At 36.6% G+C, this 72,089-nt stretch overlaps 2 pseudogenes; both read right to left on the bottom strand.

Annotated features, from left to right (window-relative positions):
* Window positions 1-33,843: 33,843 nt before the first annotated feature.
* Window positions 33,844-35,076, bottom strand: LOC129502308 (acylpyruvase FAHD1, mitochondrial-like; annotated as a pseudogene).
* Window positions 35,077-62,872: 27,796 nt separating this feature from the next.
* LOC129502307 (ribose-phosphate pyrophosphokinase 2-like) lies at window positions 62,873-63,919 on the bottom strand (annotated as a pseudogene).
* Between the last annotated feature and the right edge of the window lie 8,170 nt (window positions 63,920-72,089).

The raw sequence follows: 72,089 nt of genomic DNA, 5'->3' as shown, positions 1-72,089 counted from the left end.
CATTTTCGCAATTAATCTGCCTGAGAGTCTCTCTGTGGTCTTCCATTGCCTTCTTAATTCCCTTTCACAGTCTTCTTTCTTTCACCTTATAACAAAATGACATACCTCTCACCCTTTAAAGTTGTATTGCAGTGAATTACAATTGTAGAAGCCTCTGGACACCATCTTTTAAAAAAATATTTTATCTATTTATTTACTTGAGAATGAGCGGGAGAGAGACTCCAAAGCAGACTCCATGCTGAGCACAGAGCCAGATGTGGGGCTCGATCCCATGACTGTGCGATCACTACCTGAGCTGAAACCAAGAGTTCAACACTCAACTGACTGAGCCACCCAGGTGCCTGCACCTGTGGATACCATTAATGGGATTATTTGACAATGTATCTCTCTTGAGGGAAAACAAAGCAAAGCAACAAAGAACAAAGCAAAAAGTTTCAATATGAATATTGGATACAGTGGTGGTAATTTACTTAATCTTGGATCCAAACCCAAGTCAAAGCTCCTTGCCTCTGCTGATCTCTTTGCCTGTCTGTCCACTTTAAAAAATAATTTAGAAGTGAGAATATTGTTATAGAAATGCACATTAATTATTTGAGTTTTTTAAAGAATTTATTTATTTATTCATGAGAGATACAGAGAGAGAGAGGCGCAGAGACACAGGCAGAGGGAGAAGCAGGCTCCATGCAGGGAGCCCGACATGGGACTTGATCCCGGGTCTCCAGGATCACACCCCAGGCTGCAGGCTAAACCGCTGTGCCACCAGGACTGCCCTTATTTGAGTTTTAAAAATTGTTAAATTTGGGGGATTTATTCGTTATGAAATCCAATTACTGTGCTGTTCTGAAATGCAAGGATACCACTAAGGACAAACAAATTGAAGAAGATAGTATTGTTTATACCTGAACTAAATAGCCACAAAGGATCACACCTTTATTTTTCATATCTATTTATTTATTTAAAAGATTTTATTTATTTATTTGACAGAAAGAGCACAAGCAGAGGGAGGAGGGAGAGGGAAAAGTAGGCTCCCCACTAGGCAGGGACAACCACCCCTCCCCCATGCTGGGCTCTATCCCAGGACTCTAGGATCACACTCTGAGCCGAAGGCAGTCATTCAACCCCTGAGCCACCCAGGCATCCCAAAGTTCCTTATTTTCTCTTCTGTTTATCAATTGTCATTTTTGTTCTCTGAATTCCCATATATTATACATCATCCAGTTTTTTTCTTAATCAAGAAATAGCTGTGTCTTTTTGATTGAGGTATTTAGTTCATCTACATTTAAAGTAATATTGAGGGATCCCTGGGTGGCTCAGTTGGTTAAGTGTCTGTTTTTAGCTCAGGTCATGATTCCAGGGTCCTGGGATCGAATTCCACATCAAGCTCTCCATTCAGACTCCAAGCAGACTCCCTGGAATCTGTATCCCTCCCACTGCTCATCCTCTCTTTCTCTTTCTCATGCTCTCTCGTTCTCAAATAAAGAAATAAAAAAAATCTTTTAAAGAAAGAAATGACTGGGAATTAAGATTTGTTAGAATTCTAGAGGAAAAAAGTCACTTTTTACACGAGAGTCCATGGTGGCTCTCCTTTGAATAAAATTTATGTTTAGCATATGGATTTTCTAGTGGTGTATTTTTTCACTTTATTGAAATGTACTTAATTTAAAATTCACCAATTTTAAATGTAAACTTTAATGATATTTAGTAAATTTATAGAGATTTCCCACAATATTCACAATCCAGGTTTACATCATTTCACTTACCTCAGAAAAGTCCTTGTGTTTCTTTGGAGGCAAGCTCCATTTTCATTGTCAACCCCAAGCAGTCACTGTTCTGCTTCCATTCTATCGATTTGTCTTTTCTGGGTATTTTATTTTATTTTATTTTATTTTATTTTATTTTATTTTATTTTATTTTATTTTATTTTAATTATTTTATTTTATGAGATTGAAAGAGAGAGCGCACACATGCACATGCACAAGCAGGAGAGAGGAGGAGCAGAGGGAGAGGGAGCGAGAGAATCTTAAGTAGGCTCCATGCCCAGTGTGGAATCTGTTGCAGGGCTCCATCTCTCCACCCTGAGATCATGACCTCAGCTGAAGTCAAGGCCAATGCTTAACTGACTGGGCCACACAGGTGCCCCCTTTCTGGGCATTTTACATAAATGGAACCACACAGTATCCTTTAGTCTTTTGTCTTTAGTCTTTCATTTAGCATACTACTTTTGAGGCTTATTTTTGTTATAGCATAATTTAATACTTTGTTCCATTTTATTTAGTCACCAGTAAATGGTCATTTAGACTGTTTCTAGTTTTTGGCTACTACAAGTAATGCTGCTGTGAACATTCACATACAAATCTTTGTTTGACTGACTGTATTTCCTCTTTCTTGAGTAATCTCCTAAAAGTAAAATTGCTGGATCGTATAATAAGTTTATATTTAAACTTTTAAAGAAATTGCCAAAATCTTCTCAAAGTGGCTGTACCATTTTATATTTCTACCAACAATAAATGAGTTTTCTGATATCTCTATATCCTTACCAATATTTGTTATTATAGCCTGTCTTTTTTATCATAGAAATTCTAGTGGGTGTGAAGTAGTATTTTGTTTTGCTTTTAATTTATACTTCCCTAATAACGAATAACATTGAGCATCTTTTCATCTGCCTATTTGTTATTCATATATCTTCTTTGATTTAGTGTTTGTTCAAATTCTTTGCCCATCAGAAAATTTTTTTTATCTTCTTACTTTGTATCTATCCTTTGTATGTTTTGGATATGTTCCTGTATCAGATATATGATTTGCAAATATCTCCGTCTGTGACTTGTCTTTTCATTGTTTTTTAAAATGGTGACTTTGAAGTGCAAAATTTTTAACTTGGATGTAGTCCAATTGTTATTTTTTTCCTCTTATGTAGATTGTGCTTTTGGAATTATGTCTAAGAACTTTTGCCTGAACCAAGATCACAAAGATATTCTCATATACTTTTTTTCTAGAAGTTTTATGGCTTTCACTCTAACATTTACGTCTGTATTCTATTTTAGAAATACCGTATGAGGTAAGAATCTAAATTCATCTTTTTGCATATGAATATTCAATTTTTCCAGCATCATTTCTTGAAAAGACTGTTGTTAACCCATGGAGTTGCCATGGAATCTTTGTAAAAAAATCAATTGACCATAAATGTAAGGTTTTTTTTTTTTTTTTTTTTTTCATAAATGTAAGGTTTATTCTGTATTTTAACTTCATCTCTTGTGGTCAGAGAAGATACTTTGTGTGATAACTATCTTTTAAAATCTTTTTTTAAAAAAGATTTTATCTATTTATTTAAGAGAGAGAGAGCCCGCAATGCGCATGAGTGGGAGAGGGGGAGGGCAAAGGGAGAGGGAGAAGCAGACTCCCCGCTGAACAGGAAGCTTGATGTGGGGCTCAATCCCAGGACCCTGAGATCATGATCTGAGCTGAAGGCAGACATGCAACCCACTAAGCCACTTAATTTATGACTCAACATATGTCCTATCCTAAAGAATGTGCCATGAGTACTTGAGAAGAATGTGTTTTCTGTTGTTGGGTAGACATGTTGCTCATGTCTCTCAGATCTGGTTGGTTTATTGTATTCTTCAAGTCCTCCATTCCTTACTTATCTTTTGTCTGATTGTTCTATCCATTATCAGGAGTGGGGTACCAAAGTCTCCGACTGTCATTGTAGAACTATTTCTTAATTTCTACCAATGCTTGATTCATATATTTTGATAGTCTGTTATTATATGTGTAAATGTTTATAATTGTTGTATCTTGCTGTATTGATTCTTTTATTAATATGTACTATGCTCCTTTGCTTTTTGTAAACTTTTTTTATTTAAAGTCAATTTTGTCTGATATTTATCTGCCATCACTGCTCTCTTTTGGTTACTATTTGCATGGAATGTCTTTTCCCATACAAGCAAGGGGAGTGGCAGGCAGAGGGAGAGGGAGAAGTAAGCCCCCCATGGAGTAGGAATCCGGTTGCAGGGCTTGATCCCAGGACTCTGGGATCATGACCTGAGCTGAATGCAGATGCCCAACCAACTGAGCCACCCAGGCACCCCTTCCATCCTTTTGATTTTAATCTGTTTTTACCTTTTTATCTAAATGAGTGTCTTTTGGGCAGCATGTAGTTGGATCCTGTGTTTTTAATCTCTTTTTCTGATTTCTTTCTTTTGACTGGAGAGTTTAATCCATTTATATTTATATTTATAAATATATAAATAATTTATATATATATAATTTATAAATATCCATTTATATTTAAAGTAGTTATTGAAAAGAGGGACCCACTTCTGTCATTTTCTTTTGGAAATTGTTTCAGCAGGAGGATGAGGGACTTGCAGTGGTAGATAGAGGGTGCAACAATGGCTGCCCAACTCTAGGTCTGCACTCTTATGATTAGAAGCAGCAACCAATAATCGAAGCACCAATTCCTGATATTTTCAGGACAAAATCCTTATTGCCCATCTCAGTTCTCTCAAGCAGCTTGCAAGCTGCTCCAAACTGCCAGGTGGCTGATGGGTGAAAGATGGATAGCTGCTATTGTGCTAAGAGCTGAAATTGACTGAAATTCACTATGATTTACCCTCCAAGCCTTGCCCTGGAAGTTAAAAGTCTTCAGTACTCTCCAGAGCTCCAAAATAGTTACATGAGACAGATTTTGCCTAGACTCTGCTGGTGTTGTGTAGGTGGCAAGAATAGATTCCTGGGGTTTCCTACTCTGTAATCTTCCCAGAATTCTAAGAAAGGCAGTTTTATGAAGATTGTTTTATGCAATCTTGTTTTTTAAAGATCGTTTGAGAGAAGAAATGAAGAAAGTGTATTTATACATTCTTTTAATTTCCACACATTTATCTTTCTGGGTACTCTTTGATTTTTGTATGGATTCAGGTTACTGAATAATATTATATTTCAGCTTGAAGGACTTTCTTATTTGTTATGTGTCAGGTCTGCTAGTAGCACACTGGCTTAATTTTTTTTTCCACTCTGGGAATGTCTTTATTTGATTAACTTTATTTTTGAAGGGTTTGTTTTTTCAGATATAGGTTCCATCTTTGTTAGTTTTTTTTTTCTTTCTTTCAGTACTTTAAATATAATATCCCACTGTCTTTTGGCTTTTTCTATTTCTTATTAGAAGTCAGCTGTAAATTTTGTTTTTTCCTTTGTATATGACTAGTTGAATTTTCCTTGCTGATTTCAAAACTTCCTTTTTGTCTTTTGGCATTCAACAGTTTGACTGTGATATGCCTAACTATGGATCACTTTGTATTTATTTTACTTGAGGTGCACTGAACTTTTATCTGTATACTAATATTTTTCATTAAAATCATGAATTTTTTGGCTATTATTTCTTCAAATATTTTTCTGACCCTTTCTCTCCTCTCCTTCCAGGATTCTAACCAGGCATATGTTTATATTCTTGATGATGTCCCACAGGTCTCTGAAGGTCTGTTCATTTTCTTTATCTTTTTTTACCCTCAGTTCTTTGGATTAAATCATTTGTATTAATCTATTTCCAAAGAAGATGTGGTTTATGTATACAATGGAATATTACTCAGCCATTAGAAACAACAAATACCCACCATTTGCTTCAACGTGGATGGAACTGGAGGGTATTATGCTGAGTGAAGTAAGTCAATCGGAGAAGGACAAACAGTGTATGTTCTCACTCATTTGGGGAATATGAATAATAGTGAAGGGGAATATAAGGGAAGGGAGAAGAAATGTGTGGGAGATATCAGAAAGGGACACAGAACATAAAGACTTCTAACTCTGGGAAATGAACTAGGGGTGGTGGAAGGGGAGGAGGGCGGGGGGTGGGGGTGAATGGGTGACGGGCACGGAGGGGGACACTTGACGGGATAAGCACTGGGTGTTATTCTGTATGTTGGTAAATTGAACACCAATAAAAATTAATTTATAAAAAAAAAAGTTTTCTAATTATTTTTGCTGTCACCTCAAATCTGCTGTTGAATCAGTTTAGTGAATTTCTCACATTAGCTAATATACTTTTCAACTCCACAATTTCTATGTGGTTTGTTTTTATAATTGCAGTTTTTAAGTTAAGACTGCTTTTTTTTTTTTTGGATAAAAAGAGAATGCATATTCCCATGCATGTGCAAGGGTGGGGAGGGACAGAAGGAGAGGGAGAGAGAGAATCTTAAGTAGGCTCCACGCTGGGCATGGAGCCCCACACAGGGCTTGATCTCATGACCCTGAGATCATGATCTGAGCTAAAATTAAGAGTCAGATGCTTAATCCACTGAGCCACCCAGGTGCTCTGAGACTGTATTTTGGATAGAGTCTATTTCATAATTATCATATTTTCCTATAGTAACATGTTTTTTTTTTTTGTTCTTTGAACATATTTATAATGGTTGATTTGAATTCTTTGTCTGTTAAGTTTAACATCTGGGTACCCTGAGAGATATTTTCTACTGATTGCTTCCCTCCTTCCCTTTATATGGGTCACTTTTTCCAATTTCTTTACATATCTTGATGTTTTGTTGTTATCGATATTTAAATGATTATTTTAGATAATATAGCATCTCTGAATTCTGATGTTTTCCCCTGTGGATTGTTGTTGTTGGTGGTAGTGGTGTGTGCGTGTGTATGTGTGTGTGTTTAGCAACTTATCTGAACTAAATATATGAAATCTGTTTTTTCTTCCTTTCTTTTTAGGATTTTATTTATTTATTTGAAAGAGAAAAAGTGTGAGTGAGAGCACAAGTTGTGATGGAGAAGATCAGAGGGAGAAGCAGACTCCCTGCTGAACAGGGAGCCTGACTTGGGGCCTGATCCCAGGACCCTGAGATCATGACTTGAGCCAAAGGCAACTGCTTAATTGACTGAACCACCCAGGTGCCCTGGCATCTGTTTTTTTCTACAGTATGCACAATTAAAAAAATTCTTGTCATGTTCTTTTTTTTTTTTCTTGTTCATATTCTTAATCCTGGCCTCCTCCCTAGTTGCCCTGTGACAACACAGCTTAGTGGTCAGCCAGTTATTGTTTAGAAATTGTTCTAAAACACCTTGACTCAGTAAGACCCCTACTTTTTTCACATTGATCTGTGTATTTGGAAACATAGAAGAATTCAGGCAGTTTACAAGTCTGTGTCAGCTTTTGCTTTCTTCCAGGTCCTCTCAGTTCTCTTGGGTGCATACACAAGACCTCATGTTCAGCCAGGAATGAGTGGAGAGTTTGGGCCCTTTCTGGTCTCACCTATAGGTGTGCAGCCTGTATAGGCTTCCAAATTTCCAGAGATTTGTGAGAATTTGTCAACCTCACCTGAATGAGACTGTGAGACTATGGTCGTCTCATTCCCCAATCTTCTTGTTACTATTATTATTATTATTATAATTATAATAAAAATAATTATTATTAATTGTTTTAGCTAGTTTGCCATTCCGTTGCCTGCTCTGACCAGGACTATAATCTCAGAACAGCCTTGTCACTATCCTTCCTGTTTGCTACAGAGATGGCTACTATTTTGGACAATTCCCACAGGCATGGAATTGCTCAGTGCTCTACTCCAAACCAAGTGAAGCCCCTCCAACAACAAAGCAGCTGTTTCTCGCAGCTTGCATGCCCTTGTATATCTACCATGACAACTAAGCTGGAGGACATTGAGGAAGAGAGCAGCCTAGACAAAAGTGACATAGACACCCACTGTTCTTTCTGGAGGTTTTTCTTGAATAAATGCATCTCAATGTGTTGAATGCCTTTGGCTAATTTCCAGAGTCTTAAAATAGTTGTTTTGTTTTGTTTTGGTTTGTTTGTTTTTATAATTTTCTTTAGTTGTATCACTGTTTTTGGGGGGAGAACATTTGCTTGTTCTGCCATTTTGGGAGTCGCTTGGTCTGAAATATTTATTGATGAGCATATTTGCTTTCTTGCTAGTTTTCAGTCATGTAGCAAATAGTTGAGATGCCTGGATAATAAGCAAGTGTATTTTACCTAAGACTCCATAAATATTATATCCTGGTTTTTAGAAATACATGTGTAAATGGAGCTATACGTGAATGGGGCTAATTTTCTTCATGTTTTGGAATGAATGTTTTCTATTTATATTTGAATGCTTCACCTGTCTCAACTCTAATCTGCAGGATGATGGAACAGAATATAAAATTGAAAGCTTTTGAAATTATCTAGAATGGATATTTATGATTTTTTTTACTCTTTCTTGATGACATTTTAGTTGTAGGAAGTGAAGGGGAGTCAGCCATTAAGAGTAGACCATGTACAACTTATTTGAAACCAACTCTTTGAAGTATCCCCAGAGCTGACCTGACAAGCTTATGCAAATCAGAATCACAGCAATCATTTAGCAAGAAAAATCCAACACTTTGCATTTAACCATGATGGCATTGCCCCTAAACTGTATGTTTAAGGAGGTATACAGATACTTATGTATATTCTTTTTTTTTAAGTTTTATTTAGTTATTCATGAGAGACACAAAGAGAGGCAGAGACATAGTAAGAGGGAGAAGCCGGTTCCCTGTGGGGAGACTGATGTGGGACTTGATTCCAGGACCCCAGGATCATGACCTGAGCCAAAGGCAGATGCTCAACCAAAGAGCCACCCAGGTGCCCCCTACTTATGGATATTCTGAAAAGAAATCATGATTTTTACTTTTAGAAGTTTTTTTTTTTTAAGACTTTGTTTACTCGAGAGAGAGATAGAGAGAAGAGGAAGAGGGAGAAGCAGACCCCTGCTAAGCGGGGCACCAGACCCCAGGATCATGACCTGAGCGGAAAGCAAGATGTTTAACAAACAGAGCCACCCAGGTGCCCCGTTTTTAGAAGTTTATTATCAAAATTATCTTTTAATCTGTGGGGAATTTGGGGAAGAAACATATCAGTTTAAGAAAAAATGTCCAAACACAGCCCCTCTATTTAGGTAAAATGGAATTAAACTAAAACAATGGAATTTAAAATGTAAATGTCTTCAAAGCAGTTGTAGTTATAATTGTTTCCACTAAGGTGTGCTAGATCTCCAAATATTATTCATGCTCTCCTGTTAGCAAATGCACTGCACTGAATTCAACAGTGTTCACTGCCTTTCTCAGGGCTGCCAAGCCCTCTGCCACACAGGAGGTTTTTGAGCTGAAACAACAATGTACTATGCACAAATTCAACTAAAACACAAAGAGAGCAAGAGACCATTTTTAAATTTTAAATGAGAAGGACAAATAGTTGCATTTTGAATTGGTGATTTTTATAAACAGTCTTGGATATTGGCTTTGATTTTGTAGAATAATTTGATTTGTCTGAGAAATTCAAGAATGTTAACCTGACAGGAGGGAGTTTTTCAGGCAATTTTTCTTCTAATAAAACTCTTTAATGTCCTATTATTATTTATAACTAGTGTTATAAATGTAAGTTATTTTTGCTTTAATACCATATCAATCCGACTCCCTCATTATTCATGAAAATTTAAATCCCTATTGGTTTCTGAGATCATCTAGTGAAATTTGAAAAAAAAAATAACACAAAAGAGCAGTTCTAAATAAGTATTTTAGGCAGGAAGTGGCACAGATTCGGAAGCACAGCAAAATCTTTTTTTGGGTAGATAGCAAAAATGATTCCTTTTATTTGTGGAACTGAACTTAATTTTTTTTCCAAGTCTTAAATCAGAAATTTAGCTATCTTGTTAAAAGCCTCTCATATAGGTGTTAATTTAATGGTAGACTCTGTAGTTTGGTGAGGAGAATATGCCAATTTTTCCTATAAACCAATTATGGGCTCTACATAGAAGGTTCTACGTATACACCTTAATCTGGAAGGACTTTTATGTATGCAAAGAACTCTTTTTGGTCATATAATTCAGTTCACAGTATGCTTTGGAGCTGTTTTCATTATCTTACAGTGGTTTCAGTTAAAAAGGCAATTTGTACTTTCTCATCTCCAAATCACTGTTATTGTTAGCTTCAGCAGCTTATCTACTTCTATCATTTAGTTTCATAATTTAGGTTAGATTGACTGATCATTGTGATGAAGGATCATTTTAATAATAATTTTAGAATGTAACCTTAAAGAAAATTTCACGTACTATAGCAATTAATCTTAAGTTGTTGGCAAGGTTCATTTGTATAGGCAAAAAGTACTTTATATTCAGTTAATCGGCTGGGAATCAGTTGATAACTGACTGCTCTGTTATAGGTAGTTTTTATGGACTGAACTGAAAGCTTTGCACCAAAATGATATTTCTTTATAGATAAAAGCTACGGTTAAAGCTCCATAGTTTATGTCATTATAAAATATTGCCTTCTATACACAGACCTAATTTTGTAGTATTTAAAAAATCTTTTTGGAAAAAAAGTCTTTTTGACTATGGTAGGTCTCCTTTTGTTTTGATGAATTTTCAAAATAATGGCAGAATGCATAATCAAGTAAGTAAATTTTTATGGATATAGAGGAGTTTCTAAAAAATTTCATTTGATTATTGGGGAACATGACATGTTTTGTCATTCTTCTGCTTTCTCATCTGGTTATTAAGTTAATGAGTTGGGCTCATGTAAAATGACATCTGTACTTAAGCTGAGATACATTGTTTAAATAATTAATAGAATAATCAGGAAACAATTCAGCTCTATAAAGTTTTTACAATGTTAACTCAGAAATCCCTTTCATTTGTGAGATCTTTTGTGTTGATTTATTGAAATAATTGTCTCCATCATAATTATTAACTGCTAAATCATGGTGATTAATTACTATTTCCTAAAACTTTAAGTAAAGGAATAAGATTTATTGAGCCATTTTGAATACATGTAGAGGTAGAGAGGAGTAGTATGTTTCCCAACATAGAAGCTTAGGGAAATTATTCTTCTATGTAACAAATATAAAACAAATAGAACTCTTTATGCCTGAGTTTAACTTCAAGTTGTTTAAAAATACTTTCTAAAAACAAAGAGGAATGAACTTTGAATACCACAGAGCCAAAAGCTAATGAGAGAAAATTAAGATCATGCAGAAAGGTATCCGAATACACTAATTACTTGTTAAAATGATACAAAGGGCAAAATGAAAATCTTCAGCATGTAGAATAGCAGCAACTGCTTTTGAATGGAAAGCGCTGTGCAGCCTGAGGGTGGATTGGCTCAAAATTTAGGAAGGCATGTCAGTGGTGCTTGACTTGTTAAGATGCAGCATTTCATCTGGTTTAATTTAGATTTAGGGCATTAATACGTGTGTTTTCTGGGAAGTGAGGCCCATTTGGAATTTAATTAGAGGTGCAGAAACTCTGCCAGGAATATTTAGACCAATTAATGCCCTACATTTAATATAAAAAAATTAAATTACCATATTTCTATTTGACAAGAAATGAGCCTAGAATGTCCCCTCAGCATGCTTTCCGAGAAATAAACACGACTGATGTGGAATCTATACATAATGCTTTTTGGGAAACATGTGCGTGTATTAGAGTCAATATAGTATATACATACATACATACACATCTATATTTTTGCTTGAATGAATGAGATAAGGGTGCAAAACACATGTAAATTAGAAAACATTAGCCATCTGCATTTGAGGAGGAATCTGGCTTGGTTCAATGTCAAGGTCATACTGAGAGACCAGCACATAAAGCCACTTCATTCAGGCTTTGCTGCAACATTATTGAAATGAACAACTTCAAACAAGTTTTGGAGCAGGAATGGAAAAGTTGGGTAAAATGGAATCAATTGAGCTGATGGAGGGTAGAGGCTGAGTAGAGGTTCAAGGTCTGTATGGCAGGGGTCTTGGAAGCCTAATACCGGGAAGACTCTGAGGAGGATAGAGGTAAAGAACAGATCGATCTTCCTTCACAATTTTAGGAGTCATTCTCAATTAATTTTTCTTTAAGTAGGAGATGAACAATATTACATATATGGAAGCTTAAGTATGGAAAATGGAGAGCGGAAACAAGGACACTTTCACACAGTATGTGGGCTTGTGGGCTTGGGTGATGGTGGGGACCAATCCTGGAAGACACAAGTAATGCTGGTATTGCACACGTAGCTTTATTCCCTAGAGAGCAAGGCAGCTTATAAAAATTCAGGACCAGAGAAAATATCAATTGTAATACAAGATCAAGAATGGGAAATACATAGACCTAGGATCTGCAAAAGTTAATAAAGGTGGTCTGTAAATTTCGCCCTATATATCTTGGTATTTGAAGCAAATAATTTTCATTATCCATGGAGAAACTCTACCAGTTTCTCAGGAGAAGCAAATAGTTTTCTTATTGTGTTCTAAGACACAATCCTTCTTTTAAAATGCAAACACCCAAGGAGAGTATATGCTATATAAAATCACTAATGCCTGAAAATTACAAATAATTTTCTCATGTGCTGTAGTGGGAAGATGGGCTTTGGCAAGGGTGATTCATGGAATCAGTAAAGAATGACTTATAATTTAGATTTCCCCTCCACAGACCTACTTATTCCAATTCTTTGAATTCAAGTTTACCTACATTGGAAAAGAAAAGGAACATATGATTACCTATATAGAAAATTATTTAATGAAGCTACTAAATGATAGGTAGATTACAATTTTAGGTATTAGGCATACTGCAATATCTTTATGGTTGCTGGCTAAACCCATAGGATTCATGTTGTCAAAAAACCCTCACTTTTTTAACGAGCAAGTATTGTGGATAATTTTTGAGAACATACTTTATAACTAGATCATGATTCCTATTAGCTGATTCAGGGAAACCATTTTCTAAGAGAAGTATCCACAAAGCAGTTTCCAATCTGTCCTTAGGCTGACTCAGGGTGAGGGGGTAATTGGCGTTTATCTGAGGTATGTGCTGTACTACACCTGCAGTGAATAATCTTTAGTTTTGGTAATGAGTGCTCAGTATTTGACATTGACAGGTCACATCACTTTTTTTTTTTTTTTACCTTCTTTCCTCATGTTTATTGTCTCATATTCTTGAAAATGTGTCTTGTCCACTTTATTAACATTTTAATCATTAGGAGCAGAGAAAAGCATTGTATCTTCATATGTGTTGATTTTCTCTCAGTTTTTAATAATTAATGTGCAAATAAAGAAAGAATAAATTGCATTTGAAAAGCCAGATAAACACAACTCAATTGCAAATTAAAGAGTGAATCTGAGAGATAGTGAGGTCTGAAAACACTGAAACCGTGAGTCAAAATACAATCCATATTCATTTTTAGCTGTAAATATTGCTTTTGTAATTAATTTTTAACATTGGGATCATGTGATATAAGTAAAAGAAGGGAAATGATAGCTTTAATTGGCTATGCATTTTGTATACTTCTTTTTCCTCTTTCCTGAGGTGTGTCTGGAATGGTTGAATGTATGGCTTTTACTGTGCTCTCAAAGAACAACATTGCTAGTTCCTCACTAAGATGCCCCAGTATTTCAAAAGTACATGAAGCATATCAGTGTGTTTCTTCCATCTGATTTTTGGTAGGAGGCCATTTAATGTCTCTGAGAAGCCTTGAAATGCTCATCAGTTTATCTCTATTTTATGCCTAGCTCAAAAATCCTTTGTTGTGACCATCTTCCAGTTAAAGAAGAGAAGATAGGGTTTCTAATTTTCTTCGGTCAATGGAGAACTATCTGACAGGTGACAAATCTTCTCTTTCACTATTGAACACAATATTTTACTTTCCTGTATTTTCTGTCCTCACAGTCTGGAGCATGGGATGTTTTATCTAAGACACAACAGTAAGAAGGAGCTTCTAATAGTCTACTGAACAGGACATTGATTTAATTTGTATTAATTTTTCCAGCTCTCATTTTGGGAGCTCAAAAACCACAGACCCAATCTCTCAAAAACTTGGAGAGGAAATACTGCATGTGCATAAAATATTTCTAGCTCTAAAAATCTTTGTCCAAAATAATTGCAAAAATAAGACAATGGGAAAGAGAGTACTGAGTACATGGAATGGAAAAATCTAGAAGCCTACTACATGAGGAGAAATGATATCATGGGGTGCCAATAAGATAATTCACTTTAGTTAATAAAGAAGAAACCAAAATTTCATTTTATATGCAATATACTGGTCCCTCTCAGCTGAATGTATTTCAGTAAGTCATTTAGTCAAAAGAGCAATTGCCTGAATTTACTTAGAATAGACAACACAATATTAGCTATTTGTTTCCTGTATTTTCTAGGCAGAAAGTTTTCCATGACATGCTGTCAATTATGTAATATAGGACAACAGGATTTTCTTTTTATTAAAAACTCCCAAGCATGACTATTTGCTATTTCTAGACTTTCATATGAAATTAAATGGGAGATTTTTATAGCTCATTTAAATAAATTCTCACATTTGGTAGTAACTGCTAATATTAGTAATTGACTGAAAAAACTTAAACTTACATTCTAACATAAAAGCATACATTAAGTCAAGCTTTAACCTGGTAGGTTTAGTAAACTCTCCTTTATGACTATATTATTCAAAGTCAATTTAAAATAGACCTCATTTTTTTTTAGTAGAAGATTAATTGTTTTAGGTTCTAGTATATTTTTGGCAACTGCATGTATACTTAAAAAATATTTTTTTGTTTTTTTTCTTCCCAAATGATAAAATTCCCTTTTAAGTTTTCTGAGTATTACTTCTGAAGAAAATATACTCTTCAAATTTTCCCTATGTAGATATGACTTATAATGTTTATCCTCAATTCACTCTCAACTGGGAAAGAGAAAGTCACACAAACACATAAGAAACAAAAGGCTGCTTTTTTTTTTTCCTCAAGACTGTAAAGGATTTCTGTCAGATAGTAAAAACCTAAAGTTAGAATTTATTGGACAGGGGATGGAGGGCAATCTGTGGTTATGTTGGGATTTTCACAATTTTTCTATTTAAGAATTTACCACAGATTTTACGTGGCATTTATAAAGGAAAATATCATACTCACTGTATGAAGTCATGAATACTGTTTTATAGAGTGTTTTAGGGGGAATCATGGTTTGAATTTTGAATTCATGCAGAAAAACTAAGGAAACCAACATAAAACAGTCTTATGTTTATACAGACTTATTTAGGCAAAATATGGTATTTATCTGAGGTAATATTTACCCAGTGCAAGCAGTCAGAAGAAAATTTATTTTCCGTAGAATCATCATAAAGTAGTGTCCTAAGAGACAACTATTAAACCACGTATAAGTGCTGTTTACTTTGAACTTTCTTCTTAACTCACTCCTTAACACTGCTTATACTCCAGAAAAGGTCAGAAAATATTTTGCTTTATTTTCATTTAGATTATTATAAACAGTATATTTATAGAAGTGAGCAATTCATTTTTAAACTCTTTTTAGTGTGTAATTCTGGTCATAACTTTCAGGAACTTAGAAAGTTGATTTTAAATAAGGCCACTAAATAAGTGATATTATATACTCTTTATTAGTTATAGATGGAAGAAAAATGGCCAGAATGTTTGTTCTGAATGACTTTAGGTCTCTATTTAGTGAAAGAGTTTAAATACATGAAATAAATGTAAAAATTCTGAAGGCTTAAATGCAATAAAAGCATATGTTGTATGCCTCACTAAAGTTATGTGTCACACTGTCTGAAAACTTTAAAGTTCAGAGGCAGTATGAAAAGTCAGGTGAAATTATATTTGCTAGGGTGGTTATAGATTTTTAAAATGATAAAATGACACAGGCCAATAGAAATCGGCAAAATGCAGGTTTTCTGGTGATCCAGCAGTAGTAATCATAAAAATACATGCATTTTGTAAATTAATGTCGTTTTAAAGGAAGGTAATGGAAATAGATAAGTGGAAGTTGCAAGCATGTAACACAGCATTTTTCTGACACTCAGAAAGAATCTGTTATCATATTATAAAAACTAGTGCAGTCATTATTTATTATTGCATAAATAATTCTATAAAATTCTTTTATTATTTACTGTATGAGCAATAATTTTTTAATGCAAATTCCTCAAAGTATTCACCAAAGCCCATCATTGAAGAGAGCAAACAGCCACTAAAAATGGGGTTATTGTTGAAAAACACCTACAGGGCAATGTGTACTTATAAGTAATAAATTGTATGTTTAAAACTCTGAAGATTTTTGCTTTACAACATAAAATGTTGAAACTATGGGTTATGACACTGGTCTTACTTCCATGCAGGAGATTAATTTAGTTTTGAAAGAAATATCATACTATTTCATTTAAGTATTTAGAAGCTCATAAAATAGGAATGGTAACATTGTTCTTAAGCACTTTGGAAGGATCTTTGGAGAAGAAAAGATTCAGATATTAAGTGAGTAATCAATTAAAATTCAGCAATGGTGTCTAATTTGGATTTGTTTAAATTCATGGATAGTTTACAGGCTTTAAAATTTTTATTGTTTTTATGTGCACATCCAGGCAAACCAAATAAACCAAATGTTGCCTTTTTAAAGTTACTTTAATTACTAGCTAAGAATCATTTAGTAATTAGTAGAGTGTACAAACAATACTTGCCCTTGCTTATATAGCAATTGCTTGTATGAAAATAGGGACTTGTAAATTTGAAAAATAATATTTTTCTTTAAGAAGAAAATTATTTCTTTGGAATTGACTTATGAGACTTACTTGACTGTAAATAGTGCAAAAGTAATTTCACCCAACTTCAGACTGAATTAAAATAAATTCTGTATAAATCAGTCTTGAACTAATGAACTGTAGAGGTGCATTTTCAAATTAGAGCAACTTATGTATTGCTTCCCTAATATTTTCTTTTGAGAGCATTTTATTTCTTCATGCTTCTACTTCTGTGATTTCTAGATTGGCCCTATCTTATATAATATAAAATCCATGTATGAGAATTCCCCATTGACACCTAAGATAAATTGGAGATAATTTATTTTAAGAGATTCTTCACTTTATGAAAATATTCACAACAGAATTACTTTGAATACTAAGATACTCTTGATAGCATTTAAACATACGCATTTTAACTCACACATTTTTAACATTAGAAGCTATTTCAAGATCATCTAAAATAGTGCTTTTCAAACTTCAGTGCATATACACATTACCTGGGAATATTGTTAAAATGCAGAAGTGTTTCAGTACTCTTCAGGCCTGAGATCCTGCATTTCCAACAAGCCCCAGGTGCTGCTGATCCAAGGACCATACCTGGAGTTTTAAGAATCTAAAGCATCTTTCTAAATGCACTGATTCTTGGGGTGAGCTGATTGCTTTATGAGTTTCTCTATTGCATCAAGATATACGCTGCATGACTGCTATAGCAGATTTTTTCTTCTAGATTAATATTTCCTGAAAGGGTCAGCAGAAGGAAACCAACTCTATTAATAACTGGATTTTTTTAAAAGATTTTATTTATTTATTTATTCATAGACTCAGAGAGAGAGGGGCAGAGACACAGGCAGAGGGAGAGGGAGAAGCAGGCTCCGTGCAGGGAGCCCGACGTGGGACTCGGTCCTGGGTCTCCAGGATCCTGCCCTAGGCCAAAGGCAGCGCTAAACCGCTGAGCCACCTGGGCTGCCCTACCTCTGTCTTTTCAAACAAATTTGTCCTGATTTGTGAACTTGATTGAGACATTTTAAATCTTTGGGTTTGAGTTCTCTCATCTGTGAAAGGAGGGTGTCCATAAAAGGCTGAGCCTCAAGCAGGTGTGCAAAGATAATTATTTTAGGAATAGAAGAATTACTTCCAGCTTTATGTTTGTGATTTTATAAATCAAGGCTGAGGTTCTTTCCTTGAAAAAAATAAACAAAATTAGATCTGGATATTATTAATAAAAAGCAATTAATTGTATTTGGTTTTAAAAACCACTAGGTTGAGCTTGTAGACAGCAGATGAAGGGAAACAATTTGGATGGTAAAGTATTAAAATTGTATTTCCAAGTGACAATGCTGTCTCAGCCACTCAGTCTCCAAAGTTCTGAGGGGTGGCCACACATATACTTTGTCTAAACTGACTTACTTCAGGAATAATATATATTCTCCTTGCATGACTTACTTGAGAGGATAAGTTATTTAAAGCTGAAAGATAGTCTCCAAGCACTTTATTTCAATTTATCTTCCCTGATTAATTTACAAAGCACAAAGGAAGTATCTTAACCCACTAGATACCAGATTTCTCTACTCCTCCTGTTTTTATTTCTTATATTTGTTTTAAGTAAGAGCATAAGTACTTTTATGCTTTATGTAAGGTTTCTTGTATACACCACAGAGACTAAACAAAAAAGTGGTGAACATATAAGAAATGGCCCAAACTATTGGAAATTATAATATCCAGGATGTATGTCCAAGCTTACCAAAACCAAAAATAAATGATTCTTCATTTCCATACCAACTCTATACTGTATCTGTATATCTCTGTACCTTCAACTTATGTTTATAAGAAATTTCCAAGTTATTTAACTCAAGAGCTTCTGAGGATATTTTGGCTGACTTTTTTGCGTGTGGATGCATTTGCAGGGTGAACAGTGGGGGAAGGAAAAGCATTTGGGAAGGCAAAGTAATCAGCTATGGAAACTAACACCTCACACTTGCTCCTGTCTCCTGTTTCTAACTGGCCAGCGCTGAGCCATGGACTATGGATATGCCATCTTTAACAGGCTTAGCCTGACAACTAGAGAAGAGCATATGAAGAGCTTTTCTTGTCTTTTAACAAAAAAGAATTTGGATTTAAGAGAAATAATTATTTTTTTATTTATTTAATTTATTTATTTTTAATTTTAATTCCAGTGTGGTTAACATACAGTGTTGTATTAGTTTCAGGTGTACAATATAGTGATTCAACAATTCTATGCAAGAATCATTTAAAAATATTTTATTTAAATTCAATTTGCCAACATATAGTATAACATCCAGTGCTCATCCCATCAAGTGCCGTCCTTGGTGCCCACCACCTAGTTACCCCATCTTCCCTCCTTCTTCCCCTTCTGCCACTTTTTTTTTGTTTCCCAGAGATAGGAATCTCTCATGGTTTGTCTTCCTCTCTAATTTTTCCCCACTCAGTTTCCCTCTTTTCCCTTATAATCCCTTTTACTATTTCTTATATTCCACATATGAGTCAAACCATGTGATAATTGTTTTTCTCTGACTTATTTCAGTCAGCATAATACCCTCCAGTACAAGAGAAATCATTTTTAAAGGAAAAGTTTGCTCAGGGTGGAAATTCAGGTAGTAGTAACCCCTTTGACTACATTAATTGTTAAAAAAAAAACTGAAATACCTCTCTTCTCTCCATTATTGAACAGCCTGCCACCTTTTGAGTCCTGCCTTCCTATGTCCCCGATTGCCTTGGCTTCTCTCCCAGGCTCTAGTTATTTAACTCATATTTTAAGATATACCTTTGAATTTTCTCAATTTAAATAACATCTATCCTTAGATTCTAGAAAAAAAAAAAAAAACGAACACCTGAGAAGGGAAAAGATGGTCAAGGACTTTCAAAGAAGAAAATATAATGCATATATAAAAGCTGGCTGGGTATATAATAGTAAGGTTTCTTTTTGACTATCACCATCAATGAAAGAAGACCAGTAGAAAACAGTGGCATCAGAGATTTCCTGGTGTACCTCAAGTGAAAAGCTCTTTGAAATGCAAAGGGAAAACACATGGGAATAACTACTCCCCATCTTCCAAATCTCTGATGCTCTTTTGAGAGAGGTGATTCAGGGACTGAAATAATAACATCCTGGTATATCTTTAAAAAATTGACAAGATAGGGGATCCCTAGGTGGCGCAGCGGTTTGGCGCCTGCCTTTGGCCCAGGGCGCGATCCTGGAGACCGCTGATCGAGTCCCATGTTGGGCTCCCGGTGCATGGAGCCTGCTTCTCCCTCGGCCTGTGTCTCTGCCTCTCTCTCTCTCTCTCTGTGTGTGTGTGTGTGTGTGTGTGACTATCATAAATAAAAAAAATTGACAAGATAATCTCAGTCAAACTTGTCCACTTACAATGTCAGTTTCAGGATAAGTTAAATGAGAGGTTGTCTATAAGGGATGCTTCTCCCTATATCTCTTCAAACGTCATGATCTTTTGAAACTTATTCCCTTTGAATCTTATTTTCTTTTCTAGTAGATTGGAATGTTCAGTGCAAATGCTTCCTCAGAACATTAGCAGCTATGACCCACAACTCTGGCTCTTAACTCTTTCTCCAGTTCTGGGGCATTAAGTGAGTAAAGATGAACAGAGCAGAGCTCTAGTGGACAAAGAGAAGGAGGCTTATTCTGAGACCAGTGACATCTGTTTGGAAATGATGACTAGGAAACGGTGTGTAATTCTGATGGTAAAAGGAGGCACACCTCTGGAAATACCTGCAACTCCTTGTAAAGGAGAAACTCAACTCAGACAAGTTCAAAGACATCATTCTTATAAGTATGTTACCTCTCAAATTTGAAGAGAGGATTAAGATATAATTATTAGTTTGAAAATTGATTAATACTGGTGGCTCTTATTAGGCATAACATGCTCTGTATTCCCAAGATTAACAATACTGAGTGATTTTGGAAATGATTTATTTCCAAAATCTCTGTGGCATTTGACAGAGTTGATCACACTATTCATAATGAGAACTTTTTCTCTTCTGATTTTTTTGGTATTATCTTGGCTCTCTGGCTATTTCTGAATACTAATTATGTGTTTACCGTTTTGCTGTCTGCCTTTGCTGTATCTTTTTCTTCTTCTTACTAAATTTCTTTCTTCATATCATCCCCCATACACAATTTGTTTTTATCTAATTCTCACCATTCAAGATCATAGCAGCTTTTTATTGTTTCATGTAAATCACTCCCAGTTCCACCGCCCTGTGCCCTTTGCTACAAAGCTCTAGCTACACATTTCCAGCTGCCTGCTAGACATCATTATTTGCATGTTCTACAGTTTTTGTAAACGAAAAATTTGTCAAACCAGTTTTATCACCTTTCTCTACAAAACAACTCATTGTTACTAAATTTCCAATTTCTGCCAATTTTATTACTTTTCTCCCATTGACTCAGCCTGAAAAATACGAAGTTTCATTGAAGTCCTTCATCTCTGTCTAGTCAGACAGCTCCTTCTTCCTTCTCATTGTTTAATTCTGCTGAATTGTAGCAGAATGTGCCACTCCAACCTATGGCTCTTTGATGTAAGAATTATTTTGAATTGATTATTTTTGAGAAAAAGCAGACATGGGAGACATTCTAAAAAAAAAAAATTAGAATTTACCCTAGGAATTTACATTTTTAAGAGAAATCTCCATTTATAAGACTCTGTCCTGCTCAATACCAAAAGAAGGATGATTAAATCATAAGAAACTATCAGTGGAGAAGGCACTGGCTTAAATCTGCAGAACAGCCTAATCCTTGTTACCTTTGTTACTGTGCTTTTCCTGGTAACTTCATGTAACTGGCTTCTATCGCCTCAATCCCCAACAGCTTTCTTTTGTCTTCAGCTGAAGATGGTATTTAATTAAGGCTGGTGGCTTGGGCCATTTTGAGTTTTTGTTTGTTTGTTTGTTTTTGAGAGTGCATGTGTGAGTTGGGTGGGGGGGGAGCGGCAAAGAGAGAGAGAATCTTTTTTTTTTTAAAAAAAGATTTTATTTATTTATGAGAGAGACAGAGACACAGGCAGAGGGAGAAGCAGGCTCCCCACGGGGAGCCCCATGTGGGACTTGATTCCGGTCTCCAGGATCAGGCCCTGGGCCAAAGGCGGCGCTAAACCGCTGAGCCACCTGAGAAAGAGAGAATCTTAAGAAGGCTCCATGCTCAGTGTGGAGCCTGACTCAGGGCTCGGTCTCACAACCCTGAGATCATGATCTGAGCTGAAATTGAGTCTATAGCAACTGAGTGAGCTACCCTGGCACCTCAGGCTATTTTGAGTTTTACTCAGTTTTCCTGAGTGTTTCCCATGTATGCAGGAGGCATGCATGTTATTAAACTTCTGTTTGTTTTTTTCTTTGTTAATCTTTTATTACAAAAAGTCTCAGCCAAGAACAATGATGAGTAGAGGAAAACACTTTTTTTTTCCCTCTATACTGCCTATCATTGTTTTAGTTTACTGCTCATATTCCTTCCACAATTGAGTTCGGTGTTATGTTAAGGTTACTTGTACACCTTAATTTACCCATATCAGGGGATTTAAAACCTCTTGTTAACCTTAAAAGTAAAACTGTTGGTGATTTTCCTAGCAAAAGGTGGGTTTCTTCAGGAATAAAAGAGAATTGTAATCTGGGACAAACAAACTATGGCAAAACTGAGGGCAGGCCCAGGAACAAAGAAGAGGTACACTTTTTTAAAGAGAAAAAGGGTAAGTTGGGAAGGCTGTTGTGATCTAAAAGTTCTTTGAGTAAACTGAGAGTCCAAAGTATGGTGACTTTTCATTGGCTGAGCTGTTTTGGGGTGGAGGGAAGAGGAAGTCTTTTCCTTTAGCTGGAGTAGTAGAATAGTATCTGTGCAAAGTCAAGTCTGTGTAAGGTCCAGTCTGTCTCTTCCTGTTGGGTCTGCAAATGACCATGAATAGTAAGGCATGAAAGTTCCTCCTGCTGAAACCTTTTGACTCCATTTTCATGGGATTTCCCAATTAATAATTTTCATACTATATCGCAAGAATTATGACTTCCTGCTTTTTAAGTCTGGGGCACAATAGGATAGTGTTTTAAGCCTAGTAGATACTCGCTAGATATTTGTTTTATTATTTTTAAATTAATTCTATAATACAGAGTTCATAATAAAATAATTAAACATGAAAATAATGCCCAAACTCGGTCATGAAAACAAAGCTTCAAAACAAAACAAATATTAGTTCACTGGTTTGATTTGGGAATGAGCCTGGGCTGGTCAGCGTAAGTTGAAATTTGTGTCAGAGTTTCTTTAAATTGCTTGCCTACACTGTGACAAATCCTGTCTCACAAGATTGACTTTAATAATTTAAATGTTTCTTTGGATTTTAGACTTGAAAGCTAAGTGTATGTGGGTGGAAAAGGATGATTCTGACTTGAATTGATAGGATTAAGAAACAACCCAGCTGAGTAAGCTTTTGTGGCTCCAATTCACTTAAAATGCAAAGGGTAGATAGTTGTATAACTAATGTTAGAAACAGAGAATGATTTTAAATATAGGAGAGGGGTTTAGACTGCTAAATAGCACCTTGCTTTTATGCAGTCAGAAATAATTTCACTTTTCTTCTAAACAAGAATCGGAAGTGGCATTACCTTTAAAGCAGCCAATAAAACTAGTACAATGATGGAGTGTCTTCATTCTCCGTCTAAATAAAAATCATATGACAAAACAGGGATGGAAAAAAAAATGGATGGAAAGGCTGTGGGTAGTTAAACTGCCAAGACATGGGCTTCTTAATATTCTGGTCAGCTTTGCATCTGGCAGTAGTTTACTGTCAGCTTTTTCCCAGTGTTGATCATCTAGAGTAAGAGAGTTCCAACACCTTCAGGTCCAGCTTATCCAGTTTTTTTTTTCTTTTAAGATTTTATTTATTCATGAGAGACACAGAAAGAGAGAGGGAGAGACACAGGCAGAGGGAGAAACAGGCTTCCTGTGGGGAACCCTGATGTGGGACTCGATCCCAGGACCCTGAGACCACGACCTGAGCCAAAAGCAGATGCTCTTGGGACCACAGGACCATGATCCGAGCCAAGAGCACACTGAGCCATCCAGGTGCCCCGTATTATCCAGTTTTGGAGCCAATTCTAGACCAGGCTGGCTGAACATCTATAGCTCATAATCATCCATAGGTGGGAATTACTTAGATCCAGTTGTCTTATGTCATTTTCCTCATCATTATCCCATTTCCAATCTTTTCTTCCTACCTAGCTCAGATTCCACGTATTAATAATTGTTTAAAATATTTTTCCTCCCCCTGGGCTAAATGGAGATGAGTAGTAGAATCAAGTTTGGTTAGAGAAAAATAGAATGTTATATTACTTTTCACAAATGACATACCTATACAATTTTAATACCTCTCTAAACATAGCAGAATTACCTTGTTCTTCTGTTTGTCATCACGTCTTTCTGACAAAACACCACTCTGCATCAATCCAAGTTTCAGCTTCTCCGAAGCATGTGCATGAGCAAATGAGTGCAAATGAGTGCATAAAGAATATTATGAATTCAGCAGATTGCTTCCCACATAAAATCATTAGTTCCTTGCTTGGACTCTAACACTACTCAGCAAGCCTGCTGTATTTTACCGGCCAACTTCTTCCACTCAAGACAGAAATTATTTCAAAACTTTTCTACTCTCCTTAAACTTCTGGATGCAACTTTGTTACATTTCTTCATAGAGTATATGGAAACCAGTAGACGAATTTCCTCACCTTTCATCATGGAATCTATGCACTTACCCATACATTGATGAATCTGTATTCATTCTCTCTTCATGGTCTCCTCTATGGAAGATGAATTGTTCTACCTAGCTGAGGTCCAGGCTTCCGCCTCTTGGTTTCTAATCATATTCCTTCTTGGCTTTTTGTATTAGTCAGAGTTCTCCAGAAAAACAGAATATATACACAGAAGGAGATTTATAATAAGGAATTGGCTTACCCTGCCGTCTCTACTTGATCCTTCCCATCTACATTTAAATGGGTTTAAGTGTCTATGAACTTAAAATAGCAATGACAAAAACTATACAATATTTAAGCTTTCTTTCTTTCTTTCTTTCTTTCTTTCTTTCTTTCTTTCTTTCTTTCTTTCTTTCTTTCTTTTCTTTCTTTCCTTTCTTTCCTTCTCTATACCAATGTGGGGTTTGAACTCATGACTCCAAGACCAAATGTCACATGCTCTACCAACTGACCCAGCTAGGACCCCTAAATTTTCTTTCTTATTAAATGTCTTTTTCTTAACTTTTTTTTTTTTTTACCTTTTGTGTTCTTGGATGTGAACTCAAGTTTTCTTTTAGGTCATCTGATATTCATTTCACACCCATTTTGTTCCTAATTCCTCAAACAGCAGAACTAGGAGAAACTTAATGAGTGAATTTATTAAACTGGAAATTTACTCTATGTCTCTATTTGAAAATATAGTGCATGGAAAAATCCTCATAGGTTGTATTACCAGAACTAAATATTCATTGACTAAGTGCCTTTTATATGCTAGGCATTGTTATTGGAGCTGGTGAATAGAATAGACAAGCTCTCTTTTCTCATAAACTTAAATTCTCTGGAATAAGTAGAGGGAGGGGAAACAAATAAATAAATGCTAAATATGTACCAACATGCATGCATACATTGAAAAATTGTTGAATAAGTAAATAAGAAAGCATCATATAATGAGAGTGCTGTGTAGAGAATTAAAATAACAGTGATGTCCTGGAGATTGATTAGGCAGTCTATAGCCTGGGTTGCCAGGTATACCGATTTGAAGGTGACATTTAAGTTGAAATCTAAATGGATAAGCAGAGAAAGAATATTTGAGGCATATGTAACAACTTCAGCAAACAACTTGTGTCTTAGGAACAGAAAGAAGACCAGAGTGGTTGAAGTGTGGTGTGCAAGAAAGTGGTATGATTGAGATCAGAAATATAGGCAAATCCCTAGCGCTTTGTAAGTTGCGGAAAGAATTTAGCCTTTTTCCCAAGTGTGATGAAAAGGCATTGGGGGATTTTAAGGAGAGTAGAGGGACAATCTGATGTATGTTTTAGAATGATTGCTCTAGTTGCTGTATGAAGAATGAATTGTAGTGGTGCCAGAGTGGAAGTAGGCTGCTCAGTGAGAAGGTTACTGGAATAGTTTGGGCAAGACATGATGGCAACTTTGATCAGTGCTAATAATGGAGATGAAAAGAAGTAGACCCAGCAAAACTGCTGGGACAATGTGTATGTGTTTCTTTCATTTTGCAAATTCCCTCAAAAGATTTTTACTAATTTACATTCCTCACATGGTGTGTGAAAGTATATTATAATAATGTAAAGCTGGACATTGTTTAGAGATCCACAATTCAGTTTCACATAAGGTGAAAACAAGACCCACTAGTTTTATGTGCATTAATTCAAAATGACATGTTTCTTTCCTAGGAAGGAACCCTAGGCATATGCCAGGTTCCGGTAAACTATTACAGACTACAATGTTTCTCAGCATTTCTCTTTTCTATGCTGCATGTTCTTTTGACTGACACTTCTCTGCAACACCTCTCCATGTTATGTATGCATGTTATAGATCCTATTTCTTGTCAACCCATGTTACAGTGCTGAGCAAGACTGGTGCTTACAAATTACCCATGATCACATGAGAAAATCACTGAAAAAGGAAACTGATCATTCATTATGTTTATATTTCTACTACAATTCGGTCACTGAGAGTAGTGAACCCCAACAGTTCTACTGTGATTATTCAGTATCGATATTCCTCAGGTACTGTCAGGGAGAGAATCAAAACAATGCCTTCCATCTCTATATTGCGGAAAAGATTTGGAATTCAGATTCAGACACTTTGGAGTCAAGTTTTGGCTTTTTCTTTTTTCATAGTGCTTCAACTTTGTTGCTTCAACTGTAAGCAGGCTTATAGTAGGTACTTATCTTCAACTGTAAACAGGTTTATAGTAGGTACTTATCTTACCTATGTCACAAAACTTGGTGAGATTCTGAATGTTATATGTGAAAGAACTTGTGAATTCTGAAGTACGCTTAAGTGCTACTATTTAATAAAAGCTGTAAGTGATTGAGCTCTTAATTATGCTTCAGATACTGTTAAAGTTGCACATGTATAGATTTATTCCTCATGCACTCTTGTGAGGCCAGGGCTGTTACTTCTGATCAAAAATTGGAGGAGAAATTAAATAACTTGTTCAAGGTCACACATGCAATAAATGACAGAGCCAGGACTTAAGCCCAGGTAATTTGATTGTACAGTCCCTGCTTTTAACCACTATGCTCTGTGAGTACTCTGTAAAGTTGACATTATTAAAATATTCAAAGTACACATATTGATACAAAATATATGCCAGACATTGTGCTAAACACAGAGAGCACCAAAAGGAAAAGTCAGGGTCAGTCATAGCTTTTTAAATATCTGTCCAAGTGAAGAATTGTTTTAAGATGAAAGAAAAACACCCTCCTGGTTAAACAATTAAAATGGTCCTTAACTTAATTAGTATGTGTAAATTAATAGATAATGAGTCAATGTAATATAGAATAGCATCCACTTTTTTTTTTAAAGATTCCATTTATTTATTTGAGGGAGAGAGAGAGAGACAGGGATAGTGAGAGAGAGCCAGGAGTGGGGAGAAGAAGGCTGCCTGATGAGTAGGGAGCCCAACCCAGGGCTCTATCCTAGGACCCTGAGCTCATGACCTGAGCCAAAGGTAGACGTTTTACCCACTGAGCCACCCAGGAGCCCTGAGCACATACTTTTTAACATATTTATCCCATTAATATATATTCTTTATTAACTGGACTATATATTTTTCAGAAAATAACTTTGTCTTAACATTCCAAAGAGATTAATTTTCTTTCAGATAGATAAACAATTGTTTTCTTTCTTGGTATTTGTGGATTTTCAAATACATTCAACGCTTCAGTCATGATTGAAGACCTCAACTAATGGGATACCACTTTCATTTTTATTTTATTTTTTTAAAGTTCTTTTTTTTTTTAAGATTTTATTTATTTATTCATGAGAGACACAGGGAGAGAGAGGCAGAGGCACAGGCAGAGGGAGAAGCAGGCTCCATGCAGGGAGCCCAACATGGGACTCTATCCCAGGTCTCCAGGATCACGCCCCGGGCCGAAAGCAGGTGCTAAACCACTGAGCCACCCAGGCTGCCCTCATTTTTAATTTAGTGGTCAGAATGACTTTTACTTAAAGAATGCTAAAATAGACATGTGCAGGTAGATTTACTAAACATATTTTTAAACTCTAGTACTATGGAAACTAGATTTTTATAGCTTGATAGATCTCATTTCATCTGCCTAATGGAGGTATGATTTTTAGAATATTTAAAAGAATTTTCTTCAGTTTATGTCACACAGATTCAATCTTTTCTTGCACAAATTTTTCTGTGACACAACAGATGATTATGCAAGGCCATTTATGTAAGTGAATTGCTCAGTGATATTATCAGCCAAAATTGTAGGTTGAGGTCAAGTGATGTCAAGTCATTATTTAAAGAAACAAAGGCAAAGGGAAAAGACAGATTGTAGAGGAGAAATTTAATACATTTTGGCAACATAAGTAGGAAGGTCAGTAAAGGACACGAAGCTAGAGTGATGTCATTATAATTGGCTATAGTTCAGAAATGGCAGGGTGGCAGTTAGCCAAAAAGGCACTTTGATGTTGTTTGTTTATATATTGCTATTTAGCTATCCATATCCAGAAGTGGAGATTACAACAGATAATTTTATGGTGGATGATGAATATTGTAGTTACTGTCTTATTTTAAACTTTGTTTCTAAAATGCAATGACTATATCTTATTTAGAGCTTTCATTTTAAGATGCATTTCCTCCATACATGCAGACCTGTAGGATCCTCTACAATCTAGACAGGTCAGATGGCTGCAGAGATATTTGTTTGTTGAAGTGATATGGATATAGATTTTGAGTTCAGACAAAGCATTTAGGGAAGATTCCCATGATGTTTTAAAATTATGAAATAATCAGATCTCTGCAGTATCTATCCTAGCTTCATGGGTGGCATTTATGCCATGCCTATAAAGAGGAAGAAAGGAGTCAGCTGGAAGGATATTTTCCTTTTTCAGTTTCTCAATAGACTGTGCTTTCTCCCCAAACACCATGGCTACCTAACTAACTCTTACTCCATTGGTTAAATCATATGTATTTAGCAACTGATGGCTTCCTGATGCAGTTTTTGTTTCCTGCAGATATTATAAAGCAAACTTTTCAGAAATATAATGCAAGCCACAAATATGAGTCACATGCTGTTTTACATTTTCAAGTAGCCATATTAAAATTTTTAAATTTAATTTAATGATATACTTTCTTTAATGAAATATATCCAAGGTATTGTCATTTTTAAAAAAGTATTCTCTTTACTTGACATAGACCTCAAACTCACAACTCTGAGATCAGAGTTCAAACTGTCAGCTCTATCAGCTGAGCCAGTCAGGTGCCCCAAAATATTATCATTTAAATATGTAATCAGAAACAACCCCAGTCCTGCAGCTGGTTTTGGTACTACAACTGATACTTATTGTTCTACTCATCTTCTACCCATTCTAGATTCTCTTCACTTTTTGCTGGTCTAGATGGTTTATCAAATGGGTAATCCGGACCACGTCCTTCTTAGGACAGGCAGCCGCCTAACTACCTATAGTGAAATCTGGACAGAGGTATCCACTTGGTCTTTCCCATTGGTTCTTACTTCCAAAGTCCAAATCACCAACCTGGAGTAGGGGTAGGGTGTTTCCTAAATACCAAGTATGTCTACTCTAATATAAAATGAAGGGTAGAGGAAATGATTACTGAGTTGCTTGAGGATCCCTTTGCACCCAGTGTTAACTATATCTAGTGAATTTATTACTGTGTGAGCTCACTCAGGCATGGAGTATTGGATGAATTTGCATTCCTGAATAATAAATATGACCTTGACATTTCTAGGAATTATCTTTTTTTCCAGTGTATAATTACCTGAGAAAACGCGCGTAGGTTTCTGTGAAGAACTGGTTCAATTATTACTATATAATGTTGCCTTGGCATTGCACGGTGATTTCTCATAGATTCTTGACCTCTTCTTCAGTTTATTTATTTATTTTTTTAAAGATTTATTTTTTATTTATTTATGATAGACATAGAGAGCGAGAGAGAGACAGGCAGAGGGAGAAGCAGGCCCCATGCCAGGAGCCCGACGCGGGCCTCGATCCCGGGACTCCAGGATCATGCCCTGGGCCAAAGGCAGCCGTGAAACCGCTGAGCCACCCAGGGATCCCCTCTTCTTCAGTTTATTGGAGGCCCATAGGGGATTTGGGGTAGACCTTGAGAGGGACGTGTATTGTCTTGAAAGGCAGAAGTCTCTGCATTGACTTCAAATAAGAGGGGAAAATGCTTCTTTTTAGCAAGGAGGAATGGATCACTTCTGATGGGCCCCAAAGGGTCAAGAGAACCTGAGTATTCAAGATTTTTGAGGGCAAAGACCTAGATATTCCCATTCCAGGTTTACTAATCCAGGTCCTGATCTTGGCATTGTCAGCTTACCCATTTTAGAATTTAGCCTTCTCTGGAGTTCTGTTAACTTTATAATTCAGTTCTGGGGAAAAAACCCTTAGCTTTCTTTGCCTTTCAGCTACAGTAGAGCAGAGATTCTTTATGTGCTGCCAAGGGATCCCTCTGGCTTTCACACTTTACCTTAAATTGGTGATTAATTATCTCTAGTTTTTCATTGTTTTTCTCAGGTGAATTGATAGCCCTCAGCAACAGCCATTCCTTCCACAGTCCCTATAATTACTACTTCCCCAAAATCTCTCAAATGCTTGAATGTTGCCTGCAGCCAGTGTTTTCTCTTCCCATTCAGTTCACCCCAGGTGAAAGTCTTAACAATTGCATTGCTACAGTTTGCCTGGAGCTGTTGTTACCACTCCACCTATATCACCAGTGATGGAGTCCTCACTGCTAGCCATCAGCAGGTGATTTAGCATCAAAGTCCCATTTTAGAATCTCCTTCTAGGACCACTCCTGACTTCTGCCTTAGGTCAATAGTCCTGGAAACGACTTTGAGATGTAGATTTGCATGTGGGAATTTTACTGGTGAATGCTCTCAAATCCTATACTGCTGAAGTGGATTTGAAAGCATTGAAAGGAATAGAATCAGGCAGGAGAGATGGACACTGTCTTGTAGTTGCAATAGAGAAGATCTGGAGTTTATATGGCTCTTTAGAATTATCCCTAATTAAGGCATGGAGCAGACTGGTCCTTTTATTCCCTTCCCCCACTCCCATCCCAGTTAACCAGTTATTGAATATAGACTGCACTGCCCCTGGGGAGAGGAAAAATCTTGGATTAGGTGGCTCCCAGATTCCAGGAGAGGATTTTAGCTATGAGCTATTAGTTGCCTATATTCCTGGAAGCTGGAGTGTGAGTGCCTTGGTTCAGAAGGCTGCTTTGTGATTGGCACACCCCAGATCTACTCCACTAGATCCTAGGCATAGACTGATAAGCTTCTATGTAAAACACTTCTACATAAAACATCAGAGTGCCCAGAACAACACTCTCAGCCATTATTCTCAAGGTAGGGGCAGGAACCTCCTATTGAAGGGAACACCTGGACTTTGCATCCAATTAAGATCTAAACTTTGCATCTTGCACCCCTTTCCTCAACCTGGATGTTAAGGGTGAAATTCCCTAACAATTACTAAAATTGTCTTCTAATCACAGGGGAAGCTATGTTTCTTCTGCAAATTCGCACTGTCATGACCTGAGGCTCTTTCTTCCCATTACAGTACTTGAAGGCTGGCATAGTTCATGCTAAGTATTGAAACATATGTGCAAAATTTACAATGGGGTCAAACCCCAGAAAATAGAAGTCTTATAGACAAGGCATCCCATTTACTAACAGTTGTGCATAAAGGACTTAATCAAACACAGTAAATTTACAGAAATAGATACCCTGCATGCCCATTAGACTATCCCTACCAACACACTATCTCTCTGCACAAACGATTAACTCCTTAAGTTCAAAGAAAAATTAGATCATGGTCTAGGTCAAATAAATGAGACCAAATGATTCCATTTATTGTATGATTAATACTGCTACCTCATTTTGTGATCTACTTAGCCGTAGTCATCTGTCACAGACTTTAATCATTTGTATAAGTTAAGTATAATTTCTTTTGGGCTTGAAGCCATATAAACCATAAAATTCTGATTGATTGATTGATTATTCATGAGAGATACAGAGAAAAAGAGAAGTAGAGACACAGAGGAGAAGCAGGCTCCATGCAGGGAGCCTGATGTGGGACTCGATCCTGGGACTCGATCCCGGACTCGATCCTGGGACTCCAGGATCACGCCCCTGGGCCAAAGGCAGGCGCTAAACTGCTGAGCCACCCAGGGATCCCCAAAATTCTGACATTTTTGATGAAAGTTTGCTGACAGTAAGAAATTTCAATATTAAAAACAAGTAATTGATATAAAATCTCAGTCTACCAAAGTGTTTTTTTTTTTTCTCGCCTAAGTTTCTTCTCTCCTTTCTTGCTGTCTTATTTATTGAGGGCAAATAGATATTAGAGAGCATGGACTGGTATACAATCCACTGTAATAGAAATGAGCACAGTCCTATTTGTAACTTTTTGATGAAAGTGAAGAAATGAACACTGAAGAGCCATGCATTTGAACCCAGATAGAGGGGCGCCTGGGTGGCTCAGTTGGTTAAGATTCCGACTCTTGATTTTCGCTCAAGTCATGATCTTAGGGTTGTGAGATTGAGCCTTGCATTGGACTCAATTGCATTGAGTACTGAGTGTGAAGCCTGCTTAGGATTCTCTCTCTCCCACTGCTCGCATGGTCTCTCTCTCTCAAAAAGCAAAACAAAAACCCCAGATATATTTATGCTCATAAAATACTAATGTAATTTACTAATAGCTGTCATTTTTAAATAGCTGAATAAATATATTTAATGCTATTCAAATATGTGTAACATAGAAGATATAAACTCTTAATAAGTTCCTAGGATGTTTAGACACAATTATCTCCTTAGCCAGTATTGTGCAAGGTCTTAAGGCATTGACAGAACAACAGACTTGTTGATTTAGGACACTTTCCTTTTCCTTCCTTCCTTCCTTTGCCTTTAGGGAAAAAACTCTAATGGCCTCTTTTCTGTCTGTATCCTATCTGTTTTCCCCAAAGAATTTGCCAGTGTTAATTGTTCTTTTTAGAATGATTTCCTCCTCTCAGTTTTTGTGTTATCCTAGTCTCAGGATTACTTTCCAATCTGTTTGTTCCTTTGTTTCTTCTAGTAATTTCTCCCTCTCTTTCCTTTAAATATGGATGTTACCCATGTTTCTGACTTTTCCTTCTATGTTATTCTCCACCTTCTGCTGTTGCTACTTTATCTACATCCATTATTCCAGCATGACATATATACCAATGACTTCCAAATCTTTCTGTAGACAAATATATCCTATAGGCCTTTCATATTCTACCCCAAATTGAATCACTATGCACATGGAGAAGTTCAGTTTGAACAGTCACAAGTTGGGAAGCAGAAATGTAGCTCTATGTTCTATCATATCTCATGTACCTCCTCCTCCCCCAAAAGATAGCATATTTATTGGGATGACAATAATTTCAAAATTCCCTCTCAAACTCTGAATCTATGGGCCATGGTACATGCCCTAAGTAAATAAGTCTTCTTTCATTGTTCATTTTTTAAGTAAATTTTAGGTTAATTGATTATGTGGAGTAATGTATCACATTTTTGTCATAAGACTCATTTAGAGAGCTAGAGATGAATTAATCCCACTAATTAAAAGAGCTTGGTATGGGCCAGTAACTGGGAAATTTGTGTATTTACAAATATCCTCAGGTGATTATCATGACCAAGAAAATGTGGAAAATGTTGACATGAAACATGCTTTTCTGCTTCCTTTAGATTTTAAGTCTTGAATTACGAATCCCTGAATGATCATCCATGGAAAAGTCTTATCCAGTCCACTTTCAGGAAAGTAAGTTTTCTGAACATCTGGTTTGATAAATTCTCCTCTTCAGAAGCATCACAAGTACTTTATTCTTATTGCTTCCTAGAAGATACTGTTTCATGTTTCTCCTTTCGATTTCTAGTCCAGTGTCCTCTAGATCACATTTTCCTTGGATTCCTTGAGTTGAGACATAGCAATCTAGTTAAATCACTGTTAAAAATTGGGTTCTTATGAAAGGACTGTGACCTTAAGGAACCTTTGTTTCCTTCTGTCTTGTTCCCTTTTCTTCTAAAATTTAAAAAGTTCAGAGTGCTTTGTATGGACTCAGTATTTTGGCCTTTCCACCTTAAATCTCATATTAACAACCTTGTGTATGTCAGCCTGAATTTCACGCTTTATTCTTTATTTTTTAAAAAAGGTCCCATTCCCTTTGGCATCCTGGTCCAGATAGTGCCTCCTTCTTGCATGATCTTGGAAACGTTGCCGATGATACAGAGGATGGGAAGAATCATGGAGGATGTCACACCTCCCGGCTGACTTTGCCATTGACCTTCGGCCAGAGCTTCAGGCTGTGAGGCTCGGGGATCTTCTCCTTGGGCACAAACGTGCTGACGGGACTGAAGGCTGTGAAGCTGGTGGCGAGTCAGGGCAGCCCCTTCTTGCACTCGTCCCGCACATCGCTGGTGGTCACATCCAGGGCACAGCCGGCCACACCGCCACGCGTGCCCGCCACCACGCCCAGCTCGAGCTCCAGGTGCAGGCTGTGGCTGTGAGAGGACAGGAGGCTGGCCAAGCGCTCGGGGCATACGTGGTGGGCAGCTTCAGGAAGAGCAGCCGCCATGCTCTCAACTGCTCTGTGCGGTTCCCCGTGCGGTCCGCGTAGCTCCTGCCCAGAAGCACGGCGGGCGACTTCCCCTTCCCCAGCTCCCGTGAGCCCCGCAGCGGCCCCCGAGCCAGCAGGGCTCTTGCAGGTCGGCCCTAGAGTCGAGCGGATTGGCCAGGCCAGGTCACCTGACACCTACGGCTACCCGGAGCGGACGAACTACCTCGGGACGTCTCGCTTGGCGTTGCGCGGGCACCCCCCCCCCCCCGCCCGCGGCGGCGCTCGGCCTTCTGGGAGCTACTCTCCAGGGGCCGCGGGCCTCGCACCTGATCCCTGAGAGAGGGAGGGGTCGCTCCGTTTGTTCTCAGGTTTGAGGGGGGTTGGTCTATTCTCATGCTTTTTAAACTTACGTTATCAGTCTGTTAGTCTTTTTTTTTTTTTTTTTTTGGTAATTTCTCAGTCTCTAAAAAATTTTCTCTTTTAAGGCTTCTCTTCTCCCTCTCCTCCTTCCCAAGGGGGTCATTTGGGGGCAGAAGGAAGCTTTTGTGTCCTTGGCGCCGTGGGCAGGGGCATCCGGACCGCAGTCCTTCTGCTGTGGCCCCGACCGCTCGCTCTGGCTGTTGTGCAGCCCACTTCACCAGGTCTTCGGGGCCTGGTAGGCTCTGTCTTTTGCAGGTAGGCTGGCTCACCTGGTGCATCAGCTCTCCCGAGCTGGTCTCCGCTGAGGTGTGCATTGTCCCGCTGTGGTTTTGAGGTGTGCTCTGATGACTTCTTTGCCCACCACAGCCTCTAATGGTGTGGTTGCCCTTGGCAAAATTCCTGGCCTCTTGTACGGCCCTGCCTTTCTGCACCTGTCATGCAGAGGCAAACTCACCTTGTATGACTACCCTCAGGCTTTCCTGCTTAGGCATCTCCCCCACTCATTTTTTTTTTTCAATATTCATGCCGTGCTGCATCTTGCTCTACTTTCTTTTTTTTAAGATTATTTATTTATTCATGAGAGAGACAGAGGCAGAGGGAGAAGCAGGCTCCATGCAGGGAGCCCGATGTGGGACTCGATCCGGGCCTCCAGGATCACGCCCTGGGCTGAAGGCGGCGCTAAACCACTGAGCCACCCGGGCTGCCCCACCCCTAGTCTCTTTATTGAGTTTCTTTGCCTGATGATTCCCCAGACCAGGCCCAGGAAAGAATCAGCTTCAAGATTTTTACATCTATCCTTTCACTGCCCCTGCAATGTATCCAAGTATGTTTCCATCACGTCCGCTCTCCCTAGAGGTCTTGGATCCCGGACACTTCAGTCTCAGTGTGTTAGGGTCTTGGAAGATCCAGAGATGGCATACTGATATCGGACGATTTCAGAAGAGTTTGGTAGAAGGACTTTTAACTAAGGTGTGAGGATACCACAGGGGACAATGCAGGACTCAGGCTAGAAACTGCAGGATGGTTAGGGATGCTTGGTGGATGCAGACAGCCTGCAGCAATCCCACAAGGAAGGAGATAGTAAGTATCCTGACCCCCTTTTCTCCCTCTGATCTTTTCTAGGTGCTCCTCATTGGCTGAATTCAGTAAGAAGCCACAAGGAGGGGAGCCTGTTAATGCAGCCCATCCCTTGATAGAATCCAGCCAGTCTTCTGGGCCATGGAGCAGGTAGAGAATGGATCCAGAGGGGCAAGTGGAATATACCCAGCTAACTCACCTTCCTGGAGGTACAGAGAAAATTCTACGTGTGTGTGTTGTGTGTGTGTGTGTGTGTGAGAGAGAGAGAGAGAGAGAGACAGAGAGAGGAGTAGGGGAATGTTCATGGAAATCATTTACTGCAAAGAAATGTTACCAATGGAACAGTTGTTTTACATGTAAGTTATATGTTGTAAGAAAGAAAAGTCTGAGGCCTCTACACAGAATCATATAGCTGTGTGGGGACTATAGCTTGTCCTTTGTAGTTCTTTGTTTCAGCACCAGTCTTGGTAGCTAGCACAGATGAACTATTCAGCAATTATTTATTAATGTCTTTTTGTACTAGGGAAACAAATCTGAAGTCAGGATGTGTTTACACAGTGTGATGGTTAATTTTATGTGTCAGCCTGATTGGCTAAAGGATGTCCAAATACCTGGTGAAACATTTCTGGGTATGTCTGTAGGGTGTTTTTGGAAGAGATTATTAACATTTGAATCAGTAGATTGAGTAAAGATCTGCCCTCGTGAACTAATAGTGGGGACCCATTCTGTTGAGGGCAGAGAGAGACAGAAAGGTGATCTCTCTCTCTTCTTGAGCTGAGATTTCTACTTTCTGCTGCCCACTGACATTAGAGCTCCTGGTTCTCAGGCTTTCTGACTATGGGGCTTACACCAGCATCTCTCCTTCTGCCCTCCTTTTTTGGCCTTGGACTGAATTATACTGACTTCTTTCTTCTCCAACACAGAGATGGCAGATCTTGGGACTTCTAGACTTTCTTAATCATCCCAGTTAATTGCTATAATAAATCTCTTCCTGTGTATATCTCTTTGTATCCTATTGGTACTATTTCTGTGGGGGAAGTCCAGTGCACAGTTTGGTTAGTTGAACATGTTCTCTAAATTGGACTGATGGTTATTGGAACTCCTCTTTTGGCAGTGATTATCCTGTTTAAATAACTTGATTACTTATTTAGTCAAAGAGGAGTGTCCTCAGAATGTTGCCTACAACGTGCCTTTTCTTTGTTCTTTCTTTAGCAGAATTCGTCTATTTACAACTATTTTTTTTCACAATTTTGTTTTGTTTTAAAAAATTTCCACCCCTCCTGTTTCTAGAGCTCTGCCCAGCTGTCTTAAATGAACAGTGACAATGCTTTTGTTCATCCTTTTCCATCTTTAGAAATATGATGCAATTCTTTAGTCTTCCTTGGAGATAATCTTCATGATCAGGCTTTCTCTTCTAACCTCTACTGATCTTGGCAGCCATCCTGGGAACCATCCTCACATTTTCCATGTCAGCCTGTTTTTGGTCTAGATGGGTAATAAGGATGTGGGATGATTATATGCTCTACTGCCTATTCCATAGCTATCGTATTATAAAGCTTACTTTAAAAATCTATCATGGGATGTTGTTTCTAGTATATTTTTCTCATTTCTTTCCTCACATAAGTGTACAAATCTTTTTAAGATTTTTATTAAAATACATCTCATTTCAAACTATGTGTACCACTTATTTTATACCTGTAAACGTAATATTATTTCTTCTATAAAATATACTCCAGGAGCAGCAAACTCAGTTACTGTGAGGGTTAGTCAGGTAACAATTGTGTGAAACTGCCAGATCAGAGAAAATAGAGTTGATATTGGACTCTGGAAATAGGAGTGTGTGCTTTACCTAAAGGTATTTAAATTTAACTTAAAAACAAAAATGCTTCTCTGGAAAAAAATAATTTAAAAGTTGTCTACAGGCCTAACTCAGTCTCTGATTTAAATCACTGACAAAAACATAATAATATGGAGGCTCTATTGACATTCTTGCTCATTTATTCATTTTATAAATGTTTATTGAATGCTGCAGAATTCCAGGCATCCATTTAGGTGTTGCACCTCTAAATAGAAATACTAACATAAATACTGATACTAAGAATATATCTTTAACCTTTCTGGCTCTAGTAAAACAGGTGGAAAAATGAATGTCTAATTATAGAACTATGTGGTGGGTTTTGGGAGGGAGTGGGTGACATTTGAGGACACGATCCTTAACACAAGAGCTAATCTCTTGCTTAAATCTCAAAAAATAGATTAGTGGACTTGGGAATGTGGGAAAGAAAAGTTTTGGAAAGGTAGACAGGAAACAGATTTTGAAAATCAACAGGTCAAGCAGTCATATTTTTAAAGAGATTCACATGTTTAGAAACATTTGTTACATCTATTAAGCTTAGTACAATTTTAAAAAGTTTTTCTCATAATGCTAGGGATAATTCATTCTAGATTATATTATTCTAAGATTTTTAAAAATAATTTTTGATCTGTATTTATAATTAATATTAAATAGTGGTCTTTCTGGAATATCAGGATATGCTAACTAGTGGCTTAAGGGAAAAAAGAGAGAAATTATACATCCTGTGTACTGTTACCTTTTTGGAGTTTTATAATGTACACACTAAATGCCCTTTTGCCCCTTTTTTTGTTTTATGCCTCTTTGCCCAAGAATATCTTTTAGTAGCTAGTTATCCAAATTATGAGTCCCAGGACAAATCTTTCCTTCTTTTCCTCTTTTTTCTCTTTCTTCCTTTTATATCTTTCTATCCTTTGCTTTGGCAGAAATGCTACCTGGAAATCTATTTTAATTTGAGATTTTTGCCCTCAAAAGCTATGTGAAAATAATCTATTCCTGAGATACATTTTTATTAATTTAATTTAATTTAATTAATTTTTATTTTTATTTTTAAAATATTTTATTTATTCACGAGAGACACACACACACACACACACACACACAGAGGCAGAGACACAGGCAGAGGGAGAAGCAGACTCCATGCAGGGAGCCCGACGTGGGACTCGATCCTGGGACTGTGGGATCACACCCTGAGCTGAAGGCAGATGCTCAACCACTGAGCCACCCAGGTGCCCCCCCCCTTTTTAATTAATTTTACATTATAGAAAAACCATCCCTAATACCTTGGGAAATCACATTTGCCAAGAATACGCTTGTAGATTTTTTTCTTTCTCTTTTTTTTTTCTTATATGTGCCTCTGTCTTACAACCTGAAATAATGAACTTACCACATTAAGCATTTTACTAATATCTTATAATATAGAATGCATGTGATGGCTGGTTTTATGTGTCAACTTGACTAGGCTATAGTACCCAGTGTTCATCCCAACACTATTCTAGATGTTACTGTGAAAATATTTTGTAGATGTAGTTAGTATCTACAATTAGTTGACTTTAAGTAAAGGAGATTATCCTGAATAATATGGGTGGGTCTCATCCAATCAGTTGAAAGATCTTAAGAGCAAAACTAGGGTTTCTCTGAGGAAGATATTCTGTCTGTGGATACAGCCTTAGCTACTGCCTGAGAGTTTCTAGCCACTGTCGTGCCCCATGTCTGTAGACCTCAGACCTCAACAAGACTTGTTCAGCCAGATCCTAAATTGTAGAAACTAATTCCTTGAAATAAATCTCAATAAGAGGGATGTGTGTGTGTGTGTGTGTGTGTGTGTGTGTGTGTTTACTGCTTCTGTTTTTCTGGTGCAAACTTGACTCATACAGATAATCTTGATACTGAGAATAGAGTCTGCTGTAACAAATACCTAAAAATGTGGAAATGGCTTTGGAAAATGGGTAGAGGTTGAAAGCATTTTGAAGTGCATAGTAGAAAAAGTCCAGATTTCCTTGAAGAGACTGTTGATGGAAATGTGAATATTGAAGGTGTTTCTGGTGAGATCTCAAAAGGAAATGAGGAACGTGTTGTTGGAAACTGAAGGAAAAGCAGTCCTTGTTATAAAGTGGCTGAAAACTTGGCTGAATTGTGATCTACTGTTGGGTGGAAAGTAGAATTTATAAGCTACAAATTTGAGTATTTAGCTGAAATTTCCATGCATAGCTTTGAAGGGACAACTTTTACTTCAAGAGGAAAGAGATAAATTGAGGAAGGAAATCTTAAGCAAAAAGCAACAAGCAGTTGATGATTTGGAAGGCTCTTGTTCTACCCATATTGCTAAATTTGGAAGTTCACTGTTAGAAAAGCATGTATTAGAGATGGGGCCAAGGATGTGGCTGGGGCCATCTTTGTTGAAGAGAGTATGTGTGTAACTTATGGAGCTAACTGACCATGGAGCTAACTGACCATGTAGCATTCCTGACCAGGAATAGGGATGAGCTTATCCAGGAAGGTCTGTTGACAACTCTTGTCTAATTGTGTGGATTCTCATGAATTACACAGGAGACTGACAAAGTTTTAGAATGTTACTCCAGTAGAAACACTACCAGCTTGGACTGAAAGGAACAGAGATTGGACAAATGAAAGACTATTAGACTCCCAAATATCCATAAACATGAAAGACGCTGGAATAGCAGAGAGCTATTCAGCTGCAGACTTATAATTTTCAAGAAAAGAGAAGAACGACTTACAGGGCAGTGCTGCAAATGCAGAAGCAGGGGCTGACAGAAGCTCTACAGACCAATGCCAATGGAGCATCTGTGAGCCTAGAGGTCCATCTCCATGGGTGCAGAGGGAAGAGGTTTGAGGTAAAGAGGATTTTCTCATCCCTGGAAACCATACAGAATTTTCCTTCTTGTATTTCAAACTTGCTTGGGACCAGTGATCCCTCTATATTTTCCATTTTCTCCCTTTTGGAATGGGAATGTGTATCCTATGTGTATTCCTATTTTGGAAATGGAGAACTTGTTTTCTAGTTTTATAGATCAATGGAGAAAGAGAAACTTTACCCTAAGATGAATTTTACAGAGAGTCTTACCCATACCTGATTTAGATGATGTAGAAGGTGGGATTTGGAATTTCTTTGAGCTGGTATGTATGTATGTATGTATGTATGTATGTATTTATTTATTTATTTATATTTTTAAGATTTTATTTACTCATGAGAGGCACAGAGAGAGAGAGAGAGAGAGAGGGAGGCAGAGACAGAGGCAGAGGGAGAAGCAGGCTCCATGCAGGGAGCCCACCATGGGACTCTATCCCGGGTCTCCAGGATCACGCCCTGGGCTGAAGGCAATGCTAAACCACTGGGCCACTAGAGCTGCCCTAGCTGGTTATAATTTAGACAAGATTTTGGATTTAAAGTAATGGAGACTTTGGGGGATGCTGGGATAGCATTAATGAATTTTGCATTTGAGACTGACATAAATTGAATAGTGTCTTTCAAAAAGATAGGTCTAAGTCCTACCCCTGGCATCTCTAAGTATGAGCTTATTTGGAAATAGGGTCTTTGCAGATATAATTAAGGACCTTAGGATGAGATTACTCTGGGTTTGGAGTAGACCCTAAATCCAATGACTAGTGCCCTTATAAGAGAAAGGAGAGGAAGATTTGAGACACACAGAGACACAGAGGAAAATACGCAAAGAACAAGGCTATGTGAGGTTGGAAGCAAAACTGGGAGTACTGTTTGTATAAAGACAAGGAATGGCAAGGACTCTGACAGCCACCAGAAGCTGTAAGAGAAGCATGATATAGATTCTGTCGTTGAGTTGACAAAAGGAACGAACCAGCTGATGCCTTGATTTCTGATTTCTGGCCTCCAAAATTGTATGAGACTAAATTTCTGTTCTTTTAAGTCAGGTTGTGGTGTTTTTTATGCAACCCCAGAAAACTAATACAGTATATGTTCCAAAAAGATAAAGTATTCATATTTTGCTCCCAAGGTATATACTGCTTTTTAAAAAACTTTAATTTTTATTCCAGTATAGTTAATAATATTTGTTAGTTTCAGGTGTACAATATAGTGATTCAGCAATTCTGTACCATATGCAGTACTCATCATGATAAGTGCACTCTTGATCCCCATCACCTATTCCACCCACCCCACCCTCTCCTAGTAACCGTCAGTTTGTTCTCTATATTTAAGAGTCTGTTTCTAGGTTTGTTTCTCTTTTTCCCCCCTTGTTCATTTGTTTTGTTTCTTAAATTACACATCTGAGTGAAATCATATGGTATTTGTCTTTTTCTAACGGACTTACTTCACTTAGCATAATATTCTCCAGCTCCATCATGTTGTTGCAAACGGCAAGATTTCATTTTTCTTGATGACTGAGTAATATTCTATGTGTGGCGTATGTGTATCTGTGTGTGTATACACACACATATATACATTTTATTTATATTGATGGACATTTGGACTGCTTCTGTAATTTGGCTATTATAAATAATGCTGTGGGGGATCCCTGGGTGGCTCAGCGGTTTGGCGCCTGCCTTTGGCCCAGGGCGTGATCCTGGAGTCCTGGGATCGAGTCCCACGTTGGGCTCCAGGCATGGAGCCTGCTTATCCCTCTGCCTATGTCTCTGCCTCTCTCTCTCTCTCTCTCTCTCTCTCTCTCTCTCTCTATCATAAATAAATAGATAAATCTTTAAAAAAAATAATGTTGCAATAAACATGTGGGTGCATATGTCCCTTCAAATTAGTGGTTTTGTATTCTTTGGGTAAATGCCCAGTAATGTGATTACTGGGTCATAGAGTAGTTCTATTTTAATTTTTTGAGGAACCTCTGTACTGTTTTCTGCAATAATTGTACCAGTTTGCATTCCTACCAAAAGTGCATGAGGGTTCCTTTTTCTGCACATCCTCATTTGTTGTTTCTTGTGTTGCTGATTTTAGCCATTCTGGCAGGTGTGAGTTGCTATCTCATTGTAGCTTTTTTTTCTTTTTTAAGATTTATTTGTTCATTTTAGAGAGAGAGAGCAGGGAGAGGGGCGGAGAGAGAGGGAGAGAACCTCAAGCAGACTCCCTGCCAAGTGCAGAGCCCAATGCAGGGCTTGATCCACGACCTCAAGACCATGACCTGAGCCAAACCAAGAGTTGGAAGTTTAACTGTGCCACACAAGTGCCCCTCATTGTAGTTTTGATTTGCATTTTTCTGATGGCAAGTGATATTGAGTGTCTTTTTCTGTGTCTGTTGGCCATCTGTATGTTTTCTTTCTTTCTTTTTATTTTAAAGATTTTTATTTATTTGAGAGAGAGAAAGACAACACAATTAGGGGGAATGGCAGAGAAAGAGGGAGAAGCAGACTCCCCTGCTCAGCAAGACTTGATCCCAGGACCCTGAGATCATGACCTGAGCCAAAGGCATATGCTTAACTGAGCCACCCAGGTACCCCCATCTATATGTTTTCTATACTATTATATTTTTGAGTTGACATGTCAAGTAAGTTAAGAATGGAATTAAAAGACTTATTTTACCAGGAGTGCTATACTTTCCATATTGGAAGAAATACATGATATTAAGGAGTTGTGAATGGGGACAGTGATGATGTAATCCAGTGATCCCCAACATTTTCTCCATTGGAACAAACATCAAGGATGATTATGTTTGTATTCAGAACACTGTCATCAATATACTCTGATTTGAGAAATGCTGGAGAGTTTCATAGCAAGTAGAGCCTATAGAGCTACAGACTTTTTTTAAAACCTCTATTAGCCCTATCATTTTCTTTTTCTTTCTTTTTTTTTAAAGATTTATTTATTTATTCATGAGAGACATGGAGAGAGAGAGGGGCAGAGACACAGGCAGAGGGAGAAGCAGGCTCCATGCAGGAAGCCCGATGTGGGACTTGATCCCGGTACTCCAGGATCATGCCCTGAGCCAAAGGCAGACATTCAACCACTGAGCCATCCAGGCATCCCATAGCCGTATCTTTTTCCTTTAAAAATATGTACATAGATAAGGTCACTAAGAAATTTTCAGTTAGAAAAATATAATTTATGAGAATTACAATAATTCATAATCACCCAATTCTTAAGAGTAAATAAAGGCTATTATATAAAGTAGACCGTGTGTGATGAGCAACTTCATCTTTGTTATTTGAAACTACTTCATTTATTTCACCTTAAAGCAAGTGAAGTACCAGTGACTGATCTTGATTTTGTAGTGGAGATAACTGGAACAGCTATACAGTTTTAAAACAAAATTATCTGTGAATCTTGGTAATTTAATTATTATTAGGTTGAACTACTTGTGACACATGGCCCAGTTGCTTGTGTTATAACAGTGTCATGAAATTGGGGTTGTGAGTTGTTGCACTAGTTCAGCTCCATCTTTTTTCAGAGATTAAAACTGAGACCTAAAAAGTAATTTACTTAAGACCTCATGGTCTACTCATAACAGGACTGGGACTGGGCTGGGGGAAGTGGAGAAATAAATCAATATGGAGTGCATACTATGCACCTGGTGTTGTCCTAGGCATTTTCTATACATTCTCCCCAATTTTCACAACTCTTCAAAGTAGATGTTAATTTTTTCACTGTGCAGTGGAGATAATAGATTCTCAGACAGTTTAACAGCTTGTTTAATAACATACAGCAGATAAGTCACCCAGCAAGGATTTAACACAGGTCTAAATCTTCTATTATGCTGCTGTGCTTAAAAATAGAACCCATGTCTCTTAACTTCAGTTGTATGCTATAACCAGCATTAAATTTTCTAATAAAAAAAAAGGTTATAAAAAGGCATATCTGTGCACTCTTCTGGTATTATCAGGATGTATTCCTACTCACATAGACTTATATTTGTCGCCATAATTAGTCACATATTTTGCTGATGATTTTCAGATCAAAGTAGCACTCTCCCTGTGTTTGAGGCAACTATTGGTAGCTATTGACAAAACAATACTTGGATCAATCAAAAAGGGTCAGGAATGTTAACAAAATCACTGAAAATGATTGATCATTTCTCCAAACACACCTAGTTGACACTTTTTTTTCCTTTAATACTAGTAGAACTTAATTGTTATTTTGGCACTTTGTTGTATTGGCCTTAATTTAATCAATGAAAAACTGATTAATGAAATAATTTAGGTAAAATTGCCTTTAGTGAATGACATGAGGTTTAAGTGAAATCTTAAAAAAACTAATATTTTACCTACATTGGTATAGTTAATCAACTACTCAACCACACCCATTATTTTGTCTATATCGTCTTTATAATAAATGTAAATTATAACTGCAGTGATAATAGGTTTATTTTATCTGTCGTATCTCCATATAAACTGCCATTAAATAATTTGTTTTGGAAGATGAATGGCAAGCTATGACATTTCTAGTTCAAGAGTTGTTTCAATTACATTGCTTTTTACAATAACAAGAGTTACGGTCAGAGGTGTTAGAATAACTTTAATTGTGCTTATCTCATTTATGAACTTTCTTTTGTGCTATTAGTATCAATTTTTTTAAACCACAAATAGCAATATTTGTTGTGCCCAAGATTGCAAATCCGAGAAACCACCAAGGAGCCGACACTGATGCAAGCGCACGAGGGTTTATTTACAAGCTCCAGCTTGGGTCCAAGTATACCCGACACAGCGGAGCAGGGACTTGGACCCCGAAGTGGGTTACAGCTGGGTTTTTTATAGGCTGGTCTAGGGGATTTTCAGAAGGGGTGGAGGAATTTCTCAAGTTCTGTTTACATTTTGATATGGGGCTTTCAAGGGCATTAAGCTGTAAGCTGTTTTCTTCCTGTAACTGAAGTAATGTAAATTTCAGCTCTTATTTACAGGGGCCTGGGATGGCTGTACTTGTGCTAACGCTGAACTTGAGGTGGAATGACCTTGATTTTTCTCGGCCTCCACATATTATTTTATGAAGGGTTCACCTTTCATCTAAGAGTTGTTTTTATCATCTAAATTAACCATTTATTTTTCATGAATGTGTTATATCTGTCATTTATCTATCCATCAGTCCATCTTTTCTATAAACCTATCTTTAAATAGTAGTTGATTTGTTGAAACAATCCAAGTTTTACTTTTTAAAATTCACTTCAGAAAGTTTAGTGAGTTTGAAATCATAAGAGACCTCAGTATATCTCCATATAAAATAGAAGAGAAGTTACATTCTAATAGAAAATTCAGATTTTCCTAAGGGATTAGGTTGATACTATTGAACTAACAGAAACTTTAAAAGCAAAATTATGAGTCTAGCTGTGATAGACCATGTCAATTATAGATTAAAATGTTTTGAATGATCCAAACTAAATACAATTTATGTCTTTTTTTCTTCAGAATAATAAGTAATTAAAGTGAACACTGTCGTAAGGAAGGAAAAAATTTATGGCTGACTACTGAGTTTTCCTATATGGCATACTGCTGCTGCTTCAAATCCTTTGTGGATTTGTCTAATTAGAAGAAATAAAGGAAGGTAGGAAGGAATGGAAAAACTCTTAAATATGCTATAGTAAACCTCTCAGAGTGACTTGATTTTCCACAGGAGTGCTTTAAAAACTTGGTGGAGGTGTGAAGGAAGCAGGATTAGGAGAGGGAGAAGTTGAACTGGGAGGCACTTAAAATAGAGATCTCTGCTCTCCTAGGGAGAGATCTGGAACTGTAAGGATTTCTAATTGAGTTAAAGGGCTCTGTCTTTATTTTTTATTTTATTTTTTTAAATGAATCATTATTGTCTCTTTTTTTTTTTTAAGATTTTATTTATTTATTCATGAGAGAGAGAGAGAGAGAGAGAGGCAGAGACACAGGCAGAGGGAGAAGCAGGCTCCCTGCAGGCAGCCCGGCGTGGGACTTGACCCCAGGTCTCCAGGGTCACGCCCTGGGCTGAAGGCAGCGATAAACCGCTGAGCCACCCTGGCATCCCGGGCTTTGTCATTGGTTGTAGGCTGCCCCCGAGGAAGGGGCCTGACATAGGGCCTTTGGCTAAGGACAGGTTCTGGAGAATTATTATGTAAATAGTAATTACTTGGTTAAATTTACATAACAAAACTAGGATTCCACCCAAAAGCATTTTCTTTTAGTCATAGTAGGTGAGACTTTAAGTACTTGAAGTATATGAAGATTTTGATCAGACTAGCTTAGGTACAAAAACAAAGCCAAGGGATGCCTGTGTGGCTCAGCGTTTGAGCATCTGCCTTTGGCTCAGGGCATGATCCTGGAGGCCACATCAGGATCCCTGCGAGGAGCCTGCTTCTCCCTCTGTCTATGTCTCTGCCTCTCTCTGTGTCTCTCAGGAATAAATGAATAAAATCTTAAAAAAAAACACAAAACAAACAAAAAAAAAACAAAGCCAAATTATCGAAGTCTTGAAATCTGAAGCCTCAAGTACATGATGACTATACTTTGCCAGGATTATATCCTAAATTTATTCACACAACAAATATTTAACAAACATCTAGTATTGATATACCATCAATACACACACTTAGAAGTCGTGTGTTTTTAAAAGGGACATAAGTAACATAGCTCGATAAGATGTTTCTAATCATGTTCTCCCCTCAGCAAAAACAATTTGGTATGCATCCATGGACAAAAGTGCCTTTGTGGGAGCTGAGGCATCCAGTATCATGGTTGCCTACCTCAGCATTTAGTATTAGACATACAGACTCCTGTCCTAGCTGCAGACCCTGTAAGTAGCTTGTGAACTGCCTTCAGCACCTCTTCACAGTGGTCTGGTAGCCCTTGGAAAACACTTCTAGAACAATTACCCACAGGTGAGAAAAACGAAAGAAAGCGATGTTTGCCCTTTATGTGACTTGCTTCATTTTATTTATTTTTTAAGCATAAATTCTGTAATCTCTATAGCTTCTGCCAAAACTTTACTAAGCCTTGAGAATTGCCATGTTACTGTTGTGTGATACAAAAGAATTCTTTTATTTTGTCTCTTTTCTTCCCGACCTTTCCCTTCTCCTTCACAGATCTCTTTTTTGTCTCCTTATTCTTCGTCATAGGCTTACCTTTATTTATTTTTAAAAAAGATTTTGTTTACTTATTTGAGAGACAGTGCATGAGAGAGCACAATTGGGGGAGGGGCAGAAGGAGAGGGAGAGGAAGAGTCAGAAGAGGAGGGAGAAGCAGGCTTCCCGCTGAGCAGAGAGCCTGACCCAATCAATCCAAGGACCCCCAATCATGACCTGAGCCAAAGGCAGCCACTCAACCAACTGAGCCACCCAGATGCCCCAAGGCTTACCTTTATTTTATGCTCCATTTTCATCATCTCTTTTACATTTTTTCATATTTTCTTTTTCTTCTTGAGTGTGTATCATACGTAGGACACTGTTGTATATTGTAAGGTACACAAAGATGATAAAAAAGGATTATTGCCCTCAACCAACTCATATTCTTGAATGGTAACACTTTTTACCAATAGCTTTCTTTGAAATTAAAAAATAGAATTAAGTCAAGAGAAAATTTCTAACCTTTCTACCTGGACAACAAATAAATGGTATTATTTTCAATAATACTAGATACTTTTTTAGAAAAGCAAAATCATTTGTGTTTGTTTTTAATATATCTATACATGAGAATGGTTTAAATCCATTTTAAAAACTGAATTATTACACTATTTGAAATTCTGTGGACTGCTTAAAATCAAATATCCAATTCCACTAAAAGTTAAGTTTAATGGATTTTTGTCAATTTCACTTTCTATTTTGTTCTTTCTTATAAAAGAGCCACCTCAGAGGATTATTCACCCGTCGTTATCTAGAAATCCTTTATTTCTACTCTCTAATATAATAGGTTGTCAAGAACTGTGACAATTGTAAGATTTTTACCCTGCTTGCAAGATAAGAAGTTAGCCTACCACAGTTTTGTAAATGCTGTCAGAAGATGCAAGACTCCTGGGTCAAAGTTTATTACTCACAGGAATAGCAGTGGCAGGAGGATCATCCACATCCCAAATCAGAATCAGTTCTGGCAGCTAGATCAAATTGGTTAGATGGCAAGGGCTACCCTTATCTGAATCTTACAGAAAGAAAAGTTTCAGTGGCCATTACTGATGGCCAACTTCCTGAAAAGACCACTGAAATGATATGTTGGTTAAGCAAAGTGAAGTTTATTATTTTCCAGTAAGGGAGGCCATCTTTTTGACAGAATCTTAGTAGTATCTTATTTTACTTTTTAAAGATTTTATTTATTTATTCATGGAGACACATAGACGCAGAGACATAAGCAGAGGGAGAAGAAGGCTCCCTGTGGGGAGCCTGATGTGGGATTTGATCTGAAGACCCTGGGATCACGACCTGAGCCAAAGGCAGACACTCAACCACTGAGCCACCCAGGTGTCCCCTTAGTATTTTAGAAGAGGAGAGATTAAGGCAGGTGTTTATAAGAATTTGGGGTCTGGTTTTAGGAGGTCTTTCATTGATGGGGTTAATTGGGATTGAACAGCCTTCATGATATAATAATTTAAGATGAGTGAGCATAGCAAAGTGAGAGTTCTGCAGTAAGTTTAGATACATAAAGAGTCATTTAATAGCCAGGTAATTGATCCTTTTGAATTATGTGTTGTCCGTAGGAGGAGCTATTTATTCTGATGAACAATTCTTTTGAGAGGAGGCTGGTTGAATAGTTGGCTATTTGGATGAATGGATTTTCAGGATTTCTACAACTTTACCTAATTTTACAAAAATTTCCTGCTATAGTAAAGTCAAGTTCATATGAACAATCTTAGTTCTTGATCCCATTAAGAAGTTAGTTGTAGGCAGCTTGTTCTCTCAAGGCATAAATTCATTAGGCCACAGAGTTTGTTTAATTGATTAAATGGAAGAAAATTCACGGACAGGAGAGATGAAGATGTAATCTGGAAAAAGAGGAGCTACAGGCCAAGCTGAGAGGTAGAAGCAGGGTGTTACGGAATGACCGGCCTATTTGTTGAATCATAAGATGTTAAGCAAATGGAGTGAGCCTCAAAATCAGAACAGGTAGGATAAGACAGTCCAGGAAACCCTAGACAACAGGAAATGTGAACCCTAGACAACAGGAAATGTGAGAGTAGCTTGTGTGGCTACTCAAAGGCACCCGAACCAGTTAGGCACGTGCAGTAAAGTAAAAAAAAATTGTCTGGTTTTTGTCTGATGTTCCTGGCAGGGAGCTCCTAAAACTAAAACCCCTTGGAATCTCCTGAGTGATAAGAATATCTTTAATATGCTAATGCTGTAACTCATGATGGACCCCTAAATAGCTTCAGGTTGCAGGCTGGTCATCAGAAGAACCAACTATGTGATTAGAAATTTGTGACTTTGGGTCAGCCTGACCTCAGGGGAGGAGAGGATAGCTGAAGATTGGGTTCAGTCATGTGGCCAATATTTAATCAGTCATGCCTGTGTAAAGAAACCCCAATAAAAACTCTGAATATTGAAACCCAGTGGACTTTCTTGGTTGGTGAACACATAGATGTGCCAGAAGGGTGACATGCCCTGATTCCATGAGGGATAGCACGCAAGTTCTGCATGCCCTTCTAGACCTTGCTCCATGAATCTCATTTGTCTGGTTCTCATATGGGTATCCTTTTTAATAAAATGGTAATCATAAGTATAGCACTTTCCTAAGTTCTGTGAGTTGTTCTAATGAATTATTAAAGAGGGAGGGGATAGTGGGGGCCTCCTGAGTTGGAAGCCAGTTGATCAGAAGTACAGGTGCCTGGTGGACCCTCAGAGATTTGCAGCTTGCCTTTGAAGTGAGAGCAGTCTTGTGGAAAACTGAGCCCTTAAACTGTGAAGTCTGATGCTAACTAACTTCGTCTCATAAATGAATTACAATATATCCATTTGGTATTAGACCATTTTGTTGTGCCGAAGATTGCGAATCCGAGAAACCACCAAGGAGCCGACACCCATGCAAACACACGTAGGTTTATTTACAAACTCGAGCTTGGGTCCAAGTACACCCAACACAGTGGAGCAGGGACTTGGACCCCGAGGTGGGTTTCAGCTGAGTTTTATGGGCTGGTCTAGGGGACCTCCAGAAGGGGTGGAGGAATTTCTCAAGTCCTGTTTACATTATGATATGGGCTTTCAAGGGCATTGAGCTCTGTTCTCATTCTAATATGGGGCTTTCTAGGAAGTTAAACTGTAAACTGTTTTCTTCCTGTAACTGAAGTAATGTAAATTTCAGGTCTTATTCACAGGGGTCTGTACTTGTGCTAACACTGAACTTAAAGTGGAATGGCCTTAATTTTCTTGGCCTCCACACATTTGAGGTGGAAACAGAATAGAGTACCACTGAATGAATAATTTCCCCAGATTAAAGTGGAAGGAAATTTTCAGCTGCCTTGGGTATAGAAAGCAGGAACTGAGAATTATATTCTTAGTAAAAATAGGAAAAATAAAGAGAAGTATAAATATATTTTTTAAGATTTTATTTATTTATTCATGAGAGACACACGCACAGAGAGGCAGAGACATACGCAGAGGGAGAAGCAGGCTCCATGTAGGAAGCCCGATGTGGGACTCGATCCTTGGACTCAAGGGGATCACGCCCTGAGCCAAAGGCAGATGCTCAACTGCTGAGCCACCCAGGCATCCCTATAAATCTTTTTAAATAGTTTTGTTAAAAAAAATCATTAAAGTTACTTCTTTTCCTTAAGAATTATCGCATTACTTTCAAATTCAGAAATATGATCTTTGTTTTTGTGTGTGTGTGTGTGTGTGTGTGTGTGTGTGTGTGTGGTTTTGCTTCTCTGTTTCAGCCTTTTGATAATGGCTAATACAACTTTCTAGCAGTGTAAAAAATTTATTCTTTTTTTTTTAAACTAAGGATATATTCTAAGTATAACAGAACAGTTCATAATTAACTTGATTTCCCCAGATACTTTGATGTTAAAAGTAAGGAGGAAAAGTAGAGATGCAGAAGATGTATATTCAAAATTCCTATCAGGATACTCGAAGTAGCCTCAGTCACTAGAGGCATTTCACTTCCTTTTACACCTGCAGCTATATAAAGCAGTAGTTCCCTAGCTAATTGAAATAAAATAATACTGAAATTGCCAAAGGTGAAATGTTCAAAATGCATGCTTTGCTGCTAAAAACATATCAGTAACATTTGAGATTTTTTCTATTTTATTTTTATTTCTATAGTAAAGAGAATATCTGCTATCACAGCAAGAATGATGAAAGATACATACAACTAAGTCTCTCTGCTTCAATCTCACGTCATAAAATGTGGGGAAATTGAAGAACATTTTGCATGCATTCTTGTCATCACAAAAATCTTGGAAAACTTTGTAAAAGCATCTTTATTGATTTTTGGGAGTATGTATCTCTATTGTTTGTGAAAATGACTTGAAACAGAGATCTAAGTTATTTTTCAGACTAGATCAGGACTTATATATAACCTTTATACTATTGCCAGAATTTTTCATTTGTATCAAAGTCTTCCCTAGAAAATGCTACCATGACTTTGTAGTTCACCATACCTTTATCAAAATTGCTGCTCATTACAAAAGAAATTCAGGTTGAGTTTTGTAAAGAAATCGGCAAACTTAAAATTATTAGACTAAGAATGCTAGTAGCTTTAATAAAATGTGAAATATATAAAATGTAAAAAAGAGTATAAACCATGTTTTAGAATCAATTGCTAATTTACACCTGATTAAATTATAGTATTAGGTTTGTAAATGATCATTTTTCTGATTATCAAATTTATATTTTTTATCTGGCATTCTTTTCCAAATGAGAGGCTTCTCTTTAAGTTTTTTTTTCTCTCTTTCTCCTTTTTAGATGAACTCACATATTTAAAAATTTCAGTGCATTTTATACATTATTACCATTACTATAGTGCTCAAATTTTCACCAGTTTGTGTCTCAGTCCTATTAATAGCATTATTGAGATATAAAGTACACTGTAGTGTTTTGAGTACAAGTGACATACAGTATCCTATTAGTTTCAGGCATACATTATAGTGACTCAGTATTTTTACATATTATGAGAGGATCCTAATGATAAATCCTAATGATACCATCTGTCATCATACAAAATTATTACAGTATTATTCACTTTACTTTCTATGCTATACGTTACATCCTCATAACTTATTTATTTTATAATTGGAAGTTTGTACCTCTTAATCCCCTTCACCTATTTCTCCCTTTTCCCCAACCCCTTCCAACTGGTAACCAATAGTTTTGTATATCTATTAGTTTGTTTTTGTCTTGTTTGTTCATTTGTTTTATTTTTTAGATTCCACATATAAGTGAAGTCATGTGGTAGTTGTCTTTTCTCTGACTTATTTCAATTACCATAATATCCTCTAGGTCTACCCATGCTGTCTCAAATGGAAATATTTCATTCTTTTTTATGGTTAAGTAATATATATATTTATAATATAAATATAAATATATATTAGGTTAGTAATATATATATATCTCCCACATTTCCTTATCCATTCGTCTATCAATGGACACTTAGAATGCTTCCATAATTTGGCTATTGTAAATAATGCTGCTATAAACAGGGGTGTATATATCTTTTTAAATAAGTATTTTCTTCTTTTTTTTTTGGTGTTTTCATTTTCTGTGGGTAAATAAACAGTAGTGGAATTATTGAATCATGTGGTAATTCAATTTTTAATTTTTTGAGGAACCTCAGTATTGTTCTCCATATTTTCTGCAGCAGCTGAACCAGTTTGCATTCCCATAAAAAGTACATGAAGGTTCCTTTTTTTCCCTTTTCAAGTTCCCTGCCCATTTTTAATCAGATTTTTTGTTTTTTTTGGTGTTGAGTTGTAGGAGTTCTTTATATATTTTGGATATTAACCCATTATTGGGTATATCATTTTTAAATATGTTTTCCCATTCAGTATATTTTCTTTTGTTGATGGGTTTCCTTTACTGTGGAAAAGCTTTTTATTTTGGTGTAGTCTCAATAGTTTAATTTGTTTTTGTTTCCCTTGTCTTAGGAGATACATCTAGAAAACTATTACTATGAATGGCTGATGTCAGAGAAATTACTGTTTCTGTCCTCCTCTAGGATTTTTATGGTTTCAGGTCTCATGTTTAAGTCTTTAATGCATTTTGAATTTATTCTTTTTTTTTTTAATTTTTTTTTTATTTATTTATGATAGTCACAAAGAGAGAAAGAGAGAGAGGCAGAGACATAGGCAGAGGGAGAAGCAGGCTCCATGCACCGGGAGCCCGACGTGGGATTCGATCCGGGGTCTCCAGCATCGCGCCCTGGGCCAAAGGCAGGCGCCAAACCGCTGCGCCACCCAGGGATCCCCGAATTTATTCTTATATATGGTGTTAGATAGTAGTCTGGTTCTATTCTTTTACATGTAGCTGTCCAGTTTTCCCAGCACCATTTATTGAAGACTGTCTTTTCTTCTTTGTATATTTTGCCTTCTTTGTCATAGATTAATTGACCATATGATTGTGGGTTTATTTCTGGTTTCTCTTCTCTATTCTGTTATGTTGATGTATGTGTCTATTTTTGTGCCAGTACCATAATGTTTTGATTACTATAGCTTAGTAGTATATAGTGAAATCCAGTTTTGTTTTTATTTTTTAAGATTGCTTTGGCTACTCAGGATCTTCTGTGGTTCCATATAAATTTTAGTTTCATTTGTTATAGTTTTGTGAAAAATGCTGTTGGGATTTTGATAGCAATTTCCTTGAATCTGTGGATTTCTTTGGGTAATATGGACATTTTGACAATACTAATTCTCCAATCCATGAGTGTGGAATATTTTTCAATTTGTTTGTGTCATCTTCAATTTCTTTTATCAGTGTTTTATAGTTTTCACAGTATGAGTCTTTTACCTCTTTGGCTAAGTTTATTCCTTGGTATTTTGTTTTTGTAATTGTAATTGTGCAATTGTAAATTGTGTTTTTTTCTAAATTCATTTTTCTGTGACTTTATTGTTAGTGTATATAAATGCCACTGATTTCTGGGTATTAATTTTGTATACTGGCTTTCTTTAGTAGTTTTTTTGTGGAGTCTTTAGGATTTTCTATGTATAGTATCACGTTGTTTACAAATAGTGACAGTTTAACTTCTTTATCCATATGGATACCTCTTTTTTTTGTTTTTCTTGTCTATTTGCTGTGGCTAGACTTAAGTATTATGTTGAATCAAAATGACAAGAGTGGACATCCTTGTCTTGCTCCTGATGCCAGAGGGAAAGCTCTCAGTTTTTCACTAAGAAAAAGTGTATGATGTTAGTTGTGGGTTTTTTCATATCAGACCTTTATTACATTGAAGTATGTTCCTTCTAGCCTCACTTTGCTAAGAGTTTTTACAGTGAATGGATGTTAAATCTTGTCAAATGCTTTTTTCTGCATCTATGGAAATGATCATATAATTTTTATGCTTTGTTTTGTTGATGTGGTGTATGATATTGATTGATTTGTGAATATTGAATCACTCTTGTATCCTGGGAATAAATTCTACCTGGTCATGGTATAATCCTTTTTAATTTTCTGAATCTATGAGTATGGAGTAACTTTCCATTTACTTGTGCTTTTCATTAGTATCTTATACTTTTCATTGCTCAGGTCTTTCACCTCCTTGGTAAATTTATTGCTAGGTATTTTATTCTTTTACATGTAATTGTAAATGGGATTGTTTTCTTTCTTTTTTTGATAGTTTCTTTTTCGTGTATAGAAATGCAACATATTTTGTATATTGATTTTTGTATCCTGCAACTATTGCATTTATTTATTCTAACTGCTTTTTGGTGGAGTCTTTAGGAATTTCTCTATATAAAATAAATAGGGACAGCTTTATTTCTTTCTTTCTAATTTGGATGCCATGTATTTCTTTTTCTTGCTTAATTGCTGTGGTTAGGACTTCTAGTCCTGTGTTGAATAAAAGTGGCAAGAGTGGTCATGTCTCTCATTTCTGGTCTTAGAAGAAAAGCATATAGCTCTTCACCATTGAGTATGATGTTAGTTGTGGGCTTGTCATATTTGGTCCTTATTATGTTGAGGTAAACTTCTATACTCACTTTGTTGAGAGTTTTTATCATAAATGGATGTTGAGTTTTGCCAAATGCTTTTTCTGCATCTGTTGAAATGATCATATGTTTTTATCCCTTATTTAGTTAATGTCGTGTTTGATATGCATACGTTGAACCAACCTTATATCCCTAGAATAAATCCCACTTTATTATGGTGTATGTTCCTTTTACTATATTTTTCAATTCAATTTGTTAGTATTTTGTTGAGCATTTTTGCATCTGTGTTCATCAGGGATACTGGCCTATAATTTTCTTTTCTTGTTGTGTCCTTGGTGATTTTGGATTTTGGTATCAGGGTAATTAATGATAGCCTTATGAAATGAGTTTGGAAGCTTTTCCATGTCTTCAGTTTTTTAGAAGATTTTAGGAAGGATTTCTGCTAATTCTTTTTGAGTAATTAGTAGAATTCACCAGTGAAACTGTCCAGTTGTGGACTTTTGTTTATTGGGAAATTTTTGATTACCAGCTCAGTCTCCTTACTCATAATTGGTATGTTCAGATTTTCTTTATGGTTCAATCTTGTATATTGGTTGTATATTTCTAGGAATTTCTTCTAGGTTGTCTAAATATGTTGGTGTATAGTTCATAGTAGTCTCTTATGATCCTTTATATTTCTGTTGTATCGGTTGTAACTTTTTCCTTTTTCATTTCTGATTTTATGTATTTGAGCCTTCTTTTTTTAAAAAAGATTTTATTTATTTGACACACACACACAACCCTGGGAGGAGCAGAGGGAGAGGGACAACAGATAAGAGACAATAAGACCCTTCTGTATGCTATCTACAAAAGACTTGCTTCAGATATAAGGACTCAAAAAGAATAAAAATGAAAGGATGAAAAAAAATATATACCATGTAAATGGAAACCAAAAGAAAGCTGAGATAACTAAATATATAGATTAAACAAAATCTGTAATAAAAAACAAAAAGCATTATATAATTAAAAGGATCAATTCAACAAGAGGATATAACATTTATGAATATTTATACACCCAAAACAGTACTACCAAAATATATAAGGCAAATATTAACAGACCTAAATGAAGAGGTAGATGGCAATATAATAATAGTTGGGACCTTTATACCCCACTTACATCAATGGGTAGAGCATCCAGACAGAAAATCAATAACAGCCTTAAACAGCCCATTAGGCCAGATGTACATCATAGATATATACAGAACATCCCATTCAAAAGCAGCTGAATACATATTATTCTCAAGTGCAAATGGAACAGTCTCAGGATAGATCATACATTAGGCCACAAAACAAGACAAATAACTTTAAGAGAATTGAAATCATATCAAGCAACTTTTCTAAAATTAATGGTCTATAACTAGAAATCAGTTATAAGAAAAAAACTGGAAAAATCACAGATATGTGAAGATTTGACCAACATGCTACTGAACAGTGAAGAAATGAAAGGAGAAATCAAAAAATATTTTGAGAAAAGCAAAAATGGAAACAAGCGCAATATATCACAGTTTATGGGATATAGCAAAACAGTTTCAAGAGGGAAGTTCAGAGCAATACAGCCTACCTCAAGAAAGAAGAAAAGATCTCAATTACTCTAATTATAAAGTCAAAGGAATTAGAAAAAGAACAAAGCCCAAAGTTATTAGAAGGAAGGAAATAACAAAGATCAAAGGAGAAATAAATGAAATACAGACTAAAAAGACATCAGAAAGGATCAATGAAACCAACAGCTGGTTCCCTGAAAGATTGGCAGAACTTTAGATAGACCCATTAAGAAAAAAATAAAGGGAAATAAAAGGGTAGCCCAGTTGGTTGAGCATCTGATTCTTGGTTCCAGTCCCAGGGTCCTGAGATTGAGCCCTGCTGTAGCTCAGCAGAGTCCGCTTGTCCTTCTCCCTCTGCTTTTCTTGGTGCTCTCTCTCTCTCTGTGTCTCTTTCTCACAAATAAATAAGTAAATCGTTTAATAAAAGTAATACTGATAGACATAATACATATTGCTATTTTGTTAAACTTTTTTTGGCTGTCTTGCCAGTTCATCTCTGTTCCTTCTCTTGGTCGCTTCCTTTGTGATTTGATGACTTTCTTTAATGTTATGCTTAGATACCTTTTCTATTATTTTTGTGTATCATTTTTTAAAAAATATTTTATTTATTTATTTGAGAGAGTGAGCAACAGAGAGCAGGAGCCGGGGGGAGGGGCAGAAGGAGAGGCAGACTTCCTGCCAAGCTGGGAGTCTGACATGGAGCTTGATCCCAGGACCCTGGGATCATGAACTGAGCCAAAGGTAGATGCTTAACTGACTTAGCCAGCCAGGCACTCCATTTTTTTCCTATTGATTATAAGTTTTTGCTCTAGGTTACCATAATTCTTTATGCAACAAACTCTATTAATAACAGTCTGTTTTATGTTGATAACTTGAGTTGAACACATTCTAAAACTCTACATTTTTATTCCTTCATTTTGTTTTTGATGTCACATTTTGCATGTTATGTGTATCTTTTTTTTTAAGATTTATTTATTTATTCATTCAGAGAGAGCGAGAGAGAGGTAGAGGGAGAAGCAGGCCCCATGCTGGAAGCCCGATGTGGGACTCGATCCCGGGGTCTCCAGGATCACACCCTAGGCTGCAGGAGGCGCTAAACCGCTGCACCACCGGGGCTGCCCTATGTGTATCTTTTAACTAGTTATTGTAGTTATAGTTTTACTAATTTTGTTTTTTAACCTTCTCATTAGCTTTATATGTCGTTAAACCACTACCTTTACTATATATTTACTTTTACAAGTGTGACTTATATTTTAACATATTTTTTTTTGTTACTAATTAAAGCCCTTTGTTTTCATTTTAAAGAAGTTCCTTTTAACATTTCTTGTAAGACTAGTTTAGTGGTGATGAACTTCTTCAATGCTGGCTTGTTTAGAAAACGTTATCTCTGCTTTAATTCTAAATGATAATTTTGCTGAGCTAATATTCTTGGTTGGAACTTTATCACTTCAATGCTTTGAATATATCATGTCATTTTCTTCTGGCCTGAAAAATTTCTGCTGAAAAATCTGATGGTCTTTTGGGAGTTATCCTGTAACTAACACATTGTTCTTCTCTCACAGCTTTTAAGATTCTCTCTTTATCTGTAACTTTTGACATTTTAATTATAATGTGTCTTGGTATAGATTTCTTTGGGTTCATCTTATTTGGAACTTCCTGGACTTCCCCTGGTTTGGAGAAGTTTTCAGCCATTATTTCTTCAAATAAATTTTCTGTCTCATTCTCTTTTCCTTCTGGGACCCTGATAATGTGACTGTTACTCTGCTTGATGTTGATCCCCTAAGTTCCTTAAGCTATCATTACTTTTTAAAATTATTTTTTTCTCTGCTTGGATGAGTTTCACTGCCTTGTTTTTAAGATCACTGATCCTTTTTCTGCTTCATCTAATGTCTTATTTAATCTCTCTAGTGTGTTTTTCAATTCAGTTATTATGTTCTTCAGCTCTGTGAGTTCTGTTTGATGTGTTCTTATATTTTCTGTCCTTTTATTTAAGTTCTCACTATTTATCCATTCTTCCAAATTTGGTGAGCATCTTGTGTTTGTTACTTTGAACTCTTTATTAGGTGAATTACTTATCCATATTTCACTAAGGTTTTTTCCTGAGGTTATATCTTAATCTTTTCAGAACCAGCTTCTCTGTTTCTTCATTTTACCTGACTCTTTTTAATGTTTTTTTTTTCTATGTATTAGGTGAAACAGCTATTTTTCCCAGTCTTTTAGGAGTACACTCCTGTAGAACATGAACCTTATTTAACCTTGCCCTAATTTTTGGTTGTTTCTAGAACCTTCATCATTATCTAAGTAGTCTGATATATTTTTAATACCTTCAGTTGTTGAGGATATGCCAGCATCTAGTTTCTGGCTGGTTGGAAGCCAGACCCTTAGGCAGCAGCATTTAAAGTATGTAATATATACAGTCTACTGCCATTGTAGATCCTGATGGCTTCTGGACTAGGAGATCAGGTACATCTCCTTTGCAACAATTGCAAAAATCAGGCTCCAGAGGAGTGTATAAAGCCCCTTTCTGGGAGGTACAGGTGAGCTCTAGTAAGGCAGAAGGAGAATATAGAGATGCTGTCCCCTGGTCTACATTACCTGGGAGCCAGGTGATAAAGAGGTATTCCCTGGCAGTAAAATCAAGGTGCCAGACAAGAGTATAAGCTCCTTCCTGGGATATGGGCAAGTTGGAGAGAGGCAGAAGGAGAGCACAAAGGCTGTATCCATTGGCCTCAGTTCCCCAAGAGTACCTCTGTAGACCTCTAGAGATATGCTAGACCAGGAACCCACTCATCAGGGCCACTTCTCCTGGGGAGAAAAATAAGTCTCCTTCTCAGAAAGATGGGATGTTTCAGTTATTGATCTGTACAGTGTCCCAGAACTATCTCTGATTGTTACAGTCTCTTGGTACTCAAGAAGCAAGCCACTGTAGCCTCTAGAGCCCAAGTGCTCAAGAGGCACCTCCTGGGGTGCCACTATGAAAACTGGGGTATGAGATGTAAAAGATACTAGGGCACTAGATGTATGTAAATGTTCCTCTCTTTGAGGCACTGGCACTGTGGATCATTGTAGAGGGGAGCACAGGTACAACAGGCACGTGCCAGCTTTAGCAAGGCAGAGAGCAAGTGCAGGGATGCTATATGCCTGCCACTTTTAGGCAGAGGGAGAGCAGTCTCTCAGTTTGCTACAGACACTCAGGTCTTGCGAATGTGAGCCTTGTTGATTTTCAAAGGCAGATATATTGGGGGCTTGTCTCTCAGGTACAGATCTTAAGAGTTGGAGTGCTTAATGTGGGTTACAACCTTCATTTCTCTGGGAGAATCTTGATTTGATCCTTCCCAATTATGATTTCCTATGCCAGGGCAGTAAATTTTTGTCAAGATCATGTCTTAGCCTCTCTTATCCACCTGGATATGGACCTTTTCTCATTTGATGGGAAGCCACTGTTCAGCTAGTTTTCAGGTCTTTTTCAGAGGGAATTGTTCTATGTGTAGTTGTGGATTCAGTGTGTCCATGGGAAGAAATGAGCAGGGTCTTCCTACATCACCATTTTCTATTTCAAAGGATTTCCTAAATAATTACGTTATCTGTGAATAAAGATAGTTTTCCTTCCTCCTTTCTAATCTTGCCTAATTGCCATGACTAGAAACTCTAGTACAGTATTGAATAGAAGAGGTGGGAGTGGACATTCTTGTCTTGCCCCTAATTTGGGGGTATTTGTCATAATTAAGTATGATGTTAGCTTGGATTTTTCATAGATTCTCTTTATCAGGTTGAGAAAGTTTCTTTCTGATATTTGTTTTCTGCGAGTTTTTATTAGGAGTAGAAAGTGATCTATTCCAGTGATTTTTCTGCATGTATCGAATTGAACATATACTTTGTCTTTTTTAGTTTGCTAATATGATGCATTACATTGATTGGTTTTCAGATGTTAAGCTAATTCTGCATTTCTTGGATGAATCCTTAATCATAGTGTGTTATCCTTTTTGTATAGTGACAGATACTTTTTTCCCTGAAATTTAATTAGAATTAAAAAAATCCATATTAGTGAGGGATATTGCATAGCTTTATTTTTTTGCAATGTCTTTTTTTTTCTTTTTCTTTTTCTTTTTTTAAAGAAAGAAGTAGCAGGATTTTATTGAAATGTTTTAGTACAGTGTTGGACAATCTTAAAATCCTATATTCAAAACCAATACAAGTACTGCAAATAACATATTCCTGAATCTAGTTGACATCTAAAAAGGAAAGTTATAACATGTATATCTATAAGTTGATTAATATTATTGAAGTAGGAGGATGAGCAGCTTTGAGCTTTGGCATATTTGTATTTCCCTGGCGCCTGTTTTTGGTGGAATGTATGTGAGTCCAGCCCCATTCAGCAGAGTTGGATGAGACCAATATATCTGGTGTTTCACTTAAATGTTTCCACACAAGCAGCTAGGGATATACAAGTTCTGGGATTGGTGGTCCTGAGGCTGCCTTCCTCATCTTTCTTCAACTAAAACCATCAAAAGGTCAAGCAAGGTCTGCGTTGCCACCGAGTATGGCCAATTCTAGTGTAATTAGTTAATATTTCAGAAGCACTTGAAAAAGTGAGGTTAAATGATAGAAACAATCAGTTCTTAATTCAGACAATGACAAAGTAGTTTATCTATTTTTTTGAACCTGAAGATTATTTTAAAACTAGCTCTATATCTTACGTTCAATCTTAAGATGAAATATTTACTTTTAATAAATTTTTTCAGCCATGTGAACATGTATGCCAAGGATGTCTACTTGTACATGCTCATAACTACATTTTTGTATGCATAGATATCCCAAGAAATAGATATCACTCATTTATCAAAACTAAAAATTACATAATCTATCTAAATAGGCTCTTTATATACTCAAGTCAACTGTTTCTGGATATAGGTAATCTGTATTGCATTGCTGACTCTATCAGACTACAATATCATTTTTTTTCTTATAAGCAATTTTAAGGTACAGCAAAATGCTCATTTTTGCAGTGACCAGGATGATACTTCTTAAATTCAATCTCTGCTGTACTGAACTTTGAAACCTTAAAGATTGCTGGTCAGCTTTGTTAGTGACTTAAAGATTTGAAAAAAAAAATAAAAATAAATAAAAAAATAAAACACTGAACTGCATTGACTCTGATATTTCTAATATTTATCAGAAAGTAAACATGTCAGTGGCCATCTTAAGCTACATAAAATTTGGTTACATTAAGCACAATAACCAGAATGGTTGATTTGAAAGATGCTTACTAAAAAATGTCAAAATTCAGGGTATTATAAATTTTCTAAGGTTCATTCAGATGTATACAGGATTTTACCCAAATGTCCATGGGCATTATTATTACTTACACAGAAAGCTTTAATCTGAAGTCACCTTTGGCACCCTCAAAAGATTTAAACTATGAACTTCTTCAGTGGAATTATATATTTGAAAGTTGTGGCCTCAAAGTACTGACAAAATAAAGAAGATCACCTATCAGAATATGCCAGGATGATGAAACATTTCTCACTGACAGTTTGCTTAGAAGGATCAAACAACCACTACCCTCCCCCAAAACTGGAAATAAATGGTCTTGAGCTTGAGAAGGAGTAAACAATGGATCTTGGGATATACAAAGATCAGAGGCTTTTGCATTATCCCACAATTGCTAAAAAGTCGGACAAATGCACACAATTCATAAGCCAGAGCAGGCTTGCTCCACACTTCATGAACATATGGATCTGTAGCAGGATGTAGCTGAATAGGTAAAACACAGATTCACCATTGTGTTTCCTTGTGATTGCCTTTGCCAAGATCATAAGGATATCAATCACCTGTATCTTGGAACAGTGTCTTATTTTGTCACCTTGCAGAATGGTGTCTGTGACAACACCAGCCTCAAAGGCAGCATATTCATTCTGGAAGTAGCTGGCCCAGAGAAGATCCCATGGGTAAGAATAGCATAAGCCTTGGTGGCTCCTTAGAGTAGCTTGTCTGCAGCATGGCGGGTGGTGCTACACATATCAGCCATGTCCTCCATGAGGATAGCCATGTGGTCCTTCATGGTCCTTCACTTACCAGAACCATCCAGTCCACTTCATTTGCTTTCTTCCTCTCTTTGTGAATGAAGGAAAATTCCATATTCACCCTGTCTGCAGTTTATATGACCCTTGTAGCTCCCGTCACATCAGGTAAATGATAATACAGTTCCTCCACTTGGCAATGTTCTCCTGAATTCACTACAGGACTGCAGGCTCCACAGACAAATTATCCACTGGAATGTTGAAGAATCCCTGGACCTGAGAGGCATGCAGGTCCATGGTGATGATGTGATCTGCCCCAGCAAGAGCATATTGGCCACAGGTTTTGCAGAAATCAGAGCATGACTCTTGTCCTTTTTATCCATCTTATCAAGAGTATGGAAAACATGGGATCACAGAAGTCACCCTGGATGATGCTGTGATCTTATCAGTGTTGATCATGATGAAGAGCCCCATCAGGTTGTTTTTGATTTCTCCATAGCCACTCTGGATGTTATAGACATCTTTGCCCTTCCTGCTTCCACTGACCTCAAGGCTGGTCTCCTGGTTGCTGAACTTCTTAGTGACCACTCTGCTCAGCTCCAGGCCCATCAATTCATCCAGGTCCTGCTGGGACAGGTCCTGGTGCAAGCTGCTGCTGAAGAGCTTGATGTCCGGCATGGTGGAGGTGGTGGGAGCACTCGAAGCTGTCATGGGAATGGGAAAGCATGGCTGTCCTGTCTGGTTTTGATGTCACAGTGATTCTGGCATTATAGAATTATTTGTGAATTATTTATTTCTTTTTTAAGCTTTAGGGAGCGTATTGTAGAATTGGTATTATTTTTTTCCTTTAATTTTAGGACAAATGATCTGTCAAACTATTTGTATCTGGATTTTTTTTTGTGGGAAAGTTAGCTGCAATTAAATATTTTTCATAGATAAAATTTTTATTTCTTGTGTAGGTGTTAGTAGTTGTATCTTTCAAGAAATTTGTCCTTTTCATCTAAGTTGCTGAATTTATTGCCATAAATATGTTCACAGTATTCCCTTATTATCTTTTAAATATTCATGGAATCTATTGTTAATTCCCTCATTCCTGATTTTGGTAACTAATGTCACCTCTCTTTTATCTTTTTTTTCTAGTAATCTAGCTAAAATGTTTATCAGTTTTATTGAAGTTATTAAAGAACCACTTTTTGGTTTCATTGTTTTTTAAAATTTTTTTTCTGATTTCTAGATAATTTATGCTCTGGTATTTATTTTATTTCCTCTTTCTACTTTGGAAGCTGATGTCATTGACCTGAGGTAATTCTTATTTTCCAGTGTAAGTATTAAATACTTTAAGTACTGTTTTTTTAGTGGCATCCCATATGTTTTGTTATGTTCTATTAATTTCATAGGGTTGTTGTACCAAAGTGTTATAAACTGGGTAGGCTTACACAATAGAAATTTTATTCTTTCACAGTTCTAGAGGCCAGAGTCCTGAATCAAGGTGTCAGCAGGGTCATGCTCCCTCTGAGACTCTCGGCACAATCCTCCTTGACTCTTCCTGGCTTTTCATGGTAGCAGTAATCCTTGGTGTACCTTGGCTTGCAGGTGCATTATACTGATCTCTGTGTCTGTTATCATGTGATGTTCTTTCTGTGTGTCTCTTCTCCTCTTGTAAAGGCACCGATTGTTTTAGATTAGGGCTCACTTGATCCAGTGTTACCTCATCTTGAGTTAATTAATTATACCTGTAGAGTATAAAGTCATACCCATTCTGAGATGCTCACGGTTTAGAACTTGAACGTAATTTTGGGAGGGGGTTCGATTTAACCCATTATAATTGTAGTTTTTATCTTGAAAGTTTGATTTGGGTTAAAAAATCTTCTTAACTTTTGGACATGTGGAATATATTTATAATAACATTTCTAATGTATTTGTCTCCTAATTCTAACACCTGTGGCAGCTCTGGTTCAGTTTATATTGATTGGTTTTCTTATCATGAATCATATTTTCTAGGTTTTTGAATGTGTGATGTATTTTTTAAGTTTTACTGAGGTATTATTAAATTCTACATATTTAAGATATCCAATGTGATTATATATATATGTGTATATATATATATATACACACACACACACACACACAGTGAAATGATTACTATAATCAAGCTAATTAACATATCCATCACTTCATAGAGTTACCTCCCTCCTTTTTGGGTAAGGAATCTTAGCATTCAAATATATAACACATTACCACTAACTATAGTCTCCGTACTGTACATTCAGTTTCCAGAACTTATAACTGAAAGTTTATTGTACCCTTTGACCAACATCTCCCCATATCCCCCACATCCTCAACCCCTAATAACTACTATTTTACTCTTCTTCTATGAGTTTGACTGTTTTTGGTTCCACATATAAGTGAGATCGTGCCATATTTGTCTTTCTCTGTCTGGCATATTTCACTTAGCATATGTCCTTAAGGTTCATCCATGTGGTCACAAATGGCAGGATTTCCTTCTCCTTCAGGCAGAATAATATCTCACTGTATAAACATATCACATTTTCTTTATCCATTCATCCATGATGGCTACGTACGTTGCTTCCATAGGGCTACTGTGAATAACTGCAACGAATACGGGAATATAGATATCTCAAGAGTGATTTTATTCCTTTGATTATACACACAGAAATAGGATTGATGGATCATATGATAGTTCATTTTTTAATTTTTCTGAGGGAACTTCATACTGTTTCCCATAAAGGCTATACCAATGTATATAACCATCAGTGGTATAGAAGAGTCCCTTTCACCACATCCTTACCAACACTTATTTTGTTTTGTTATTTTGATAATAGTAATATTACTGGGTATGAGGTGATATCTCATTATGGTTTTGATTTGCATTTCCCAATATTAAGTCTTTTTTTTTGTGGTCTGGTCATTTCTATTAAGTCTTCTTATCACACACATACATGAACAAATAAGTGAGTAGGGTGGGAGGAAACTTTTGAAGGTGATGATATGTTTGAGGTGATGAGATTGATTATGGTGATGACTTCATGGATATATATGCTTTTCTTCAAACTCATAAAGTAGAATACACTAAATATGTGCAGCTTTTTGTGTGTCAATCATAATAAAGTGTTTTTTTAAAAAATACTTTACTAAAAAATACTTTACTATAGTTTTAGTAGGGCTTCAGGAAATATTGTAATTAGATGCATGTGCTCAATCTACTGTATTGAAATAGAGTCATTGTTAGTCACTATTAACATTCTTCTAAATATTCTTAGGATAAAAAGATATCTTCAAAGTGTGCACTTGTAAAACTTCAAATTCTAAGGTAGCTCTTTGTCCCTTGAAATTGAAAATAAGGAAAAGTCAGGGCACGTGGGTGCCTCAGTTGGTTAAGTGTCTGCTTTCGGCGCACATTACGATCCCAGAGTGCTGGGATTTGAGCCCTATGTCAGGCTCCCTGTTAAGTGGAGAGTCTGCTTCGCCCTTTCCTCTTGCTCCTCCTCCCAGCTTATGCTTCTCTTTTTCCCTGTCAAATAAGTCATCGTCATTGAAATTAGGTTTCTCACTTTTTGAAGAAACCTAATTTTCACATTTTTCTGAAACAGAGGCACATTCAGAGAGGTTTGATTATTTGGGAGTGTTTCTTGTGCATTATCATTTTGAAGATGGTTTGGGTTATGGAATTCTTCTATAAGTAATTCAAGAACTCAAAAAATAAAAGGAGAATGTTGAAAATAGTGTCATTCTTTAAACATTAATCTGTAATACCTGGACTTACTCCCTGCTCAATCAGCTTAGCCCTCTTTTGTTTTAGACAGATACTCTAAATAATATGAAGCTGGTCTCTGCCAATGACCTTTATAGTGTGAACTTGAGATGCTCCCTCCTATTGTATGTTAGTTTCCATGGAATTTTTCATTTAAAAGCAAGGCTTACTTATCTGTGCTAACCTGGATAAAATGTTCTTGTTATTATTTTATAGTGTTGTTTACATTTTCTAGTCCCAGTTTGTTCAACTTTACAAAGTTTTGGCATTCTTTTTAGAGAAAATTGCTTAAGAAAAGAAACCAGTGTTGTATTACAAACTCTTCATTTTAAATACCCCCTTTCTTGCTTTTAATTCAACTGCAATCAAGTGTAAATTTGTAACTCTTAAATGTTGTATCAATTGTAGTTTAGTTTTGATTGATCTTATAGGAAAGTGCTCAAACTTTTTTTTTGATGCAAGGTTTCATTTGGAAAGTTAAGACATGTACCAATGAGCCTAGATGAATTTGCTATTTTGTTGTTTGGCAATAGTTGGGCTATGCTTGTGGAAATAATGCGGCCCCCCCACCCCGGGCTTTTTTTTTTTTTTTTTTTTTTTTTTACCCTTGTGGCTATTCTTACTATATGTTGCCAAGTACCAAAAAGATAGGCATTTTCAAAGTCCATGATAATATATGATCACAGTACAGATAGTTTTTTCTTCCTAATCTTTACCCCAATTTAGGGAACTAAAATCTCATTTGTTAAGTCATTATTAGGAGAAATAACTTCTCCATTCTTTGTAAGCTTGCTTTAGGAAAGAAGACTTTTTATTTCTCCCTTTAATTAAAGTATACAACGGACTTTTCGAAACAAATATGAATCTAATATAATTTTTCTTTTTTTTTATTTTTTTTTATTATTTATTTATGATAGTCATACAGAGAGAGAGAGAGAGGCAGAGACACAGGCAGAGGGAGAAGCAGGCTCCATGCACCGGGAGCCTGACGTGGGATTCGATCCCGGGTCTCCAGGATCGCACCCTGGGCCAAAGGCAGGCGCCAAACCGCTGCGCCACCCAGGGATCCCCTAATATAATTTTTCTAATAAAAAAGAGGAGCTGCAAGAGAGATTTTACATATGGTTTCTAAAACTATACTTAAAAAGCAAATACTATCTTCTTTAGGCACTTGTTCCATGAAACTTTGTGAATTTAAAAGAGTAAAGAATCAGAGCAAATTAAAAAATAAATGTGGGGTGGCGTTATTTTTTGAAGCACTGCCATGGGTTTCCTGGCTCAGCTGGTAGGAGATGTCAAACAATAAACTGAAATAAATGAACACAAAAACCAAATAAGAACCATAACTTACACAAGGATGTGTTTTAAGTTTGGGAGAAATAGTTGTTGCTTTGGCTGACAGGGCCCCGTTGTTCAGTTTTGCTTATTAAATCAGGACAAATATATTGACATGCACTTCGACATACATACACAGTTTTTCAAAGTGACTCTTCCTAATATTGGAAATTCTTGGCTACTCTCCAGTCTAAGGAGAGGTTAGCCAAAGACTAAAGCTTTATTAAGACCACCCGAAATGTCAGACTCCACCCCTCCTCTGAATCTGTGCCACTGTAATACAAATGGAGAAAACTTAAAGGGATGGAGGGTGAAGTGGAGGGCAGATGGGAGAGAGGAACAGGAAAGGGAGGCAGAAGAAAATACAGTTTTTCATCAGATGACATTAAATTTTCCTTCCTTTCTTTCTGCCTTCTGAATAGATGAAGACACAAAACCATTACATCAGTTCCTTATTTGCATAGATATTTTGTGTTTGTTGTGTGTAGCCAGAAGAACACATTGTGATTTTTCTATAATGCTCATATGTTGCCAACTGCAATGAATATTTTGGGTATTGCTTAGATTTTAAAGCATATACAATATTTTTAGAAAGTCTGTCCTAGAAGATGGGTTCTATTAGCCCTAAATTTGTAGTACAATATTTTTGCATGGCAGGCATGTATAGAAGTTTATTGCATGGCATCTTGAAGTTTTTTGGAAAATTCTCACACATTTTAATAAATCTTTTTGTTTGGAGGTTTTTGGGTCCAGATGCTTGGTCCAGCTGAAGATCCAGGTGAAAAAAATTGCTTTTAAAAGATTCCCGCAAATGTTTGTTTAGAATCAGTCAAGTGGCTATATACTTGTCAGCAAAACATTCTTTTTTTTCTTTTGAATAGAAATTAAGTAGATCAATTTATGTTTTTTTTGTATATTTCAAAAGTACAATTTTGGAAGGACTATTTAATAATTTTTGGCATTAACTGTCAACTCTATAGACATGTTCAACAAAAAAAGCATTTATTCTTGGCCCTTTTAATACAGGCAAAGTGTCCTATTGCATCACAAATGAGAGATGCAATAGCAGGTTTGAGGGCTTAGTAAAGAAGTTAAGTATTTTTTTCCAACACTATTTGGTTGATAATAACATAATACAAACATACATGAATGATTCATGACCACTAGCAACTTCAGCAGAACATACTTAACTGTCCTTCCCAAAGTTGTGTCAGTTCCTTTCCTGTGAGTCTCATTTTCTTTTAAGTTCTTTTTTTAAGATTTTATTTATTTATTCATGACACACACACACACACACACACACACACACACACACACAGAACAGACACAGGCAGAGGGAGAAGCAAGCTCCATGCAGGGAGCCCGACGTGGGATTCTGGGTCTCCAGGATCACACCCTGCACTGAAGGTGCCAAACCGCCGAGCCACCTGGGCTGCCCTCCTCATTTTTTTTTTAATGTTAAATGTGGGGTTGCCTGGGTGTCTCAGTGGTTGAGTGTCTGCCTTTGGCTCAGGGCGTGATCCTGGAGTCCAAGGATTGAGTCCCACATCGGGCACCCTGCATGGAGCCTGCTTCTCCCTCTGCCTGTGTTTCTGCTTCTCTCTCTGTCTCTCATGAATAAATAAATAAAATCTTTTAAAAAAATAAAGTTAAATGTGAGCAGCACAGTGAACAGAAAATGGTAAATAGTTTCATGTGCAGGGTAGGAATTCAGTTATTATTTTTTGTAACTAGTCATGAAATGGACGTGAAATGGAGAAATGCATCAGAAAATATTCCAGGAGATCGAGGCAGATCAAATTTAAGGGAAAGAGATTAAAGGAAGCAATTAAATAAGAGACAATGTGAAGAAAGTATGATGGGGCATCAAAAAGAAAACAGTGGAGGGAGGACAGGCATGAAGTGTGAAGTTTTGGACAAGAGAACTGGATAACTGTGCTTTGTTATCCATGTCTTATCTCATAAGACATATGAGATCCACTTATTAGTTGAAGAGGGATAGGTAGAAGTTGCAGACTAATGACAAGAAGAGATTGAACAAAATGATTGTGTCTTGCACATGGTTCTCTTATAACTCTTTGTGCACTCCTAGGCTTTTACACTGCAACATGCAGTACATAGAACTGGTTTATTCACTCCTGTGACTATTGCTCATTTCATATAAACATTCCCCTACTGGCTTAAACATTTCTGGAAGCAATTATGTTTCTTAGAAGTAACTCTGTGCTTTCCAATTAAGATGCTATGAAAATGTTGCCAGTCTTAAAAGTCAGACATTTTATTACTGTGAGGATCTTTAAAATTCTCATGAAGAAATTATTGTCTATAGACCCAGGATCTTGGAAACTTGTACATGTATACATCTAAATATCTGCCTATCTAAGCAAAGAAATATATGTGTTTTTAGATGTTCCTATTTGGTTATAAATATATACATACTTACAAAAACTGGCCTATAGTGCTCTTCATAAATTCATATTTCAACATTCTGAACTTCGGAAGAAAATTAAGAAAAGTTTTATTTTTTTCAAGCAAAGTAAGTTTGAGTTAGAATATTCTGCAAACACTTCAAATCTCCATTTCTCAAAAGAAAAAAAATCCACTACTTCAAAGATCTATCGCTTTAAATTGTACATCTTACAACTACACAGTTAAGTTCAAAATTTTAATCCTCAATTCATTGACAATGCAAATTATTTGCCAGCATTTGGAAGTCAAACAGGGTGAGAGGGGAGAGCCTTTACATATTCCAGGTTTAATATCTAAGCACCAGATGGAAACAATTCTACAATGAAAGAAAGAAATCTGTTAGGATATTTTGGAGATCTGTTCAGTTCAGCAGCACGTCACTGGTTATGGAGGCCAATTTCTCAGAGGACTTATTTGAATTGCAGATACTGAAGTAGTGCACTAATTTAACCCAGAAAATGCTGAATTTTGGATTTATTTAAATTTTAATAGTTTTTAGGTCAGAACAGTACCTGTATTTCTTTCAGTAATGACTCTTGTATACCTGAAACAAAGAATTTTGAGGCAGATAAGCAGGAAGAGGAGTGATTTTTATTGTACTTAATAATAATAAAATTAGAATAATAAAAAGTTTTACTGTTAATAGCTACAGCTCTGGCCATTTTAAGGGAATTATAAAAATCATCTATGTTTATTTTCTGCTATGAAAATCTTCATCCAGAACAGTTTATGGGACTTAATATTGAAGGACTCGAAACAATTAACAATTACAAATAGCCTATGGATCTTTCAAAGGGAGATTTTTAAGTGAATCTGAGCAGAAACAAAGGGCAGAAAAATCTACTTGGTAAATAATGGATGGTTGAGCTTTGACGACTAGGGAACTAGTGGGATATTAAGCAATAAATCTCTGAGGGGGCCTCCTTCATATTCATACCTGTGTTTTCTGGCAAAATAAGTGTCAAAATTTGCAGCCATATGACAGCAAAATTATGCATTCCATGGTGAATTATAGATTTTGGATGAAATCCAACTCAAATACTTTCATAAGAACTTGACATGATAAACAAAACACATTGCTTTTCCAAACTGTAGCTTGTTTAAAATAAAAAAAAAACAAATATTACTATTATAATAGATGATCAGAATATCAATGCTTTTCACCCCCATTGCTAGATTTTTATTTTATGGAAAATTGTGAGAGTACTGTATCTATATACAAAAAACCAAGAGCTTAAAATACATGAGGATTGAAGTAATGGAAAACAGGCA

The sequence above is a fragment of the Nyctereutes procyonoides genome, unplaced genomic scaffold, assembly GCF_905146905.1.
Source record: "Nyctereutes procyonoides isolate TBG_1078 unplaced genomic scaffold, NYPRO_anot_genome, whole genome shotgun sequence".
In the NCBI taxonomy this organism is placed as follows: domain Eukaryota; kingdom Metazoa; phylum Chordata; class Mammalia; order Carnivora; family Canidae; genus Nyctereutes; species Nyctereutes procyonoides.
The sequence above is the reverse complement of the archived record's forward strand: the minus strand, read 5'-3'. Positions and strand labels throughout refer to the sequence as shown.